The sequence below is a fragment of the Lethenteron reissneri genome, chromosome 66 (assembly GCF_015708825.2).
Source record: "Lethenteron reissneri isolate LAM-NWPU_2019-01 chromosome 66, ASM1570882v1, whole genome shotgun sequence".
Classification (NCBI taxonomy): domain Eukaryota; kingdom Metazoa; phylum Chordata; class Hyperoartia; order Petromyzontiformes; family Petromyzontidae; genus Lethenteron; species Lethenteron reissneri.
Window position 1 is genome coordinate 2,107,617 of NC_083844.1, and position 72,089 is coordinate 2,179,705.

The window sequence follows — 72,089 nt, forward strand, 5'->3', positions numbered from 1 at the left end:
AAGTGGCCTGGCGCCAGTGACAAGAAGTTGTGGGAAACAGTGAATACTGACCTTACCTTGACCCTCGAGAAACTTCGAGGCACTGTGGAGAAGAAGTTGGAGAGGATGGGGGACATCATCTATGAGTACGGGGCAGAAAGCTTTGGAGTGCAAGAGGCAAAAGGCGGGAGAAAGGTTCCAACCCCACCAGTTTCCAGGAGGCAACAAGAAATCAAGTGCCTCGTTCAAGAAAGGAGACAGCTTAAGAAACAGTGGAAGAAAGCCTCGGAAGTGGAAAAGGAGGGCATAGAGGCACTTCAGGCTGACATCAAAACCCGGTTGGCATCCCTCCGTAGAGCAGAGAACCTACGGAAGCGCAGAAGGAAGAAAGAACAAACTAGAACTCGATTCTATAAAGATCCCTTCAAGTTCCTTAAAAGTCTCTTCACGAAGGAAAAAAGTGGAGTTCTAAAAACAACAAAGAAAGACCTAGAAGAGCACCTGAGAACAACAAACTTTGACTCAAAGCGACATGAACATCTAGCCATCCCATCAGATATCCCACCCATTGAACCCCCGGAACATCATATTGAGACCAGCCCTCCGACATGGAAAGAGGTGGAAAACACAGTTCGAAGGGCAAGAACAGCATCAGCCCCGGGGCCAAATGGAGTCCCGTACAAAGTGTATAAGAACGCACCAGACGTCCTGAGGTTCCTCTGGAGGCTTATGAGAACAGCTTGGCAAAAGAAGATAATACCCAAAGTGTGGCGTAGGGCAGGCGGGGTCCTGATCCCTAAGGAGAAGGATGCAGTGAACATCAGCCAATTCCGCCCAATCTCCTTACTGAATGTCGAGGGTAAAATCTTCTTTAGGATCATTGCCCAGAGGATGGCCGAGTACCTGCAAAGGAATGCGTACGTCGATACATCTGTACAGAAGGCAGGAATATCAGGGTTCTCTGGCTGCTTGGAACATTCCAGCATGATCTGGCACCAGATCCAAATGGCCAAGGTGGAGAAAAGGGACCTCCATGTAGTCTTCCTCGACCTCGCCAATGCATTTGGCTCTGTGCCCCATGAACTCCTGTGGTCTGCCTTCAGATTTTTCCACATACCGGACACCATCACAACCCTGGTGAAGTCGTACTTTCAGGATCTGCAGTTCTGCTTCACCACCTCAGAGTTCACCACCTCATGGCAATGCCTGAATGTAGGTATAATGGCGGGATGTACCATTTCTCCATTGGCATTCATAATGGCAATGGAGGTTATCATCAGATCCTCAAAATGGGTTGCTGGTGGACAGCGAGTCGACTCTGGTTTTCGCCTCCCTCCACTCAGAGCCTACATGGACGACATTACAACATTGACCACCACTGTCCCATGCACCAGGAGACTGCTCAGAAAACTCGAGGAGAACATCAGCTGGGCCCGTATGAAGATTAAACCATCCAAGTCACGCAGCATCTCGATTGTGAAGGGAGTACTCTGTGACCTGAAATTCTTCATCGGAGATGACCAAATCCCAACAGTGTCTGAGCAGCCGGTAAAAAGCCTTGGAAGGTGGTATGATGCAAGCCTGAAGGACAAAGACCAGGTGCAACAGCTGCGCAAAGACATCAGTAGTAGCCTACAGTCCATCGACAACACCCAGCTACCTGGAAAGTTAAAGGCCTGGTGTCTGCAGTTTGGTCTCCTACCCCGGGTGTTGTGGCCCCTAGCAGTGTATGAGGTTCCAATCTCAACAGTGGAGAAGATGGAAAGAGGAGCCACGAGCTACTTAAAGAAGTGGCTCGGAGTTCCACGATGCCTTACCACCATAGGCCTCTATGGAGATGGTGTCCTCAAGCTGCCCCTCACCAGTCTAACCGAGGAATTCAAGTGTGCAAAAACCAGGCTCCAGATGACACTGAATGAATCTCGAGACCCAGTGGTGAGCAACAACGCGCCGACCTTGGCAACTGGGCGCAAATGGAGGCCAGGAAAAGCAGTCCAGGAGGCAACAGCAGCCCTCAGACATGCTGACATTGTGGGTCATGTTCAGCAAGGGAGAGGAGGCCTTGGGCTAACTAGCCATGCTGCTTGGAGTAAGGCCACTGCACCAGAGCGGCGGAAGATGGTAGTGCAGGAAGTACGCCATCAGGAGGAGGCTGCAAGGTGGGCCAAGGCAGTCTCTCTTGCCAAACAAGGACAGTGGACTCGATGGGACAGTGTGGAGAAGAGGAAGATCAGCTGGAAGGATCTGTGGGCCATGGAAGCGAGGCGGTTGAGCTTTTCCATCAGAGCAACATATGACATCCTTCCAACACCAGTTAATCTTCACCAATGGTATGGTGAAGATCCGGACTGTGCCCTCTGTTCCATGCCAGCCAACCTCAGGCACATTCTTACAGGGTGTAAAACAAGCCTCACCCAAGGACGCTACACTTGGCGTCACAACCAAGTCCTTAAAAACCTTGCGTCCGCCCTGGAGGACAAGCGAGCTGCCACCAACTCCCTACCACCCCCAGCAGCATCACACCCCTTACGGACGACCTTTGTCCGCGAAGGGGCTAAACCACCGAAGAGCGGCTCTACACCAATAGAGCGAGACCAGCTGCGCTTGGCCCGCGACTGGAAAATGCTAGCTGACATTGGCCGGCAACTTGTGTTTCCTCCGGAGATCGCAACCACCACCCTAAGACCTGACATGGTGCTCTGGTCCCGTTCGCTCAAGAAGGTCTTCATCATTGAGCTCACAGTACCCTGGGAGGACTCAGTAGATGAGGCTTATGAGCGAAAACATCTGCGCTATGCCGATCTAGCTGCCGAAGCACGGCATCATGGCTGGAACACAGAAGTCCGACCAGTGGAGGTGGGCTGCAGAGGTTTTGTGGCAACATCTACAACCAGACTGCTTAGAGACCTGGGAATTAAGGGCCAGAGCCAGCGTTCGGCAATCAAAGCTGTATCGGAGGCGGCAGAAGGCAGCAGTCAGTGGCTCTGGATGAAGAGGAAAGACCCCAGCTGGGCCCCAAAGTGAGAGGGCCAGGAGGTATGCAGTCAACAATGCTTGACTCAGGGAGGAGGACGCCCCTGCCATGCATAGTCCCATGGGATGTTGGCTACCAACAACAAGGCAACTCCTATGACTAATTGGGAATGGGACGCAAGCGTAGGATTGATCACCCTGTCGCTGGCCGCCTTTGGGGAGGGTGTATAGTATGAAAGGCCGAAACACCCTAGGACCCAAAGGTTCACTACTGACGATGCGCTCCCCAAATTTCACCAGGCTCACTGTTCATGAACTCTTGGAAGTGCTTGCACAAAGGATAATAACATCTCATCCTGTGTTCTTTGGAATCTGAATATCTGGACTTGTCCAGTGACTGCTGAGAAAGATCAGCTGACAACAGGGGAAAGTCCTTGTGGCGGCACGGAGAGACGGCTGACAGGAGGGAATAGACCCCACTGGGACAGTCATGGGTTAGCTTCCCATTTCTGTAGTTTCCCATGCTTCGCAGTATGTTGGAAACACCCGCTCTAGCTACAGAAAGTCAACATACGAGAATACCCCTAGAGTCTGCGAGAGCGGGGGCGGAAGATGACTCATCGACTGACAACATGGTAACGACTGGACCGGAAACGACTACGAGTAATGAGAGCACAGCACAAGAGAACACCACAGCAACTGTCACAAGTTCCGCTGCAAAAGTAGGCCACAAACAGATGCAGGTATGTGTCTGTGGTTGGAGGAAAGTTACATCACACCATGGGTTGAGGATCCACCAGGGGAAGAAGGGGTGTTTGGGTAAAGAGAGACAGAGGCCTCGCATTGATTACTTTCTGCGAAAGCGATCAAATCAGTCGAATGAAGCACAGCAACTGGACGCAAACCATAGTTTGCAGTGCATCAGTACCACTGTCATGGAGGACGTAAACTCAAGCACCGAAGTAACAACTGAGGTGGAACCAACAACTAGAGTGGAACTCACCCAGCCTCCGAGACCTGCAATCGAGAGGAGACTACCAGGGCACAGACCGTATGTGAAGTGGCCTGGCGCCAGTGACAAGAAGTTGTGGGAAACAGTGAATACTGACCTTACCTTGACCCTCGAGAAACTTCGAGGCACTGTGGAGAAGAAGTTGGAGAGGATGGGGGACATCATCTATGAGTACGGGGCAGAAAGCTTTGGAGTGCAAGAGGCAAAAGGCGGGAGAAAGGTTCCAACCCCACCAGTTTCCAGGAGGCAACAAGAAATCAAGTGCCTCGTTCAAGAAAGGAGACAGCTTAAGAAACAGTGGAAGAAAGCCTCGGAAGTGGAAAAGGAGGGCATAGAGGCACTTCAGGCTGACATCAAAACCCGGTTGGCATCCCTCCGTAGAGCAGAGAACCTACGGAAGCGCAGAAGGAAGAAAGAACAAACTAGAACTCGATTCTATAAAGATCCCTTCAAGTTCCTTAAAAGTCTCTTCACGAAGGAAAAAAGTGGAGTTCTAAAAACAACAAAGAAAGACCTAGAAGAGCACCTGAGAACAACAAACTTTGACTCAAAGCGACATGAACATCTAGCCATCCCATCAGATATCCCACCCATTGAACCCCCGGAACATCATATTGAGACCAGCCCTCCGACATGGAAAGAGGTGGAAAACACAGTTCGAAGGGCAAGAACAGCATCAGCCCCGGGGCCAAATGGAGTCCCGTACAAAGTGTATAAGAACGCACCAGACGTCCTGAGGTTCCTCTGGAGGCTTATGAGAACAGCTTGGCAAAAGAAGATAATACCCAAAGTGTGGCGTAGGGCAGGCGGGGTCCTGATCCCTAAGGAGAAGGATGCAGTGAACATCAGCCAATTCCGCCCAATCTCCTTACTGAATGTCGAGGGTAAAATCTTCTTTAGGATCATTGCCCAGAGGATGGCCGAGTACCTGCAAAGGAATGCGTACGTCGATACATCTGTACAGAAGGCAGGAATATCAGGGTTCTCTGGCTGCTTGGAACATTCCAGCATGATCTGGCACCAGATCCAAATGGCCAAGGTGGAGAAAAGGGACCTCCATGTAGTCTTCCTCGACCTCGCCAATGCATTTGGCTCTGTGCCCCATGAACTCCTGTGGTCTGCCTTCAGATTTTTCCACATACCGGACACCATCACAACCCTGGTGAAGTCGTACTTTCAGGATCTGCAGTTCTGCTTCACCACCTCAGAGTTCACCACCTCATGGCAATGCCTGAATGTAGGTATAATGGCGGGATGTACCATTTCTCCATTGGCATTCATAATGGCAATGGAGGTTATCATCAGATCCTCAAAATGGGTTGCTGGTGGACAGCGAGTCGACTCTGGTTTTCGCCTCCCTCCACTCAGAGCCTACATGGACGACATTACAACATTGACCACCACTGTCCCATGCACCAGGAGACTGCTCAGAAAACTCGAGGAGAACATCAGCTGGGCCCGTATGAAGATTAAACCATCCAAGTCACGCAGCATCTCGATTGTGAAGGGAGTACTCTGTGACCTGAAATTCTTCATCGGAGATGACCAAATCCCAACAGTGTCTGAGCAGCCGGTAAAAAGCCTTGGAAGGTGGTATGATGCAAGCCTGAAGGACAAAGACCAGGTGCAACAGCTGCGCAAAGACATCAGTAGTAGCCTACAGTCCATCGACAACACCCAGCTACCTGGAAAGTTAAAGGCCTGGTGTCTGCAGTTTGGTCTCCTACCCCGGGTGTTGTGGCCCCTAGCAGTGTATGAGGTTCCAATCTCAACAGTGGAGAAGATGGAAAGAGGAGCCACGAGCTACTTAAAGAAGTGGCTCGGAGTTCCACGATGCCTTACCACCATAGGCCTCTATGGAGATGGTGTCCTCAAGCTGCCCCTCACCAGTCTAACCGAGGAATTCAAGTGTGCAAAAACCAGGCTCCAGATGACACTGAATGAATCTCGAGACCCAGTGGTGAGCAACAACGCGCCGACCTTGGCAACTGGGCGCAAATGGAGGCCAGGAAAAGCAGTCCAGGAGGCAACAGCAGCCCTCAGACATGCTGACATTGTGGGTCATGTTCAGCAAGGGAGAGGAGGCCTTGGGCTAACTAGCCATGCTGCTTGGAGTAAGGCCACTGCACCAGAGCGGCGGAAGATGGTAGTGCAGGAAGTACGCCATCAGGAGGAGGCTGCAAGGTGGGCCAAGGCAGTCTCTCTTGCCAAACAAGGACAGTGGACTCGATGGGACAGTGTGGAGAAGAGGAAGATCAGCTGGAAGGATCTGTGGGCCATGGAAGCGAGGCGGTTGAGCTTTTCCATCAGAGCAACATATGACATCCTTCCAACACCAGTTAATCTTCACCAATGGTATGGTGAAGATCCGGACTGTGCCCTCTGTTCCATGCCAGCCAACCTCAGGCACATTCTTACAGGGTGTAAAACAAGCCTCACCCAAGGACGCTACACTTGGCGTCACAACCAAGTCCTTAAAAACCTTGCGTCCGCCCTGGAGGACAAGCGAGCTGCCACCAACTCCCTACCACCCCCAGCAGCATCACACCCCTTACGGACGACCTTTGTCCGCGAAGGGGCTAAACCACCGAAGAGCGGCTCTACACCAATAGAGCGAGACCAGCTGCGCTTGGCCCGCGACTGGAAAATGCTAGCTGACATTGGCCGGCAACTTGTGTTTCCTCCGGAGATCGCAACCACCACCCTAAGACCTGACATGGTGCTCTGGTCCCGTTCGCTCAAGAAGGTCTTCATCATTGAGCTCACAGTACCCTGGGAGGACTCAGTAGATGAGGCTTATGAGCGAAAACATCTGCGCTATGCCGATCTAGCTGCCGAAGCACGGCATCATGGCTGGAACACAGAAGTCCGACCAGTGGAGGTGGGCTGCAGAGGTTTTGTGGCAACATCTACAACCAGACTGCTTAGAGACCTGGGAATTAAGGGCCAGAGCCAGCGTTCGGCAATCAAAGCTGTATCGGAGGCGGCAGAAGGCAGCAGTCAGTGGCTCTGGATGAAGAGGAAAGACCCCAGCTGGGCCCCAAAGTGAGAGGGCCAGGAGGTATGCAGTCAACAATGCTTGACTCAGGGAGGAGGACGCCCCTGCCATGCATAGTCCCATGGGATGTTGGCTACCAACAACAAGGCAACTCCTATGACTAATTGGGAATGGGACGCAAGCGTAGGATTGATCACCCTGTCGCTGGCCGCCTTTGGGGAGGGTGTATAGTATGAAAGGCCGAAACACCCTAGGACCCAAAGGTTCACTACTGACGATGCGCTCCCCAAATTTCACCAGGCTCACTGTTCATGAACTCTTGGAAGTGCTTGCACAAAGGATAATAACATCTCATCCTGTGTTCTTTGGAATCTGAATATCTGGACTTGTCCAGTGACTGCTGAGAAAGATCAGCTGACAACAGGGGAAAGTCCTTGTGGCGGCACGGAGAGACGGCTGACAGGAGGGAATAGACCCCACTGGGACAGTCATGGGTTAGCTTCCCATTTCTGTAGTTTCCCATGCTTCGCAGTATGTTGGAAACACCCGCTCTAGCTACAGAAAGTCAACATACGAGAATACCCCTAGAGTCTGCGAGAGCGGGGGCGGAAGATGACTCATCGACTGACAACATGGTAACGACTGGACCGGAAACGACTACGAGTAATGAGAGCACAGCACAAGAGAACACCACAGCAACTGTCACAAGTTCCGCTGCAAAAGTAGGCCACAAACAGATGCAGGTATGTGTCTGTGGTTGGAGGAAAGTTACATCACACCATGGGTTGAGGATCCACCAGGGGAAGAAGGGGTGTTTGGGTAAAGAGAGACAGAGGCCTCGCATTGATTACTTTCTGCGAAAGCGATCAAATCAGTCGAATGAAGCACAGCAACTGGACGCAAACCATAGTTTGCAGTGCATCAGTACCACTGTCATGGAGGACGTAAACTCAAGCACCGAAGTAACAACTGAGGTGGAACCAACAACTAGAGTGGAACTCACCCAGCCTCCGAGACCTGCAATCGAGAGGAGACTACCAGGGCACAGACCGTATGTGAAGTGGCCTGGCGCCAGTGACAAGAAGTTGTGGGAAACAGTGAATACTGACCTTACCTTGACCCTCGAGAAACTTCGAGGCACTGTGGAGAAGAAGTTGGAGAGGATGGGGGACATCATCTATGAGTACGGGGCAGAAAGCTTTGGAGTGCAAGAGGCAAAAGGCGGGAGAAAGGTTCCAACCCCACCAGTTTCCAGGAGGCAACAAGAAATCAAGTGCCTCGTTCAAGAAAGGAGACAGCTTAAGAAACAGTGGAAGAAAGCCTCGGAAGTGGAAAAGGAGGGCATAGAGGCACTTCAGGCTGACATCAAAACCCGGTTGGCATCCCTCCGTAGAGCAGAGAACCTACGGAAGCGCAGAAGGAAGAAAGAACAAACTAGAACTCGATTCTATAAAGATCCCTTCAAGTTCCTTAAAAGTCTCTTCACGAAGGAAAAAAGTGGAGTTCTAAAAACAACAAAGAAAGACCTAGAAGAGCACCTGAGAACAACAAACTTTGACTCAAAGCGACATGAACATCTAGCCATCCCATCAGATATCCCACCCATTGAACCCCCGGAACATCATATTGAGACCAGCCCTCCGACATGGAAAGAGGTGGAAAACACAGTTCGAAGGGCAAGAACAGCATCAGCCCCGGGGCCAAATGGAGTCCCGTACAAAGTGTATAAGAACGCACCAGACGTCCTGAGGTTCCTCTGGAGGCTTATGAGAACAGCTTGGCAAAAGAAGATAATACCCAAAGTGTGGCGTAGGGCAGGCGGGGTCCTGATCCCTAAGGAGAAGGATGCAGTGAACATCAGCCAATTCCGCCCAATCTCCTTACTGAATGTCGAGGGTAAAATCTTCTTTAGGATCATTGCCCAGAGGATGGCCGAGTACCTGCAAAGGAATGCGTACGTCGATACATCTGTACAGAAGGCAGGAATATCAGGGTTCTCTGGCTGCTTGGAACATTCCAGCATGATCTGGCACCAGATCCAAATGGCCAAGGTGGAGAAAAGGGACCTCCATGTAGTCTTCCTCGACCTCGCCAATGCATTTGGCTCTGTGCCCCATGAACTCCTGTGGTCTGCCTTCAGATTTTTCCACATACCGGACACCATCACAACCCTGGTGAAGTCGTACTTTCAGGATCTGCAGTTCTGCTTCACCACCTCAGAGTTCACCACCTCATGGCAATGCCTGAATGTAGGTATAATGGCGGGATGTACCATTTCTCCATTGGCATTCATAATGGCAATGGAGGTTATCATCAGATCCTCAAAATGGGTTGCTGGTGGACAGCGAGTCGACTCTGGTTTTCGCCTCCCTCCACTCAGAGCCTACATGGACGACATTACAACATTGACCACCACTGTCCCATGCACCAGGAGACTGCTCAGAAAACTCGAGGAGAACATCAGCTGGGCCCGTATGAAGATTAAACCATCCAAGTCACGCAGCATCTCGATTGTGAAGGGAGTACTCTGTGACCTGAAATTCTTCATCGGAGATGACCAAATCCCAACAGTGTCTGAGCAGCCGGTAAAAAGCCTTGGAAGGTGGTATGATGCAAGCCTGAAGGACAAAGACCAGGTGCAACAGCTGCGCAAAGACATCAGTAGTAGCCTACAGTCCATCGACAACACCCAGCTACCTGGAAAGTTAAAGGCCTGGTGTCTGCAGTTTGGTCTCCTACCCCGGGTGTTGTGGCCCCTAGCAGTGTATGAGGTTCCAATCTCAACAGTGGAGAAGATGGAAAGAGGAGCCACGAGCTACTTAAAGAAGTGGCTCGGAGTTCCACGATGCCTTACCACCATAGGCCTCTATGGAGATGGTGTCCTCAAGCTGCCCCTCACCAGTCTAACCGAGGAATTCAAGTGTGCAAAAACCAGGCTCCAGATGACACTGAATGAATCTCGAGACCCAGTGGTGAGCAACAACGCGCCGACCTTGGCAACTGGGCGCAAATGGAGGCCAGGAAAAGCAGTCCAGGAGGCAACAGCAGCCCTCAGACATGCTGACATTGTGGGTCATGTTCAGCAAGGGAGAGGAGGCCTTGGGCTAACTAGCCATGCTGCTTGGAGTAAGGCCACTGCACCAGAGCGGCGGAAGATGGTAGTGCAGGAAGTACGCCATCAGGAGGAGGCTGCAAGGTGGGCCAAGGCAGTCTCTCTTGCCAAACAAGGACAGTGGACTCGATGGGACAGTGTGGAGAAGAGGAAGATCAGCTGGAAGGATCTGTGGGCCATGGAAGCGAGGCGGTTGAGCTTTTCCATCAGAGCAACATATGACATCCTTCCAACACCAGTTAATCTTCACCAATGGTATGGTGAAGATCCGGACTGTGCCCTCTGTTCCATGCCAGCCAACCTCAGGCACATTCTTACAGGGTGTAAAACAAGCCTCACCCAAGGACGCTACACTTGGCGTCACAACCAAGTCCTTAAAAACCTTGCGTCCGCCCTGGAGGACAAGCGAGCTGCCACCAACTCCCTACCACCCCCAGCAGCATCACACCCCTTACGGACGACCTTTGTCCGCGAAGGGGCTAAACCACCGAAGAGCGGCTCTACACCAATAGAGCGAGACCAGCTGCGCTTGGCCCGCGACTGGAAAATGCTAGCTGACATTGGCCGGCAACTTGTGTTTCCTCCGGAGATCGCAACCACCACCCTAAGACCTGACATGGTGCTCTGGTCCCGTTCGCTCAAGAAGGTCTTCATCATTGAGCTCACAGTACCCTGGGAGGACTCAGTAGATGAGGCTTATGAGCGAAAACATCTGCGCTATGCCGATCTAGCTGCCGAAGCACTGGCATCATGGCTGGAACACAGAAGTCCGACCAGTGGAGGTGGGCTGCAGAGGTTTTGTGGCAACATCTACAACCAGACTGCTTAGAGACCTGGGAATTAAGGGCCAGAGCCAGCGTTCGGCAATCAAAGCTGTATCGGAGGCGGCAGAAGGCAGCAGTCAGTGGCTCTGGATGAAGAGGAAAGACCCCAGCTGGGCCCCAAAGTGAGAGGGCCAGGAGGTATGCAGTCAACAATGCTTGACTCAGGGAGGAGGACGCCCCTGCCATGCATAGTCCCATGGGATGTTGGCTATCAACAACAAGGCAACTCCTATGACTAATTGGGAATGGGACGCAAGCGTAGGATTGATCACCCTGTCGCTGGCCGCCTTTGGGGAGGGTGTATAGTATGAAAGGCCGAAACACCCTAGGAACCAAAGGGTCACTACTGACGATGCGCTCCCCAAATTTCACCAGGCTCACTGTTCATGAACTCTTGGAAGTGCTTGCACAAAGGATAGTAACATCTCATCCTGTGTTCTTTGGAATCTGGCTTGTCATTCAGTGGCGGTTTACTGCTTGAGGCTGATGGAGGCAGAGGGAATGGGAGTGAGACTCGGGCATTACCGTGATGCGGATCAACGCGTCAATCTGATTGACTACACATAGGCCGCATGCCAGGGGGTGCTCCTTGCACCTGTTGGAGCCTCCCTGAGACAACTGCTGGAGTCAAGGCCTGAGACTGAGAGCAGAGGCGACACGGGAAGGGACCGCGTCTGTGAGTGTCAGGGTCGAGAGACGTGGGCGACTCAACACTTTACATTGTGAGTGTGTGTGTGGGGTGTGTATGTATGTAGGCTATAGCATATTCAGGCTATAAACTGCCTGTGTGTAGGCTACACGGGAGATGGCTATTTTTTGCGTATAAATGTGTGTATGTATGTGACGACAACCGAAGACCGACGAGATGCGAGACCCAGACTTGATTCCACAGACGAGCCAAGAAGACTCGGGACTGCCCCTTTATGCTCCTGGGCGTGGCATCGCTCCGCCTTCGGCCACGCCCCCTTCGATACCTTTCTCGGAAGGATCTCGACTGAGCATCACGTGCCCCTCAAGCCCCCCTCACTACCCTGTCCTGTGCCCTAACAGGAGCCGGCGCGAACACCCTCGCGACACCATTTACGTCACTACATATGAATGTGTGTATCTGTGGATTTAGCCTATGAGCGTGTGTGATGAACCCTGGTTAAGATGTTTGCTTGCTCCGCTACAAACCTCACCACAGTTGACATAAGTAGCAATTGATATCTGAACTGGTTCTAAGTCCTTCCTTAGGTTGACTCGGCCTTAAATAACTATCTGGTGCAATGGGTAATCATCGGCACCCAAAAAGACAAAGGAGGCCGGTCGTATTTCTGACCACACCACCCCTCGTGCTCCATGCCAGCCTGCATAGGGTTCTCGGGAACAGCACAGCACTTGCCCCAGAAGTCTGTGAAGGCCACGTGTTAAATTTTAGTTTGGATCTCGTGCTGTAGAAAGAGTAGACAAAGGAAAATGAGAATGCCCTACACGTTCTCTATAGGGAGCGCGAGTTTTTGCTGCGTGTGAAGTGGGCTTGCACGCGACGGAGCGACTAACGCGATGCACACTAGAAAAGTATAACACTGGAGTGTGTGTGTGTCACAAGCGAGGAAACAAAAACCTCGTGTTTATTACTCTTTGGTTCTTTCGGTAAAGTCACGTAGGTATAAAATTTAATAAATTAAATCACAACGTTTCGATTGCAACACAAGCAATCATCATCAGGTGGGAAACCCACAGCAAGATAATTTTTTAGGTAGCCACTTGAGTTTTGCACTTTTAAATAATCATCTAGTTTGACAAACTCATTTCTTTAGAACTGATTTTTGTGTTTAGTGTGTTGTCCTTCCACAACACCTCTGATTATTACGGTTGACTACGTAGGGTGTGAAAGAAGTTCAACATACAGTGCATCAACTTGCACGGCTTCATCTGGGGCAGTGGTTTGTTGGAGGAAATGTTTATTTTCCGCCTGAATATAATTCTGGGAACTCCCAAGTATGCATTCAAACCAATACAATAAAACTACTAAAACTAACACTGTTTATATTACTCTTTGCTTCTTTCGGTAAAGTCAGCAATTGTTTATTGCTGAGGTTATTTCCACCTGATGACGGGCACTTGTGTTGCGCCCGAAACGTCGTGATTTAATTTATTTTATTTTATATCTACGTGACTTTACCGAAAGAACCAACGAGTATGGATCCCTGCAGTCACGAAAACTTAAAATATCGTGTTTATTGCTCTGAGGGGGTCCATTAGGGCGGAGTCACGAAATCACAGCCATATTCAGGCACCGTCTGACCCGGTATGGGCGGGGGGGGGTCCTCAATGTAAACGCTCGTCCGAAGAGGGAGAGAGGTGCAGTGATGCCGCATATCCTCCACCACCACTGGGTGCCGTGCTGACTGACACGGGCCGCTCCGCACAGCGACCCGTTCCCTTGGAGGCCTTGTGCTGTGGGAGTCGCTCCTCGTTGGCTCTCACAACTTTTGTTAGATCCGCGCTGCTGCTCTTCACACGAGAGCCAATGAATTCATTCTCGATGCTGATATTTAGCCACATTTACCGTATATCTAAAAAATGATCATCTGTATTCAGTTGTTTAATGACTCAACTGAAACCATCAAGTCACTGCACGTGAAAAATATTTTAATTGTGAGCAAATCAAATTCGGATTTTAACTCGGGATCTCTGTGTTGCCTGTGCCACTCGGCCCTGCCCAATCATAGTTTAATTTTTGGCCGCAGAACAGCTCTGTTCTGAACACAACCGGTTTTGGAAGCACGAGAGGAATGATGTAGATCCTATCCCGGCGCTCTGCAACAGCAAGGTCCATCACGCAAAATGACACGTAGATGTTATACTCGCTTTTAAAACAAGGAGGTCAGGGAGTATTACCCGCTTGATGAAGAACTGCATTAAATGTTGTACGAATTTTAGAATGGAGCGGATTGCATGGTGTAGAAATAGTGCCCCGGGCGAGGTGAGTGACGCCTCGTTTCTGCTGATCGATGGACTGTCAGGGCAGTGACGTCGGCAAGCAGGTGCAGGTCACGTGGCCGTCGCCTGATGAAGGAAGTTTTAATTACTGGCGAAACGTCGTACTCAGATTGTAAATGTTGTGGCTTGGCTCTCCAACACACCGGTGTGCTGTACTAGTGACGAATTGGCATGTTATGTTTACGTAACAACCCTTACTAGTTCGCTGTGTCGGGTGTTGGCAGGTTTAACGACACATTTTTCTATTTACGCGATCTAACCTCAAAAAACCCCTCTATTATGGCTTGTTGTTTGTTTGCTCGCTGAGGTGTGTAGTCTCCTCATACTGCTTCTCAGTGCGCTACGAACCCTGCGACCCGAGCTCGATTCCCGCTCAAGGCCACCAACACCAGTGACGATTATTTTAACCAGTCCCAGGCATTCCCTAGGTCGACTCAGCCTTAGATTAGTACCTGGTGCGACGTGTAAACATTGACACTCGAAAGACAAAGGCGGTTGGCTCTGGTACTGGCCACCCACCCCCTCCTGTGCCGTGCTGGCCTTCATAGGTGCTCGCTAAGGCACTTGCCTTCGACAGTGTGTTGAGGCTATACAGGTAACCTTTGTCTTTGTCTTGTGTATGACGAGCAGGTGCGGTGTCGTTAGTGCATGCCAATGTAAACGCTCACATTCGTTGGGGACATTTGCACGTTCTGCTTTAAGCTCAGTCACGGCAAGCTGCGATGTATAGATTGTGGGTGCAGGGAAAACCACAATACATTAGATAATTATCTAATTAATTCTCAGTGACCCAGAATTAGTAAAGTCGGACTACATTTATTTCGGAAGAATTTTGACTGTAGACCAGTGTAATAGGTGAAATATATCAACCAATACACACTACAACTACGATCAAAATGATAAATATCCCCACCATCAGAATAATAACCAACACTATCAACAGTAGATTTTTCAATCATCACCACCAAACGAATTATAGCAAAACTCCACTATTATCAGATGTATGACCAACACCACCATCATAATTATAACACTCACCACAACCATTAGAATAATTAATCAGCACTATCACCATCCGAATTATAACCGCACTACCACCCGAATCATAACCATCACCGTCATTAGAATTATAACAAACACAACCACCATCAGATTAATAATCAACACTACCATCAACAGTTGGAGGTGCATCTTATCAGGTACGTCTGTGTCACCAGATGTGTGTACCTTTATTGGCATCGGCACACATCCACGAGGCTTGTCGCGAACTTCCCACAATAAATATCTGGGATCCACGCACGTTACAATAATCAATAGTCCGTAATAAAATGTCTTTTTTAAAATATGGTGGTTGACGTTATTAGAATATTCCATTAGCCTCACTTTATACAGCCACAGTCGTGGCACAATTTTTCTTCTATATTACCTACACTCAAAAAATATCTAAAAAGTTGTCAGTTGTGTTGGGGCCGCTGGTCCCCGGAGTCCATCCCTGCTCCGTGCCTATGGCAGGGGCTCCGCCGTGCGCCGACCCCTCGCTGCTCTGCGAGCAGCTGCTGCCGTCGCTGGGCTCATCGCCCGACGGCTCCCCTCCCTGGTCCGTCCCTCCGCGAGCTCGTGTGAGAGGCATAGCTCGCCGCACGCCCTCGTTCACCTGCAGACGCTGCGTTGTCTCTCCACGGATCACGCGCTATTAAAACGGGGGTCGGGGGCGAACGGCGCTGCCCTCACACTGCGCGAGTCCCGGCGGCGACAGACGGATCGGGGACCTGCGGACGCACCGACCCCTTCACCCACACTACGAGCGCACACACCTGCACACACGCGACACCCACTCGTGCGCCGCTCTACGCAGAGCTCACTCACGTGGTGAACCACAGTGTACACACGCGCACCCACACGCTCACACTGCACGACAATATCACGCGAGACCACGCTTCGCTATTAATGATTTATTATCTGATACCTGGTAATTTAATGTTAAATCAGTGAGTCGACGAGGCTGGCCTACGCTGATACCTTTATACCTATTCCCGATTTATCTGCTATGATTCTAATTCACCTACTTACTTCCTGCTGGATGCCCACGGCGGTTCGTTGATCCCGTGCTCGCAGCGCACCTCGATGCGTCTCACGGACGATCGGGTCGCTGGACTGGAGAGCGTCCTGTCGCCTGGCGCTGGAGAGAAGAGAGCTATTTTCCCTCTGCGCCCCTCTATTTATCCTCCCTACCTCAAAGGGGATGCTGCGCTAAACAATGGGCTCGCGATCCTCTGGCACGCGCACGGCGGTTCTGGGCGCTGTTGATATGCTAATCAGTGTGCTGCGTGCAAGGCGTAAATCCTACTTAATCCCTTACCCTCCCTAACAATGGGGCCTGCGCGCTCAAGCGCAATTATCCCAACCCTCCATGACTATGCGCAACAGCCCCTGTGACCCCCCTATTCATGCTGTCCCGTGCCTCCCCTGCTCGCCCCGTCGACCCGTGGGAGTGTGTGTGGGGGGAGATGCGCTTCAACCGCGGTGGCCGAATGCCCCACGCCGCGACCACACCATATTAAGGCCGGCCGCAGCGCCGCGGTGCCACGTAGCACGGGGGAGGTCATCCAATCCCCTGATCGCCGGAAACCGTGAGAATTAATCCCGATAAGGGTCTCTCGGATAAAAACCGGTCGGCCAGGCGACCTCCCCTCGGAGCTCTATGGGGGGGGGGGAAATGAGTGCGGGTGTGTTCATGTGAGGTGAGGTGAGGGGGACGCGGGGTCGGCTCCGTTGCTTGGTGGTGGCGAGGTCGGGGATTTGGTGCCTGCCGAACGGCTTCGTGGCGGCGGCATCACATAGCCCCCCGAGGTGCCAGTCCCCGTCCCGGGTTGACTGGAGCACCTCGCTTGGGCCGCGCCCACGAGGAAACGTTGCGGGGTCCGGGGGATCCGTCCGGACCTGGTGGCTGGCCTCGGGGCGGGTGGTTCCGTCCTCTGTAGCTCCTGCGGCGGTCTCCTCCTCCACTCCAGCGGCTCTCCCCGTCCCCCGGCACCTGTGGGCTGGGGCACAAACTCAGCAGCGGAAGGGTTTAGTGGCCGTCGTCCGCGCCGTCTCCGGACTGGATCGGGGCGTCTCGGGGACCAGGCGGGGCCCATGTAGTGTGCGAGGCCCCCCAACACGAGGGGTGCGGGTACTCCGGGATTTCGGGGCTTTCGGGTGACGGAGTCCTCTCTCGCCGGGGCCGCTTTCCATGGTTTTAAGCGGCGGACATTGACCACCGTCTCTCGACCCCTCTCCCCGCCGTAAATTAGTACCGTCCAGGGGGATATCTGCCGCACCACGGTCCAGGGTCCCCGCCAGTAGGTCGTCAGTTTCCCTACCTGCCCGGCCCCGACGCGAGGGGTGTGTAGCCACACCTTAGCGCCTGTCAGGAATAAGGGGGGTTCCATGCGGGGTCGGGTGCCCTGTTCCTGCCGCCGATGCGCGGCTTCCCCTTGCGGGTATGCTCGGCCTCGGGCTTCTCGCAGGGTCTCCAACAGGTGTTCCACGGGGCGGCTTCCCTCCTCCGGCTGGGGGGAAGGGACGCCGAATAGCAGATCTGCGGGTAAACGAGACTCACGGCCGAACATCATTAAAAACGGGGTTTGTCCCGTCGACGTGTGTACGGTGGTGGCGTAGGCGAAAAAGGCGTAGGGGAGGTGTTCGTCCCAATCCCGTTGATTTGCGGCCGCCATACGTTTGAGTTTCCCCGCTAGGGTCTGATTCATGCGCTCTACCATACCGTTCGCTTGGGGGTGATACGCTGTGGTTCGGTCCTTCTGGATTCCGAATTCTCGGCACAGTGCCTGGAACAGCTCGGCCTCGAACTCGCTACCCTGGTCGGTGAGGACTCGTTCCGGGATCCCGTGCTTGAGTACGTAATGTTCTACGAATGCCCGGGCCACCACCAAGGCCGTTTTATCAGGGATGGCCACTGCCACGGGGTAGCGGGTGAAATACTCTACTGCGACTAGAATATACCGGTTGCCTCGATGGGATCGTGGGAATGGCCCCTGTAGATCGATCCCGACCAGCTGATTCGTGCGGCTGACGCGGAACGGCCTTAGGGGTACCTGGTATCGTGCCGGTTTCGGCCCGCACTGCTGACAGGCGCGGCAGCCCTGTACCCAGGCCGCCACGTCTTGTGCCAATTTGGGCCAGAGATACTGGCGACGCAGGGTCTCTCGAGTGCGTCGTTCCCCATCGTGGCCCCCGAGTGGGTGGTCATGCACCAGCCGTAGCAGCTGGGGTCGCACCTGGGCAGGAACACAGATGCACCCTGGCTGGCCGGCCTCGGTTAACTCCCGTACCACTCCGTTCTGCACACACAACCGGGCATACAAACCGCTCCAGGGTCCTGGTAGGGCGCTCTTTTCCTCCCGCAGTGCCGCCTCCACGGCCGCCAGATCCGGATCTCGCTGCTGGGTCTGTCTCAGCTGCTCGTCGTTCAGGCCCGGGAAGGCGCAGCCGACGTCCTCCTGGATCCGTCCGATCGGGTCCCGAGCCGCGGGTCCCGCGCTTGCCGGGCGGTCGACGGGATCCTCGGTGCCACCTGTGAGGGTCTCTGTGGCGCACACTGCACTCTCTCTCGCTGGGGGGGGGGTCAGTGGCCGCGGCCTCTCGGGGGTCCGTTGCCTGCCGGCAGCGTCCCCCCGTGAAACAGGGGCAGGCCTCCTCCGCCCTTGTCTCGGCGTACACCGTGGGCCGCCTCGACAAGGCGTCCGCGTTTGCATGCGTCCGGCCAGCCCGATACTCGATTTGCAGGTTGTACTCCTGCAACTGCGCCAACCAACGGGCCATCTGCCCCCGCGGCTCCTTGAATGTAAGAAGGAACTGAAGAGCATAATGGTCAGTGCGTACGCGACATCTCCTGCCGTACAAATACGGCCGGAACTGCTTACATGCGAAAATCACAGCGTACAACTCTTGGCGGGTCACGCAATAGTTCAGCTCGGCCCCACTCAAGGTCCGGCTGGCGTATGCGATGACTCGTTCCGTCCCATCCTGTACCTGTGACAACACCGCGCCCAGCCCGCTGCTGCAGGCGTCGGTGTCCAAAATAAAATCGGTGGTAAAATCGGGGAAAGCGAGGGTGGGGGCGTGGGTGAGGTGGTCTTTGAGAGTGGTGAAGGCCGTCTGGCAGGCCCCCGTCCACTGATAGGGGTGCTTAGGGGAAGTGAGTTGGGTGAGGGGGCGTGCAATCTCGCTGAATCCCTTTACAAATCGACGATAATAGGTGGCAAGCCCCAAAAATGATCTGATCTCCGTCAGATTCCTTGGCCGTGGCCACTCCACTACGGCGCGTACCTTCTCCGGATCGGTGTGCACGCCTGCCTCGCTGACGCGATGCCCGAGGTACCCCACCTCGCGTTGTGCGATGTAACACTTACGTGGCTTGAGCTTGAGATGAGCTGCTCGCAGTCGCTGGAACACCTCTCGAAGCCTGGACCAATGCTCAGACAAAGATCTACTGAACACTATCACATCGTCCAAGTAAATCAGGCACTGTTCCCATTGCAAGCCCCGCATCACCAACTCCATCAGCCGCTGGAACGTCGCGGGCGCATTGGTGAGTCCGAACGGGAGTACTCGAAACTCGAATAGCCCCATCGGGGTGGTGAATGCGGTTTTCGGCCGATCCTCCTCCGCCATCTCCACCTGCCAGTACCCGGACGCGAGATCGAGGGTGGAAAAATATCGCGCTCCGGCGAGGCTGTCGAAGGTGTCGTCGATGCGGGGTATAGGGAAGGCATCGCCGAGCGTGACTGCATTTAGTTTACGGTAATCGACGCAGAACCGTGTTGACCCATCCTTTTTCGTTACTAGTACCACCGGGGCTGACCAGGGGCTCGCCGAGGGCTGAATTATGTTATCGCGAAGCATGTCCCCAACTGCCTCTTTGATTTGGGCGCGTTCGGGTGCGCCCACTCGGTACGCAGGGAGTTTGATGGGTCGGGCTGCACCGGTGTCAATTTGGTGCTTAACAAGATCGGTCCGACCCACGTCCGAGTCGTGTTCACTGAATACGTCGGCATACTCCCGCAGTAACTCGCGCAGCCGATCGGCCCCTCCCTTAGGTAAATCCGCCCATGGTACATGTAACGCGTCGAGCAGGGGAACGACCTCGGCTCGGGGAGTCGGGCCGACTCGCCAGGCCAGGTCCTGGTCACCCTCAGGATGCCCGGGGTCCTCAGCCCAGAGTGCGAACACCGAGTCGTTAGAGTGGCGTGCGTGCAGGGGGTGTACTGTGGCTATCGGGGTGCGCCGTCGCAGTATCGCTGGGGTATTGTGGGGGTTAAACATCCGCATAAACAATCGGTCCCCATCTGCGTTTACCAACGTGGCGGATCCCACAACCCCATACCGTTTTGCCAACTCCGGGTGAGGAGTTAGCATTACCTCCCCTGATGGTCGGAGCGCGGGGTCGGTGGGGGATGTTGCCACCGGCACCAGCATCTCGGTGAGCGGGCCGATGGTGACTGTCGTCGCCAGGATAGCGGCCACAGGTGCAAAGCGGCGGCGCGTTGGTTCTCGTCCCAGGAACGGTATCCGCTCGCCGTTGCTCTCCATGGTGGCGCATCGCTGGCGGGGTTGCACGTTGAGTCCCAACCGTTCTAGGAGGTCGGTGCCTGCGATACACTCGTGACACAACGCACTCGACACGTAGAACTCCTGCGTGCACACCTGGCTGCCTATGCGGACCTCTAGGGTGGCTCTCCCCAGCAGTCCCATTCCGGCTCCGCTCGCAGTGTGCAGCGCGCGGTCCGGGGCCTGCAGGTGACGCACGTCGACCCCGATCGCGCTGCAGTGCGCTGCGCTCACGAGCGAGGCCACCGCCCCCGTGTCCAGCAGGATTCGGGTACGCACTCCGTTTACCTCCCCTTCCACCAGCGACGTGGCCCCCGTGATCCCCGCCACCAGCTCCCGCAGCCAGTCGCCAGGAGTCACCGTTTCTGTGGGCGTTGTTGCTGGAACCTGTGTGGAGATCACTCGCTCGCCATTATTCTCATTATCGTCTATTTGTATCGGGACCGCGTCGATTGCACCCCTAGTTGGTCCGCTTTCTAGGGGGCGTTGGAGTTTAACCCCCGCGTCTGCCTAGCTCGGGTGATTTCAGGACAGTCTCTCACTAGATGCCCTCGGCGGTCGCACATATAACATGCCCGGGGAGGGGGGGCGGCTCCGTAGCGGGTCCCCTGTCCGCTCCCTCTCCCTCCCCCAGTACGCAGTTGTCCCACATCGGACTCTAATTGGGCTACTCTCCCGGCCAGCCCCCCTACGGTCGAGCGTAGTTCCCCCATCTCAGACTGGAGGGTCTTCATATTTTTATTCGCTTCCTCGCGTACCTGGGTTACCCTCTCACCTACGTGGGTTACCCTCTCCCCTACTTGGGTTACCTTACCGTCCATTCGGTCTACTCGGCCAGCAATATCTCCCATGCCGGTCTGTAACCCAGCTACCCAACCCGGGGTTGTCTCGCGGGGTTTCTGGGCCTCTCTTGCCCGTCTCCCCATGGGGCTGGCGGGCTCATCCTCATCCTCCTCCTCGTCAGGGATCAGGCTCGCCACGGTGTACTCCTGTCCCGACCCTCGGAGCTGCGCGCGTTCGCTGGAGAGCTCCTCACACTCCAGCGCTTGCTCGACTAGGGTATCGAAAGGGAGGCCTGCGCTACTCTTTTTGGGCTGCCACCACGCGGTGCGAGCTAGGTACCTGAGTAGCTTGTCTGCAGCTAGCGCGTCAATGACCTCCTTCGAGAACTCTGGACGGGCGATCCGGGTTAGTGATCGCACGTCCTCAGCGTAGTCTCGGAAGTCCTCGCCAGTTTGGCGTCGGCGCGCCTCTAAGGCGGTCTTCGCCCGTATCGCGTTGCGCGTGCCGAAACGCAGGTCTAATCTACGCATTAGTTCTTCTAGTTGGGTTTGCGCGCTTTCGGGTAGTGCCTCTACAAAGTCGGCTGCCCGCCCGTCTAAGTTTAACGTAAGATGTCGCAACGCCTGCGCGTCCGACCAGCCATTAAGCTCTTTAGCCCCTATGATATTACGGGAAAACGCTTTCCATGTAGGGGTCCCCTGGCCGGTGAACACATGCCTTACCTTTGCGTGGAGTAGCGCGCCACCTTCCCGTGAAGATGTGAGGGTTCGTCCCACTTCTGGCACCAAGTTGTTGGGGCCGCTGGTCCCCGGAGTCCCTCCCTGCTCCGTGCCTATGGCAGGGGCTCCGCCGTGCGCCGACCCCTCGCTGCTCTGCGAGCAGCTGCTGCCGTCGCTGGGCTCATCGCCCGACGGCTCCCCTCCCTGGTCCGTCCCTCCGCGAGCTCGTGTGAGAGGCATAGCTCGCCGCACGCCCTCGTTCACCTGCAGACGCTGCGTTGTCTCTCCACGGATCACGCGCTATTAAAACGGGGGTCGGGGGCGAACGGCGCTGCCCTCACACTGCGCGAGTCCCGGCAGGGACAGACGGATCGGGGACCTGCGGACGCACCGACCCCTTCACCCACACTACGAGCGCACACACCTGCACACACGCGACACCCACTCGTGCGCCGCTCTACGCAGAGCTCACTCACGTGGTGAACCACAGTGTACACACGCGCACCCACACGCTCACACTGCACGACAATATCACGCGAGACCACGCTTCGCTATTAATGATTTATTATCTGATACCTGGTAATTTAATGTTAAATCAGTGAGTCGACGAGGCTGGCCTACGCTGATACCTTTATACCTATTCCCGATTTATCTGCTATGATTCTAATTCACCTACTTACTTCCTGCTGGATGCCCACGGCGGTTCGTTGATCCCGTGCTCGCAGCGCACCTCGATGCGTCTCACGGACGATCGGGTCGCTGGACTGGAGAGCGTCCTGTCGCCTGGCGCTGGAGAGAAGAGAGCTATTTTCCCTCTGCGCCCCTCTATTTATCCTCCCTACCTCAAAGGGGATGCTGCGCTAAACAATGGGCTCGCGATCCTCTGGCACGCGCACGGCGGTTCTGGGCGCTGTTGATATGCTAATCAGTGTGCTGCGTGCAAGGCGTAAATCCTACTTAATCCCTTACCCTCCCTAACAATGGGGCCTGCGCGCTCAAGCGCAATTATCCCAACCCTCCATGACTATGCGCAACAGCCCCTGTGACCCCCCTATTCATGCTGTCCCGTGCCTCCCCTGCTCGCCCCGTCGACCCGTGGGAGTGTGTGTGGGGGGAGATGCGCTTCAACCGCGGTGGCCGAATGCCCCACGCCGCGACCACACCATATTAAGGCCGGCCGCAGCGCCGCGGTGCCACGTAGCACGGGGGAGGTCATCCAATCCCCTGATCGCCGGAAACCGTGAGAATTAATCCCGATAAGGGTCTCTCGGATAAAAACCGGTCGGCCAGGCGACCTCCCCTCGGAGCTCTATGGGGGGGGGGGGAAATGAGTGCGGGTGTGTTCATGTGAGGTGAGGTGAGGGGGACGCGGGGTCGGCTCCGTTGCTTGGTGGTGGCGAGGTCGGGGATTTGGTGCCTGCCGAACGGCTTCGTGGCGGCGGCATCACAGTTGATGCCTTGAATATTTTAAACGTTACATTATTATTATTATTAGTTTCGAGCAGGAACCCGCAGCACTTGCAATATTTGGGCAGTCCCTGATTTACAAAGGGGGGCTGTTCCGAAGACATACACACACACACACTGACGTTCACACACACTGACGTTCACACGCAACACAAAGACAAAGATCTCCCTATAGCCTTAGCATACTGTTGGGGCAAGTACTGTTAGCAAGCTGCACATCTGAAGGCCGCAGTGGGTAATAACATGTCTTTATATCGGGTGTGGACCAATCAACTTCAAGGACAGTGCACATTATCAGAGTTATGTTCTTTTGTTTGTATTATGACTGCAGGTATTGCAGTCTATGCAAACATGACTCCTTGTAAAAAGGTGTCAGTTTTGTTGCCAGATAGAAGGGTAAAGAACCAATTATCATATTTTTACTGGCAAATGAGGTTCCCATACTGTAGATGCTTGCCCCGAGCTCTCATACTCTGATGGTGCATTGTCCTTGAGTTGTGCGCCTTTTGGCGTCATCTGGTCCAACCCATATGAGACTAGGCTTTAAGGAAAGCTGTCTCGGGTGTGGACCAATCAACTTCAAGGACAGTGCACATTATCAGAGTTATGTTCTTTTGTTTGTATTATGACTGCAGGTATTGCGGTCTATGCAAACATGACTCCTTGTAAAAAGGTGTCAGTTTTGTTGCCAGATAGAAGGGTAAAGAACCAATTATCATATTTTTACTGGCAAATGAGGTTCCCATAGTGTAGATGCTTGCCCCGAGCTCTCATACTCTGATGGTGCATTGTCCTTGAGTTGTGCGCCTTTTGGCGTCATCTGGTCCAACCCATATGAGACTAGGCTCTAAGGAAAGCTGTCTCGGGTGTGGACCAATCAACTTCAATGACAGTGCACATTATCAGAGTTATGTTCTTTTGTTTGTATTATGACTGCAGGTATTGCGGTCTATGCAAACATGACTCCTTGTAAAAAGGTGTCAGTTTTGTTGCCAGATAGAAGGGTAAAGAACCAATTATCATATTTTTACTGGCAAATGAGGTTCCCATAGTGTAGATGCTTGCCCCGAGCTCTCATACTCTGATGGTGCATTGTCCTTGAGTTGTGCGCCTTTTGGCGTCATCTGGTCCAACCCATATGAGACTAGGCTCTAAGGAAAGCTGTCTCGGGTGTGGACCAATCAACTTCAAGGACAGTGCACATTATCAGAGTTATGTTCTTTTGTTTGTATTATGACTGCAGGTATTGCGGTCTATGCAAACATGACTCCTTGTAAAAAGGTGTCAGTTTTGTTGCCAGATAGAAGGGTAAAGAACCAATTATCATGTCTTCATAGTTAATGTATCTGTCAATTTACGGTGGTGGGCATTATTATGAAACATAAAATAAAATAACTAATACTGCCCACGCGCATTTGCGTGGGATATAACTTGTGCGACTTTTTATTTCCAAATGGCACTCACTGGCCTACTTTCAATTAACGACGATAATGTAACAGTCCTCCATGATGGTTCCCACAACATCGAAATTCCCTACCCCCGACACGCTGACGTTAATCCCTGTACCGAGTTGACCGGGAGTAATCCCGACATATTCAGACGTGGTATTGGTGGCTGGGAATGAGGAGACACGGATGAGGGGGAAGGAAAGGAAATGGGATAGGGGGGGCGTCTAGATAAGAGGGGGGGGGGGATGTCGGCAGGAGTGAAAGGAGAGAGTTGTGGACGAAAGAGGGTGCTGTGTGTGATAGAGAAGGTGGAAATAAAGGACTGGAACCATTGCCTGTCTGTGTTGGTGAAGAGTACTGCAATAATGACATCGACATCATTTACAACATAACATATCAACACCAACACAGATTTGACATATCAACAAAAATATATCAACAACAAAAGGACACGTCAATATGACGTGTATAAACATAAGGAAGACATCTGTACACTAATTTAATGGTTAAGGGTATTGGCAGCATTGTTTTGTGATGTTGGTAGCTGGTACTGTGGAAATGCAGTAACGGCACTGTGGAACTGATGCGCGCTGTGATACACGGCGTGCCTTCCTCTTCCCCAATCTTCTGGCAGAATCTCTGTGGAGCGTTCTCTCATTTCCTGAATCTTTTTCACTTGCTATCTCTCACACTATATTTAAACAAATGACTGTCACACGTAGCATATTTATGTTGTTGCAGTAGACTCACGCGGAGACGAGGAACAAGCGCCATAAAATCGCTGCGGTAGCGAGGGGCGTTTCAGCCTCCCCCTGCCTCCATTGTAGGAACTTCTGCCGCGTGTTGGATGGTGGCTCAAAGACGGCCACCATCTCTCTGTAGGTCCGTTGAAGTGTGGCCCTCGACTCGACTGGAACGGCTCAGAATGCTCCAAGAGCGTCGTTGTCGAGGGCTGTTGACAGGACCCACAGAGCCTCCTTTTTCGTCAAACCTATGGACTGGTAGGCCACCTCAAAACGGTGAGTAAAAGCAGCCCAGTCCCTGCCCGCAGCGACGAATTCTTTGCGCTCTCGGAGCTGGCTCGGTCGCTCCCCGGGACGCTGTTGCCATGGCGGCCGGTTGCCGCGTCGCGTTGGTCACAGGAAAAATGGCCACCGGTTCCTACATTGCGGCAGAAATGGCGGCCAATTCCTGCATTGTGTACGCCGCGGTAGCGGCAGCATTTGTGGTCTGCGATCATACTGGCTCCGCCGCAGCAAGCGTGGTGGCTGGCGATCACGCGGGCTCTGCAGTCGCATCTCGTCCCGCGCTCTCTATGGCCCCCGTGCTTGCCGCTGGCTGTAAGGAGCAGGTCGAGTCGTCCTGCAACCTCCTGCCACCCCTCTTGGTTTGTGGCTGTGGCTGCTTGGCGTCCGGCTCCATCTTCTCCCGCCATTTCTGATCATTCCAGGGTTGCTTTGACTGGGATCCCTGTTCCCGGGGCTGCTTGGAGGGGGGCTTCTTCAACTTCCTCTCCTTCATCCGAAGTTGCACCCGGTTGGTTTTTTCTTTTGCCATATCTTAACATTTAATTCATCCAACTTTTGACACCAGTTGCAACGACTCTGGACTCACGTAATTGTATCTTAGTATCACGTCGTCATGGGATAATGCCGACGTGGAGATTGTATGACCAAGCAGACAGTGACAACGTGAAGACAACGACGACGTGAAGACAGCAGCGATGGCCCAAGTCCCTCTCTGCAGGCCTTGAATATCCTTTTCGATTCTCCGGGGGGAATTTCTCCAGCTGTTTCTTTTGAAAACTCTGGAGGATTTCCCCATCAAGATCCTCCAGACTTGCTGGCGCCTTCTTTTTGCCTCCAGCCATACACTGGGGAATTTCCCAACCAAGGACCTCTGGGGAATTTCTCAACCAAGCCCCTCCAGACTTGCTGGCACAGTCTTTGCATATGAAACAATTAGTGATTGTCGCAGTTGGTCAAATTTAGTGACAGTGGCAGCCCAGTAATGGTTCGGGGGTTGTCCACTGAGAGGAGATGGAGCAGTGAAAGCCATTGGATTGTTACATTTTAGGATGGTAATAAATGTCGACGGCTTATGATGCCTATTTTTCAGCAGTTGATTGATCATGGATTTTGATAACGTTTTCCTTACTGAGGTCGAGTTAGACATTAATCACACATTAACATACACCCTCCTCAGTCGGTTATGTAATGGTAAGAGGCCCCTTGCAGTAACAGCATCGATTATGCACTTCAATTAGAAACAATGTTACCGGGTCAAATATTCACCTCTAGTCCCCGATTTAGTGTCACTAAGATGCTTGTAAGTGCATATTTTTCCACCAAAATATTTCGCCTGGAACATCCATTGAGCTAGACCACTTTGTTACAAGGATGTTTCAACTGACATACAGAGTAAATACATGATACGTACACACATTTTAAATATGTATGACTTTAAGTATGATATCGTTTGTGGGCCGTTTCTGAGTCACGGGAACTATTTGACCATGCGCTGTATGAGATTAAGTTGTGAGCCACAGGTTCATTGCCTGTTTTATAGACATTAACTGCAATGCAGTGCCTTGCTTTACGATTAACATTGTTACGAGTAAATAATGGTGATAATGTTTGCCAACATAAGACCGAATAGTAAACGAAATTATAATTTCCCATCTTCTTCCCAGTTGTTTCCCCTGATTCTCTCTTGTGTTGTTTTTACTTCTGGTAGTTTCATCATCGTGCTGTGAACTCTCACTGTAATAATTACAGACTACATGAGATGTGAAGAAGAGAGCTCGTCGCCAGGAATTTGTAATATCATTTCATATAACACTAGCTTACATAACCAGCGTTGCCCGGGCCAAAAAAAATATTTCAAAACTACTCTTAAAAATCTAACAGCAGCGCGTATTGACTGTGGTGGTACCTGCTATGATTACAGCACTGCATACTGTGGTGGTACCTGCTATCATTACAGTAGTGCATACCGACTGTGGTGGTACCTGCTATGATTACAGCAGTGCATACTGACTGTGGTGGTACCTGCCATGATTATAGCAGTGTATACCGACTGTGGTGGTACCTGCTATCACTACAGTAGTACATGCTGACTTTATAGCAGTAGTTATCGACTCTATAGCACAAAGTACTCACCTGACAGAGTGGCGTGGTGGGGCCTAGTCCTGTGCAGAGCATTCGGCCTCACCTAGATGTTATTTAATTGTTGGTGAAAATATGCTATCCTTCATTATTATTTTAAAGTACATTGTGTTCACTAAATTGATATTATTGAAAGGTTTACATTTTATACATTTCACGATGTACAATTTATTATAATTTTTTCAGGCAATTTTTTTGTGACACTATTCCAAGAAGGTTAAGTTAAGAGATTGTTAGCTAGTCACATTGTTAAAATTAATTGACTGAGAGCAGCGCTCTCTTCATTCGAAATGTCAATCTAAATGCATGCCACCTGGACCTTTCTGTCACCCTATTCTTGATGACCTTTGCCAGGTCTGCATTTTCCACTCAACGTTCTAACATTCCACTCGGACATTTTGATTCGCAAATTCGCTCCGTTGGCTAAATCTGTATTTGCATCATCTGAACCAGTTGTCGTCTTGCGTGCATCATCAGAAATGCGTGTCGCTTCTCGGGCCACTGCACCTAAACATGGCTTGGCGGGAGTTTATGGCTGGCTGCCTACCAAATGCTTACATACATTGTTAAATTGCAAACATTCTCGATGGCAATGTAATAAATACTGAATGCAAATGAGTAAAAGTAAAAAAAATTATCGACTGCCATAAAAGACCTAGATATTCATGTCTTGATAAATTGTATTTACAAGTGTCTATCTTGATATGTAAAAAAACCATGCCGTTCATAATAATACTTGTTTTTAGAACCTCTCTTGCTTTTTTTACAACAGCCCAGTTACAAAAGAGCAAGCTATGTTGTTCTACATAGTCTTCCTTCATGGAAACATCACCGAAGAGAAGTCATTCAAAAGCTACAAAGGATCATACACGAACTGAATGAAAGAGAGCAAAACGTGAACATCGCCAAGCTCGCCGGCGCCTGGATGGATGCCACTGCAACCGTTGCCGGCATTGTCCTGGAAATGTTTGCCGCAATGCCTGTTGGCTTCATCACCACTGCACTTGTCTTCGGAGTGGCTGGTGGAGCCACTGCATCGGGACCTAACACCGTCCAGTCCATTATGGACGAGGCGACATTTACAGAGGCCAAAGATGCTATAGCGCGAGACCAGTAGGGCGGTGAGGATCTGTATGGAAAATTGCAGCACTTGTGCGATGTGGCGGGTGGTAAGAGCATGAGGAGCATGCCTATGGTGATCAACACATGGGTCAGATCGGCTTACATGTTGCTCAAAATGATTCTGCGATGAGGGGATCAGCAAAGGCAGATTTAAAAGTTGCCCACATTGCACTGCGCCGAATTTTCCTTGTCATTGAAATTGTCAGCATTGTCCAGATGGGAGTTGCTTTATACAATGACAGCCAGTCACCGCTGCTCAGCAATTGAATACCATCGTTCATAAACTTCAAATAGATATCATAACCGTGGACCAACCATACGGTCAACTTTAGATGCATCCCAGTATATGTCATAAATTGGCAACAAAAAATTAGTTTACTTGCTATCGGTACATAATCGGTCCTGTTTGAATGTGTAATGACAGAAGTGACACCTGCTGGCCTGGAATGGGAAGTACGGGTACGGGTACTGTTAAAGTAACAACCAATCAGTGAATGAGGTGGATCTGGGCCAAACGTAACAGGTGAGGTTAGCCGATATACTTCGGGAACCTGCTCGAAGGTTCCATGAGAGGGTGTGCCCGGAGGCGGGTCCTATTCACGCCTGGTGGAATATAAGGGGGAGCGGAACCAGAGCTCGGGGCTTGTCCGTGGGGTCTGGGTCCTGGCCGCGTCGCTGCTCGCCGTGATCTCTCTCCGTCATCCGGCCACGTGGAAGATCTTCTGCGGGGTCTCCATCGCGGACAGCGTCACGCCGCTAACCAACGGCGTAGCCGAGTGTAGGCGATGGGACCACGCCGAGTGATCGGCTGTGTATAGTCGTAGAGACGTTATCATCTAAAAATATATCCGCGTGAAGTAAACCAGTGTTGGCCCGTGTTGTGCCTGGTGTGATAAATAAAGAAGTGCCCTCTAGACGACGTGTTGCGGAAGTTGCTCATTTCACATTGATTAAACGGATTAAGGAATCATACTCTTAGGTTTTTTCGGAAGTGAAGTCGATTCTTACAATCGTAAATACATTACTTGATTAGTGAATGTGTAACAAGTGATTGATTACTGGATGTTTCATTCGTATGTGATGCGTGTAATTGGTGCCATAAATGATGCAGAGAATATGAATTAAATAAGCCAATGAAAATGCATATTGTGCTTGATTTCAATTGCAATCCCAAATTATGACAATTATTGCAAATTATAAAAACCCAAACGAGACTCTAGGTTGCAGTGCTAACTTTTCTTCAATAAGACTCTTCTTTCTTGAGAAACTATAGGTTCAAGTAATATTGTGCATTACTTTCCAATATCAATATAACATTTTTATTTGGCCTCTGCGCTATGAACTCGGAAAAGTGAGTTCAATTCCCAGCCATGGCTAAACGATATGCATGGATGCACAACATAGCTCAATACAGATCCTCATAGACATTTGAATTGTAAGGGTAGTGGAGCACAAATTATAGGGGCCGCCCCACCACTGCTCTGCAACAAACATAATCAGAATCATTATTTAAACTGGAGGAATCCGATGAGCTATGAAGCTCGTTTTCACTGATGAATCGGGGTGACCATGAAGTTAGCCGGAACTCTTCTTGTTTGTAGCATCACCACTTTTTTTGTCATTCTAGTGGTTTGTTGCGTGCAGAATCTACAAACAACACATCTCCATGGAATATTCAAATGTATTAGATTACTTCACGAGTCTTCCATTATTAGCACACACGACAGTTGTTTAACTACTTTTGAAATGATTGTATGAGTGTCTTGCCTCACGGCAGATGGGGAGCGTACGTTAACAGGAAGTTCCTGTTTTTTATGCTAATGTTGGTCACGTGACCAGGAAGTGACGATGTTAGATTTCCACTGTACCACGCGGGCTTCAGCCATTACTCAGATAGTAACGAAGCCTGTGACTTTCCTTATTGTGGATGTTACTTGTGATTTAGTAGGTCGAGTCAGACTTGTGCCTATGTTGCGATCCTGAGAGTGATGACGAAGTATCTCATCCACAGTTTAGTGTTAAGTGTAATGCTGTACATTTGGGGTGCAGTGGGATGAATACACTGTGCCTGTATGCAACGCATCAGCTTGTGCCTTTGTCTAGTTGTTCAGGGGTAATGTTGGGGCCTGGTCCTTCCAGGATCTATTGTTATCTGAGACAATGTTCTGATGCTGTGGTGTTCATTGTGTGGTTGTTTTCGAATTATAACAGATGCTGTATCTGTGTTTTCTCACCAGTTTTACCTGTTACAATCAATACATAACGATCGGAGTTGGATGGTCATCCTGGCTCCGAGGGTTTATTGAACACATGGTTATCTACTCGACTAGCGGTGCAACGCAGCGCACAGCGAGGCCGATATAGTAAAAAGATATTCTTCCTGAAGCTCCCAACCAGTGCTGCAGCCAGCTCTCTGCAGCCAAGTAAAAATATATTCTTCCTGAAGCTCCCAACCAGTGCTGCAGCCAGCTCTCTGCAGCCAAGTAAAAATATACTCTTCTTAAAGCTCCCAAGAAGCTCTGAAGCCAGCTCAGCAACCAGCTCTCAAGCAGTCAGCCTGCAGCAAGCAACCAGCTCTCAAGCAGTCAGCCTGCAGCAAGCAACCAGCTCTCATACAGTCAGCCTGCAGCAAGCAAGGAACTCTGCAACGAGTCTACATTAAAATCGTGTTGCAAGCATCGCAGCATGGACAGCCACAGTTCAGCAGGGAGAGATGCTGAAGAAGATGATTCAAAGCAATCCAGGATATCCCATCCTGCCTCAAGAGGACCAAGGGAGTTCAAGGCCCCAGAGGGAGGTCAGGTTGACGCAACGGGCCTTGGAAAGCTATGAGGCTGAAAAACAGGGCCTGGATGCCAGGATACAACGGGCATGGAACCGGGTTGAAGCAGATTTATCTGAAGCTTCAAATGCCTCAGACACAGTGGCCTCAATTCAGCGGGCCATCCAGCGAGTGAATGTGAGCAGCTCAAGCTACAAGCTCCTGGCAAATAGATACATCTCCCTCCTGATGAATGGTGAAAACAGATGAGGGCATTGAGGGAGTGCGCAGACAAGAGCACTTCCTTGATCTGCTCGATGATAATGTCCAGGCAGTGGTACAAGATGCAATGGACCGTGTGGAGGGCTTAAGAGAGATACGATCTCAGCACTCCGTCTCATCCAGGTCCACCTCAAGATCTAAAGCCTCAGCACACTCAAAGACATCATCTACTCGTATGGCAGCAGCTCAGGCACGCGCAGCAGCAGAAGCAGCAAATGCCTGTATTGCCTACATGGCTGAAGAGGAAGCCATGCTAATTGAAAAGGCTCGCATACAAGAAGAAGAGAGTACATTAGCAGCTACTGCCACACAGAAGAAAATTGAGCTGGATGCTAAGTTAAGCACCCTACAACTCAAAAGGGAAACAGCTGCTGCAAGGGCCCAGGCAGAGGTGCTCGAAGCAGCAGCCAACCTGGATAAGGAAGACAATTGGAGTGAGTTTGGCACGCAGATACCTGTCAAGGACCGTGATCAACTCACCAGAAAAAATATTTTGGACTGGTCTGAACAATGCATCAATGCTCCTCCACCAAACCATACTGAACAAAGGGTGGACGTTCAGGCATCGCCATCTCCACACCGAATGAACATGAATGCTGTCTACAGGAATGGTGGAAATGCATATCCCGCCCTGGCAGTTAGTCGCCAACTCAGCGTCGCGCACGTGGGGTCAGACGTGGATGCACCAAGTCAGACCCACATTCCAGACAGTCACATAAGGGGATCCAACCAACGTGATCGAAACCCTTTGGGCCCACAGTCCAACGCCATCGCAAATGACGGCATGCAAGGCAATGCAGCAAATAATAGCACCTCACAAGCGCCAATATGGACACACTCTGGATCAGCAGGACTAGGGGACTTTGCTAGGTACCTGGCTCACCGCGAACTAATCAACACAGGACTCGTTAAGTTTGATGACCACTCTGAGAACTATCGAGCCTGGAGATCTACCTTCAGGAATGCAATCCGAAATGCAGACATCTCTGCAAGTGAAGAACTCGACCTGTTGGTGAAATGGTTAGGAAATGAATCTGCAGAGTACGCAAAGAGGATCTGGTCAGCAAACATTGACGACCCCGCCTCAAGCCTGCATGCGGTGTGGGAGAGGCTCAAGGAGTGCTATGGTAGCCCAGAAACCATTGAGAAGGCTCTCTTCAAGAATTTGCACAACTTTCCAAAAATCTCTGGTCGAGACAATAAAAGGTTACGGGAGCTTGGAAATCTTTTGATGGAGCTTGAATCAGCCCAGGATGATCCCTACTTACCAGGTCTCATTTTCTTGAATACCTACCATGGCGTGAACCCCATCGTAGAGAAATTGCCATTTGACGTGCAGGAAAAATGGAGAACAGCGGGTTCAAGATACAAGTCAGAGCATCAGGTTGCATTCCCCCCATTCTCTTTTTTCTCAAAGTTTATCCGCAACCTGGCTAAAACTAGAAATGACCCGAGTTTCATGTTTGGCACCACGGGGATTTCCAGTCCAGATCTTCCAAAAATGGAAAGAGCAATGGCGAAACGAGGAACAGCGAGAGTGCCAATTTCCGTACACAAGACTGAGGTCTCTCCTACGACATTCGCAAACTCTGTCCAGGCAACCACCACAAAGAAAAAGATAGAGGATCCAGAGAAGCAATGCCCATTGCATGATAAACCTCACTCCCTCCAGAAATGCCGTGAGTTCAGGAGGAAGCCATTGGAAGAGCGGAAGAACATGCTGAAAGAATTTGGAGTGTGCTTCAAATGCTGTGCTTCTACAAACCACCTTGCAAGGAATTGCAAGGCAGATATCAAGTGCGAGGAATGTGGCAGCGACAAACACGCAACTGCTCTGCACACATTTTACTCGAAACCCAGTAGCACTAAGGCTTCCGATCCCGAAGCAGAGCACGGCGGGGAGCAAGGCGAGACCGCCGCACTCACTTCGTCAATCACAACCAAATGCACAGAAGTCTGTGGAGAAGGCTTCAAAGGAAGATCTTGCTCAAAGATATGCCTCGTCCGAGTCTATCCCAAAGGACATCCTGAAAGGGCAGTAAGGATGTACGCCATAATGGACGACCAGAGCAACAGGTCTTTGGCAAGGTCAGAGTTCTTTGATCAGCTAAGTGTAAGTGGGAATTCCTTTCCATACACGCTCAGAACATGCTCAGGACTGATGGAGACAGCGGGAAGAAGAGCGAGCGGCCTCATGGTGGAAACCATAGATAGCACCATGAAGCTAGCCCTTCCTACGGTGACAGAGTGCAATGAGATACCGGACGACAGGAGTGAGATTCCCACGCCCGAAGTTGCACGTCACCACCCACACCTGAAACCCATAGCAGAGTTCATCCCGCCATTGGATCACGCGGCACAGATTTTACTTCTGCTCGGCAGGGACATGCTGAGAGTCCACAAGGTTCGCGACCAACGCAGTGGACCTCACGACGCTCCCTACGCCCAGAGACTCGATCTAGGATGGGTCATCGTGGGTGACGTTTGTCTCGATGGGACCCACAAACCAGACCACATTAGCACATTCAGAACGAGTGTGCTCATGAATGGACGCACGTCGCTCTTCAAACCGTGCCCCAACCACTTCACACTGAAAGAGAAACTCGGCGAGAGAAGTCAAGGCTGTACCATGCAGGCCGATGAAGGAACCTCTATGCTGAAAGATGATGTTGGACATACGGTGTTCGTGACAACGAAGGACGATGACAAACCTGCTCCATCGCTAGAGGATAAAGAATTCTTGAAAATAATGGACAGAGAGTTCTTCAAAGATGAGTCAAACAGTTGGGTTGCCCCTCTGCCATTTCGTAATCCCAGATGCCGGCTACCCAACAATAGAGAGCAAGCCCTTTCACGGCTCAACTCATTGCGCCACACCTTGGACAAGAAACCAGAGATGAAGAAACATTTTGTGTCCTTCATGAAAAACATATTTGACAGTGGTCACGCTGAAGCAGCCCCTCCTCTAGAAGAAGGACAGGAATGCTGGTACTTACCAATCTTTGGCGTGTATCACCCAAAGAAGCCGGATCAGATCAGAGTGGTGTTCGATTCTAGTGCTCAATTTAATGGCATTTCCTTGAACAACGTAATGCTCACTGGACCTGACTTGAACAACAGTCTCCTAGGGTTACTCATCCGTTTCAGAAAGGAGTCAATCGCCGTAACCGCCGACATTAAACAAATGTTCCACTGTTTCATTGTCCGAGAAGATGACAGAAATTACCTCAGGTTTCTGTGGTACCGCAATAATAACGTCGATGATCGAATTGTTGAATACAGAATGAAGGTGCATGTCTTCGGCAACAGCCCATCCCCAGCAGTAGCCACCTATGGACTGAGGAGGACCGCGCAGGCAGGAGAAGGGGAATATGGGAAAGACGCCAAGCGATTTGTAGAGCGAGATTTCTACATTGACGATGCACTTAAATCAATGCCCACGGCCTCAGAAGCCATCGATCTGCTCCAAAGGACGCAAGGAATGTTAGCAACTGCTAACCTGAGACTTCACAAAATAGCGTCCAGCAGCGCAGAGGTGATAAAAGCGTTTCCTTCCGACGATCGTTCAAAAGACTTGAAAGACTTGGACCTTAACGTCGACACACCACCAATCCAACGCAGCCTTGGACTGAGTTGGGACCTGAAAGCGGATACGTTCACGTTCCGAGTATCAATTGGAGAGAAACCTTACACGCGACGAGGCATCTTGTCAATGGTAAACAGCCTGTACGACCCATTGGGATTTGTAGCGCCGGTTACCATTCAAGGCCGTTGGATACTCAGAGACCTTTGTGCTGATACACAAGACTGGGATAGCCCGTTGCCAGAGGAACGGCGACAAGAATGGGAAACTTGGAGAAATTCCTTACAGGCACTTGAGCAGCTGCAGATTCTTCGTTCCTACACGCCCACATCCCTTTCCGTAACCCAACGGAAGGAGTTACATGTGTTTGCAGATGCTTCTATGATGGCCGTAGCAGCCGTAGCTTACCTAGAAACCACAAGCGCAGAAGGGATCCAGCATGTTGGGTTCATATTGGGCAAAGCCAAACTGGCCCCACAACTGGAACATACCATCCCAAGGCTCGAGCTGTGCGGAGCCGTTCTTGCTACAGAGGTGGCGGAACTAATCTTAGACGAATTTGACGTCAAACTGGACGCGGTCAAGTTCTACACGGACAGTAAGGTCGTACTAGGCTACATAAACAACCAAACCAGAAGGTTCTACACCTACATCAGCAACCGGGTGGAGCGCATCAGGAGATCGACGCAGCCGGAGCAATGGAATTACGTTCCAACTGACCAGAATCCAGCAGATCTCGCAACTAGGTCCGTCCCTGCATCTCTGCTGAATCAAACCATCTGGCTGACAGGTCCAGCGTTCCTGTTACGACGTGACGGTGGCCCATGTACTACCAAGGAGACCTTTGGACTCATAGAGCCCGAGTCCGACAAGGAGATTCGTCCTCAAGTGACAACTTTCGTAACAAATGTGCGACCAAGAAGTCCACTGAGTCCACACCATTTTGAACATTTCTCGAAATGGACGACGCTCGTGCGAGCGATAGCACATTTAACGCATATCGCAGACTGCTTCCATCGCCCGATGAGAGGCACCACTGGTAGCTGCAATGGATGGCATTACTGCACAGTGCCACGCACTGAAGACGAGCTTTCCAGAGCAAGGAAATCAATCTTCCGCTGTGTGCAACAGGCAGCTTATGCAAGTGAGATCAAGGCCATCAACAAGGGAGAAGACCTTCCTAGGGTCAGCACCCTCAGGAAGCTAAACCCCGGGATGGACAAAGACGACTTGCTCAGGATCGGTGGTCGGCTAGGGAATGCAAAATTAGATGAGAATGAACGAAACCCCCTCATAATCCCAAACCAGAGCCACATCACAATCTTACTCATGCGCCACTACCACGAGAAGGTCAAGCACCAAGGTCGGCACTTCACAGAAGGAGCAATCCGATCTGCAGGGCTGTGGATCGTTGGAGCAAAGAGGTGCATCGCCAGCACAATCTACAAGTGTATCTGGTGTCGCAAGCTACGTGGAAAACAGGAAGAACAGAAAATGGCAGACCTCCCAGCCGATCGACTCAGTGTGGAACCTCCCTTCACTTCTGTAGGGATTGACGTGTTCGGACCGTGGACAGTCATCTCCCGCCGCACCAGAGGAGGGCTCGCGAACAGCAAACGTTGGGCAGTGCTGTTCACCTGTATGAGTACACGAGCAGTGCACATCGAAGTCATCGAGTTCCATGGACTCTTCGAGCTTTATAAATGCACTCCGGAGGTTCTTCGCCATCAGAGAGCCAGCCAAGCAACTCCGTTCTGATTATGGAACCAATTTCATAGGAGCATGTAGAGAGCTTAAGATCAATACGGAGAATGTCGAAGATTATTCTGTCAGGAAATACCTTAGTGATCAAGGCTGCACATGGATCTTCAATCCTCCCCACTCTTCGCACATGGGTGGAGCCTGGGAACGCATGATCGGGATTGCTCGACGCATTCTCGACTCCATGTTATGTGATGTCGGGTCCACACGGCTCTCTCACGAGGTCTTGACCACTCTCATGGCCGAGGTTTCAGCCATAATTAACTCAAGACCCCTGATTCCCGTCTCAACCGACCCAGAGTCACCATTCATCTTGACTCCTGCTACACTTCTTACCCAGAAGACAGATGTGCTCACAGCACCTACCGAGGAGGCCAGCACTGCAGACCTCTACAGACGTCAATGGAGACAAGTGCAGAGCTTCGCGAACACGTTCTGGCGTCGCTGGAAAAACTAGTACCTTACGACACTCCAAGTGCGGCAACAAGTGGCAGTCTAATAGACCAGACATCCAAGAAGGCGACCTCGTCCTACTGAAGGACAACCAAGCCAAACGGAATGAGTGGCCAATGGGCCGCATCCTCAAGTCGATTCCAAGTGCTGATGGAAACGTTCGGAAGGTCGAGGTTATGATTGCCAAGCAAGGTGTCGCAAGAACTTTCATCAGGCCCATAGTCGAGATAGTACTACTTCTCTCTCGCAAAGATATGGACAAATAAGTCGACCCGTTGAAGTTGTTATACACTTGTTTATGAGATAGGAAATAAATGGTGGTATCTCCTAGATACCAGACGGGGAGTGTCTTGCCTCACGGCAGATGGGGAGCGTACGTTAACAGGAAGTTCCTGTTTTTTTATGCTAATGTTGGTCACGTGACCAGGAAGTGACGATGTTAGATTTCCACTGTACCACGCGGGCTTCAGCCATTACTCAGATAGTAACGAAGCCTGTGACTTTCCTTATTGTGGATGTTACTTGTGATTTAGTAGGTCGAGTCAGACTTGTGCCTATGTTGCGATCCTGAGAGTGATGACGAAGTATCTCATCCACAGTTTAGTGTTAAGTGTAATGCTGTACATTTGGGGTGCAGTGGGATGAATACACTGTGCCTGTATGCAACGCATCAGCTTGTGCCTTTGTCTAGTTGTTCAGGGGTAATGTTGGGGCCTGGTCCTTCCAGGATCTATTGTTATCTGAGACAATGTTCTGATGCTGTGGTGTTCATTGTGTGGTTGTTTCCGAATTATAACAGATGCTGTATCTGTGTTTTCTCACCAGTTTTACCTGTTACAATCAATAAATAACGATCAGAGTTGGACGGTCATCCTGGCTCCGAGGGTTTATTGAACACATGGTTATCTACTCGACTAGCGGTGCAACGCAGCGCACAGCGAGGCCGAGATAATGAGTATCATGGATTCATGAGTTATACATTTTTATTTGATGTTTGATAGATGTAAGGATGGAGATGGCGATGGTGGTGATGGTAAATGATTGTGTTTTATAAACAATCGTGCAAATGGCATCTGGTTATGGAGCAGCATGTATTTAACAAGCATGACTGATGATGAGACCCAGACGATCAAAACCGGTACAGAGTTTTCTTGCTTAAACAAATGTTATTGGATATTTGCGCGTTGCATTAATATGTAATCGTAGTCGTTTGCTACTCTTGTCATGTATCATCAGCCATCGTCAATCCACTGCTGGATGAAGGCCTCACCATGATCCTTTGACATGATACTAATTATAGTACTGCAGTCGATATAACAATCCACCAGCACTTGCCAATGCTTTTGTGATTTTACAGCGCACGTTTAAGTGGCTGGTATGATAATTTTTCTTAAAGGTGAAATATGTTGAACTATAATATGGGTGTGCATGCATTGGGAGTAATCAGATATTTTGCTGCCTATAATTTGTGGTTAAAGTGGAATAAAAAAAAGATTTTACTCGTGCTGCATGAACCATTCTATCTCCATGTGAAAGGATTCAAGCTCACGCCGTGTTCAGAAAAGCGGTCTTCATGACCTACAGGTAATATCACCAGTCACACGGCCAGGTAAACACGTGGCATGAAACGAGCTGCATACGGATAGATTATGCGCTTTGCTTGACCTCAAAGAGGCTAAATATTCCCATTGCATTGTTCTATACGTACCGGCATAGTAGTCCAAATAAGTCAAAGTTCCCCAGAAAATGACTTAATTGGGACGATATGTCTTGACTTGAAGCTTTCGGGACTGCAGGAATCATATTCTTAGGGTTTTTCAGTAAAGTCACGTAGATAGGTAAAAAATTAATAAATTAAATAAACAAAAAAACACTGTTTACTTTTTAAATTAATGTTTAACCTATCTACGTGACTTTACCGAAATACCCAAAGAATAACAAAATAATTATATATTTTTTTCAAGTGAGGCTAGTGCCTCTGATTCCAGTAAAGTGTAAGGGGTGGTAAGCTCGTGGTATCGACTCGTGCTTGGTCAGCCACGCTACAAGAAGAGCGGCTACGCTGCCAGGAGTGTTTAGGTGGCTGGATGGCCACAGGGCTTGCAGGGGGAATGGCCATCTTTGTGTTTTCCTCTTAATGGAGGCTGAATTCACCTTCGCAAGCTGTGGAAAGTGACGATAAGTGCTGACCAGGAGTGAGGTATTTGTAACCTACAGCAACCAGTGGAGTGAGACAGGGTTGATTTGAAGCTTTCGTGACTGCAGGAATTACTATTTGGTTATTTCGGTAAAGTCACGTAGAAAGAAAAATAAATAATAGAATACGACGTTTCGATTGCAACACAAGCAACCGTCATCAGGTGTGAATTAGGCAAGCTCGGAGAGAGACACATATACAGAGAGAGAGAGACAAAAACAGACACGGAAAAAGACATACACAGAGAGACACACACAGAGACACACAGTGTGTGTATTCTATTATTTATTTTATTTTATTTATACGTGACTTTACCGAAAGAACCAAAGAGTGAGACAGGGTGTTATGATAAAGGAAACAAAGTAAAAAAAAAAGGTCGTGGTGTTATTCTACAACAAACGAGGCTTTTAAGAGTGGTAAAAACACATACGCCAAAAAGAAAGTGCCAACTTTTGAGGGCAAGAGGCTCCAGAAAAGATGAGGTACAGGTGCAGGTAAGGTGCAGGTAAGCTCTTGTTTTGACCTATTACGGTTGTAACGAGGGAAGTGAAGGGGGGAGGGAACCAAGCTGTGGATGAGTGGCAAAGGTATTCCAGACACGTCGATCAGCAACGTGGAAAGACGTTTTACCATGCAAAATGTTGATGTGGTAAAGGAGGAAATCCATACCCGTGCGACCCAGATATCAGTCAGGGTTTGAATTACAGTCAGGTCATGGAATCTGCTGACCAGAAAGGTTTTCACATCAGTGTCAAGTGTAGTTCATGGTTTGCATGATACTATAATAAACAAGCAAAAGAGCTCAAAAATCATAATTGGAAAGAAGTGAGACATAAGTCAACGGACAGGTTAAGGAATTAAGAAAAAGAAGGGCAGTGACCGATGCTGTTAAAGCTAAATAAATAAAGAGAATATAATAACCCGCCAGCCACCACCGTCTACTTTGATATATCCTCCTTTGATATTATATTTACCATGACTGGGGCACACGTGGACTACTTTTTTGAAAAATGTCACATAATCTTTAACGTCCACAGTGAAAGCCCCGTCCACCTTGACGCCAAATTCCCCTAAGGCCTACGCAGCGTCTCAAAGTAGTGGCTAACATTTGGTTCAAAACTATCAACACACGCTGCGGACGTCATATGTGATTATTAAGAAACAGACGCATACAGACGTCACATGCAAGTTACGAGAACTGATACCTGGCATCGCGGTCAAGGCTGCCCAATCATTGACCGACACGTTGACTCGACATCTATTGCAAGAAAGTCAATAACAGCCTTTGCGTCTATTTAAGGAGGATGTGGACCTTGATCTCTTCGGTCATTTATATTCTGCTCATGCATTGCACTGAGCCAAGTCTGGATAAACATCACCAGCGTCAGCTCTCTCCACGAAGGCTTAGCTAAAACGATGTCACTCCGTACCCGCGTTAAACAGCTAGAAATCGCAGAAAGTGAAGTAACAATAGTGTCGTGCAGCTACTGCTCGTATAGAACGAGAATCCCCGCAGTTGGAAGCTGTCTGACTTGCGCCTCAAATCTCTGCAAGGCTCACGCGAAGGCGCATTCGCAGGACCCCAGAAACAGACATCATCGCTTTGTGGCTGACAGAGTGCACCTGGAAGACCACGCGTACACGGAACACAAGCGACCGCTATGACGCCGAGAGCAGACGCGTAAGTGATGAACAAGTGTGGCGTGCAAATGATAACAAGTGCTTTGCTTGGGCTTTGTGGGTTGGGTCGCGGTCTCTGAGGCACAGATCCCGGTGCTAATGCTAGAGCGAGCAGGCACATGCGCAGCCCTTTTCGTCAATATCGACTGCTGGATGAGGGCGTCACCTCGCCGTCGAAATGGTCGTGGAAAGTTTAGGCATAATTCGGCAGGCTAGTCAGTGCGAGGGGGTGTAAGGCGTGGTGAGCATAGAAGTGGAGTACAACAATGAGTTTTGCCGCGTTCTCCTCTGCTATGCCAACCACATCGCCCCGCAGCAGCTCGCAATGACCCGGCGTGCAGGCTCGTCCCGAACATTCCGAGATTTGACGACGCGCGGCATAATCTGAGCGCTTTAGTTACAGGCACGGATATTAGACCAACAAGTGGTAAATATTAGTGCGACGATCAATTGATTAATAACACGACGTATATAATGAGCAGGCGTTGGTCAATCCACTGCTGGATGAAGGCATCTCCACGCCGTAGGGGGTGTTTGAACGTACTTCACCACGACAGTGAGTGCGTGGTGGCGATGAGGAAAGTGGAAGAGGGGGGCATACAACGGCAACGCGTCACATATCACAGGTCACTGACGTTAGCCATGGCTTGGAAGCGAACTTAGGGACCGTCCATGAATGACGTCACGCACCTAGGGGGGGGGGGGGTCAGACATTTGTGACGATGTGTGACGAGGGGGGGGGGTGAGAAATGTGACGTCACATAAAAATGCGCAACTTTAAATAAATATAGACAACACGTTCTACTTCATTAAATAGACTTTTTAATACATGTTTTCTCCTACAACAGAGTGCAGCGCCACATTAAATACGCACTACAATGACAATAGTTTAAAGCGATTTGAAGCATGTTTTATATTTTGGGGGGGGGGGGCAGAGCTTTGTGACGTCATATTTGAGGGGGGTCTGACTTTTTGTGACGACGTGTGACGAGGGGGGGGGGGTCAAAAATCGTTCCAAAATCGCGTGACGTCATTTATGGATGGCCCCTTAGGTAACCAGATTCGGTACATCTAATCTAATTTATATTCATAATGAACACCTTCACTCAAGGCGCTTGACAGCACGATGGAAGAATGGAATTACGTAGTTGACAAGGTGTACAAGGATTGAGGAATTAGTGGTAGGAGGGCCCTTACCTTTTTGTACTTCTACAGGACTATTCTGCACAAGCCGCACGCCGACGCCTTAATCAAGTGTTGCCCGAATAGGGAAGACAGCGACGTGAGCTGATAAGATATCTCCTCGACATCGTGTGCCTCGCTGAGAGAGCGGCAGAGCGGTTTTAACGTCGCCAAAACCGCCGCTGCATCCCTGACTCTGTTGGGGAATTCGCTCATCTACGCCGGTAAAAACGACGTCGGTGACGACGACGGTGATTTCGCCACTTTGCTCGGAGCCGTGGCAAAAGGCATCGGCGCCGTCGTTGATGTCGGAGTCGAGGTAGCGACAGGAGTGCTCAACATCGCCACTGCCAGCGAGGTGAGGGAGGCCCTCAAGGAAGATGAACGCCTGAGCGAGGAGCTGCGCGTCTGTCTCAATCAACTGGGCGAAATCAAGCCAGGAACGGTGCACGGCATGACGCGGGCCGTCAAAGAGGTCGAAGACAGCTGTAGGTTGGGCACGCAGGCTTACAGAGCGCTCCATGGCAGCTACGCACCACGACCACCCCGAGAATTGCACACGCCGATCTATGAGAGCATCGTGGCTCTGGTGAAGCAGGTGAACGAATTGGGCAGCGGAAGCCCCTCGGCAATAGCAGATGAAATCGAGATGAACATCAACGCACTTCGGGGCGACGCCACAACAATACGTGACGTGTCTAAGCAATTCCAGGACTTCGACCAATTCCTTGAATAATCTACATCATTCGTATGAATCACTCTGCTTCTCATGAGTAATTGCAGTATTCGCTTCGCCACGATATGTATGAAGTTTTCAACCATGCTAATTGGAAGTACGGGGAGAAGGAAAACAAACTAAACACGAAAAGCAGCATACTCTATGCACAATATGATATACACAACACTTTAAACAACGTTGTACAAACATAATATGCTATACACATACTATACACGCGTTGTAATACGGTGTTTTTTTCTGGAAAATGTACTGTTTATCCAGGATGTTTCCGTTGCGCGTCGTCGCTTTAAGATGTTCTCTCTTCATATTTGTTTTGTTGCGGATGCACCAGACTCAAGAGCCGCATGGCTCACAGGGCTATACTTAATAAATTAAACTTGAAATGAAGCTTGAATACACAACGTTATATACACTCAACTATGCACGTGTCATACACAATGTGATATTCACAATGCTATGCACAACTTAATATACGTAACGTTCTATACACAACACTTTACGCAACCTATAAAAGCACACAATGTGCAATTCACAACGCTATATATGATGTATATATACAGGATATTAGGATACATTTAAAATTAGGAAGCCACTGGAGCTATGCACTTTTAAATCTAAATTGAAAACTCATTTCTTTAGTACCGCTTTTTGTGTTTAGTTTGTTGTCCTTCCCCCGCAGCTCTGATTAACACGGTTGGCTATCTACTGTGCGACAGAAGTTCAACATACGTACATACATTCTATAATACGCAACTTGTTATACACAATTTGCTATACAGAACGTGCTTTACACATACAGAGCATGCTATCACGCAAAATGCTATGTATGAAATAAGGAAATACTATGCCGTCTTGTACCGTACTGTATGTTATATAGTACGTTATATCATGATTATCGTTGCCCGTGTACGTAATGGTGGCAAAATGTGCGGCCCTGCAATTGCTCACTTCACGCCACTGCTGGTGGATGGCCTCCACTAGAGGGAGTTGCTCTGCAGCAGTGTTTCTCAAACTTTTGTTGGCTATTGTTGTATCTCCTTTGTCAAATTTTGTTTCAACTGAGTACCCCCTTATATTTCCCTGATCCAACAAGGTCTGAAAAATAAATGGTATGAATAATGACCATCAAAATTGTTTTACCAATTGTTCATTTTTCAAGTTTACCTAACTTGCTAGTAACCGCAAGCGAATAAAAAAATTCAACGTACGTTCTGCACGCGTGACGTAATTTGTTTGTGCTCACTGGTAAACCACATTGTTTACAATCAATGAGTCTGAAAAGGTATTTTATATCGTTCTAGGTTACCATAGCCATTTACATTTTATCGTAGTTATTTTATTTGGCAGGTTCATAAAACATGATTATTCATAATCCAGTTTTTTTTGGGTTAGATCGCGTAAATATAAATGTGTCGTTAAACCCGCCACAACCCGACATAGCCAATTAGTGAGGTTTGTCACGGAAACAGAACGTACCAATTCGTTACTCGTACAGCACACCGGTGTGTTGGAGAGCAAATCCACAACATTTACAATCTGAGTACGACGTTTCGCCAGTAATTACCACCGGCATCATCAGGCGGCAGCCAGATTTGTGGAGAAATCCTCCAGTTTCGTTCCTTAGAAGGATAGATGTGGTGATGCCCCTTGTGAGACCTTCTTGTGGGAAGTGGGGGTGATTAATTAATGCATATGAATTACCGTGGGTATCATTACCGGTTGGGTTATTCATGTGGTAATCAATGCACATTATTCATGCACATTGTTATTGTACCTCCTGTTAACGATACATTTAAATTTACGCTATCTAACCACCCCCCCCCCCCCAAAAAAAAAACCCTGTATTTTGGATTATATTGGTCGCGAAAGCCGACGTGTTAAACTTGATTATTCACCAACGACTCTCATGTATGATATAATTTCACGCATTTATAAAATTACCTCACGTACACCGTGGGATTTGGCCACGTACCACCATGGATCTGCGTTTCCATTGGTTGAGAACCACGGCTCTAGAGAACCCTTCTCAATCGTATTTTGCTCTACTCTTCCACCGTGGCTAGACGTCTTGGAAGAAGTACGTAAAGAGGGAAGGGAACGCGGGAGTGGAGCAAGCTGTGGATGAGTGGCAAGGATATTCCAGAAACGTGAATCAGCAACGTGGAAAGACGTTTTACCATACAAAGTATTGATGTGGTAAAGGAGGAGATTCATACCCGTGCGACCCAGATATCAGCCAGGGTTTGAATTACAGTCAGGTCATAGAATTTGCTGACCAGAAGGGTTTTCACATCTGTGTCAAGTGTAGCTCATGGTCCGAATGATACTATAAAAAACAAGCGAAAGAGCTCGAATAAACATAGTTGGAAAGAAGTGAGACATAAGTCAACGAGAGGTTAAGGAATTAAGAAAAATAAGGGCAGTGACCGATGCTGTGAAAGCAAAATAAATAAAGATAATATAATAACACGCCAGCCACTACCTTCATATTATATTTACCATGACTGCGGCACACGTGGACTACTTTTTCGAAAAACGTCACAGGATCTTTAACGTCCACCGTGAAAGCCCCGTCCACCTTGGCGCCAAATTCCCCCTAAGGCCGCGCAGCGTCTCAAAGTAGGGGCTTACATTCGGTTCAAAACCATGAATACACGCTGCGGACGTAATATGTGATTACCAAGAAACAGACGCATGCAGACGTCACATGCAAGTTACGAGAACTGATAACTGGCATCGCGGTAAAGGCTGCTCAATCATTGACCTGCACGTTGACTCGACATTTATTGCAAGAAAGTCAATAACAGCCATTGCGTCTATTAAAGGAAGATGTGGACCTTGATCCCTTTGGTCATTTATATTCTTCTCATACATTGCACTGAGCCAAGTCTGGATAAACATCACCAGCGTTAGCTCTCTCCATGAATGTTCCCATCTTAGCTAATACGATGTCACTCCGTAATCGCGTTAAACAGCTCGAAATCGCATTCAGCGAAGTAACAGTCTTGTAGTGCGGCCACTGCTTGTACAGAATGAGAAGCACTGCTGTTGGAAGCTGTCTGACTTGCCACTCAAATCTCTGCAAGACTCACGCGACGGCGCATTCGCATGACCGCAGAAACAGGCATTATATCGTGGCAAACCGAATACTGCAATGTATGATGAGAAACAGAGTGATTCACACGAATTATGTGGATTATTCAAGGAATTGGTCAAAGTCCGGTATTTTCTTTGACACGTCGCCCCGAAGTTGCGTTGATGTTCACTATTGCCGAGGGGCTTCCGCTGCCAAACTCGTTTACCTGCTTCACCAGAGCCACGATGCTCTCGTAGATCGGCGTGTGCAATTCTCGTGGAGGTGGTGGTAGAGCGTAGCTGCTCTGGAGCGCTCTGTAAGCCTATGTGCCCAAACTACAGCTGTATTCGACCTCTTTGACGGCCCGCGTGATAGTGCACACCGTTGCTGGCTTGAATTTGCCCAGTTGATTGAGGAAGACGCGCAGCTGCTCGCTCAGGCGTTCATCTTCCTTGAGGGCCTCCATCACCTCGCCAGCAGTGGCGATGTTGAGCACTCCCGTCGCCATCTCGGCTCCGACATCAACGACGGCACCAATGCCTTTTACCACGGGTGTTGGCGGTTTTAACGAAACATTGATATTTATACGATCTAACCCAAAACAAACCTGTCTTATGGATATTGGTTGCGAAAGCCTATCTGTTAAACGTCATTTTTCACCAACGACTCTCCGGTATGATATAATTTCACGCATTTAGAAGTCACCTTACGTACCCCCTGGGACATTGGCACGTACTTCGAGGGGTCCGCGTACCCATGCTTGAGAACCACTACTCTTGAAAACCCCTCTTAAGCGTATTTTGGTCTACTCTTCCACCTTGACTGGACGTCTTGGAAGAGGTGGAAGTACCTTGTCTATACACATCCACCAAACTAATATATTTTAAGAATAGTGACCTTTCTTGGTGTGGAGTTTGCAATTATTTGTCAATATTTCGAATTAATCTTACTACCCAATGCAAATTGAACCAACAGTCAGAATGCACAGTCACCGTAGTTGTGTGGTTTTAGCCACAACACTTAACAAACACAAACGACCCACACTGTGCGCACGAACTCTGCACCACGAGAGACGTGAATCATAGCCAGAAAAACTCGGGGCGGGGGGGGGCTTAAAGAACCCTGCATTGAGGATCTTTTGACCGGTACTTTTGTGAAGGCCAGACGTTTAGGAAGAAGTGATAGTACCCACACTTTACCCCACTAGACACGACCTGGCAATGATGTGCCTTTTTATATTTATGGTTGAATAGAGGTTGAGAGATTCAAGAACCATGTGCACACAGTAATTGCAAATTAGAAAGGTGTGCAGCAATCTTTGCTATTGGGTTTGGAAGAGGTGGAGAACCAAATTCCATCAAGTCATCAATCACAATTCAGCGAGCCAACACAGCCCAGCTTCCTATAAATAGGGGTGCTGTGAGAATGGTGGAAGATTCCAGGCACAAGCTTACCCGCTCTCGAGCGTCAACCAGCCGTGAACAGGAGCGGTTGAAGGAAACGACCGAACTTCAGGTTGTAAATAGCAGCTCGGCAGGACTGTGCGGTTAGAGCCCTGATATTAAAATAAATGTATGTTTATGATAATGCACCAAGGTCTGTGCTAATAGTCCCTGTGTTAATTTAAGTGGATGCCCGGATGGGAGCAGGAATTAATAAAGGAACTTCAGCAGAAGGGGAAGGGAGGGGAGATGTTGTATATATTTGGTATTGAAAATATAATAAAGAGAATAAAAGGAAAATTAAATGGAATGTGTAATTATCCGAAATTATGCTATTTAATGAAATTATGCAGATTATTATGCTAATTAGGAATGTGTGATTTTATTAAGTTAATGTAATGAATACTATGGATGGGATAAGCATAGTCTTGGAAATAATAGCTTTAAGCATAGCACTGTAAAGAATAATCTCGATAGGTTCTGGAATGAATATCATAGCATAGATATGGTAATACAATTGTAATAAAAGGACTCAGACACTTCTCTCTGACTCCGTGTCCTTTATTTGGGGTTCGCGTTCTCCTTCCCACACGGCACTCCTCCTGAGACTCTCTCCCTGGCAGCCCCACATCTGCCTTCGCTCCCGTGGCCTTCCACGCTCCTGCAAGCTCCGCTGCAGGCTCTTGGTACAGCCCTCTGGCTGCTCCCCCAGCAGCTCCATCGCTGCACCCTGTTCCTCCGTGCGTGGCGATCTCGCCACCTCCCAATGTCAGCCCTTCGTGGCCTCTATGGCTATCTCGCCATTTCCTACCTCAGCCCTTCGTGGCCTCTGTGGCTATCTCGCCATTTCCTACCTCAGCCCTTCGTGGCCTCTGTGGCTATCTCGCCACTTCCTACCTCAATCCTCCACTCTCTCTTCCACCCCGCTGGCTGGCGCCGTCATGAGCCCCTCAGCCACCAGGCTGAGGCACGGCGACCACCCAACGTGTTCACCACCCTTCACTCCCCCGACTGCCCCAGATAGCTTCCTGTCTCCCCGCTATAACTTCTCCCCCACGTCACCCTGACTCCTCCCTCTCGGATCGTCATATCCGCCCCGCCCATTTACGCCCGCATTACACTACCCTCCCCCGTAGAGAAAATCCCAGCCGTCCTCGGCTGAAACAGAACAAAATAATGCGGGCGAAGGCATCACAATCAGGAGTCCCCCAGACACAACGGAGATTATAACAACAACAACACAAGCAACGAAAGGGGAGGTATCAGGAACTGGAACAGAACACCGGCCTGTCCTCCGCGCAACATCAACAAAAATAAAAATGGCACAATGAACAAAAACGGCAACTGACACGCAAGAACGGCCAACGTGCACAATCCAGAAATGTGATGTTTTAGTGCGTGTCCATGTTGCAGTTCCATCCGCTCGGCTCAAGTCCAACGTCAAAGAGCAAGTGGTAGAGCAGAATGACGAACGGCGCTCAATTGCTCCTTCAAGTCCTCATCCAGCTAGCACACCAGGCAACACCCAGTGCGACGGGAGCTGAAGAATCTGTGACGAGAAGGAGAATCCAATCCCCTGAGGCACAGCACAACAACGCACATCCGCATGTCGTACACGACAGCCACCCGGCCTCAGGGTAGTGGAGATGATGTAAATCCAGCCCGCTTAAAAAAAACTCCCCATAAATACCCAAAATAACGCAATGGATGCCCCATTATTTACATTTTAACAACAATATTATTTACACGTGACAACAACAACAACAAAATTTCCTGCTCTTACCCACCAGCAGTCCTCCCTTGAGGACCAGCACAGACATCGCACGTACACAGCATGTACCCACGGTCACTCTCAGCAACCCAACAAAACGCCTAATCGCACACCCTCGCGTGGAGAGAGCCACGCTCCCCAGCGGTGACGTTTAACTCGCCGTAACCCTCACCGTGGTCGTCAACCCACAGCAACATCCATTTACCATACTCTCGGCTAGTGCCATTTCGGGGAAGATCAGCACTCGGCCATGCTCCTCCCTTACTATCCCATCAGCGATGGACACACACCAGCCTCTTATAGTCTGACGCTTTATAGCCCAGGGAAGGTTCATCCCCCAGCAATGCCAGACCCCATGTACTCTCCCCACGGGGCAATGTTCTCTTATAGAGACAATAACACCCTAACCCAGATCCCGTGAGCCCCAGGCACACCAGGTTCAGTCTGCCACCGCACAACTGAACCATGACTCCCCGAGCCATATGAGCACATGGCCCATTAGTTTAAGACATACCACGGAGGTTTCGCCTCCGGGCTGTCAGGTCAGCCATCAGCCATAGGCCGATGTGACCACAACTCGTGCATCACCCAATCAACAATGGCGGCATAACAGATGGAATATTTGCCCCACCGCGGTTTTTCCCGCGCGCTCAAAAATGGCGTCCCCCTTCGCCCAGCGCGTTCGCGCAATCTCTCGCGCGCACTCAAAATGGCGGCCCTTTCCGCAAAGCGCATCGTCGCCATACCCCGCGTGCGCGCAAAATGGCGGCCCAACGTGCGAACACGTGGCCAGTTTTCTCCATTCGTGCACCCCAGCTTCCCTTAGCTGGGGGTCACAAGACGCATCCCCCGTCACGTTATAACAACCCCACCAACGATAGACGCACAGCCCCAGCTTGCTGCGCACAGCTGTCATATCGTGGAATTTTTAACCAATATTTTACCAACCACATTGGTTACACAACCCAACTCGCCAAGCAACTCGTGGCTGCATGCGATCAACCGAAAACGCGACGCCACTTGGCGCCAATTTACGGTCCCATTAGCATTAACCTTTGAGACACCCACAACGGCGTCATCGCGCACCCTCATTTTCAAAAAGCTCAATTACCCCTATAATATACACGCAATCTCGTGTGCACAACACCCATACAACCAAATTTTATGGTCCCCCTCTATAATATACACGCAATCTCGTGTGCACAACAACCATACAACCAAATATTTGGGTCCCCCTCGAATTTGTTACCAATTTCCAACAGGTACGCACAATATAATAACAATCTCAATTCCAATAGTCAATAGTCAACCACTGCATCCCACCCCATAACCATACAGAACGGTATAACAGCACATGCAATCAGCATATCGCGATCACACGCGTACATTTAAGCACAATAGCAAGCAGATCTGCAGGCAACCAACACACCATTAATCCTGTCGTAACTTTGCAGCAACAACACAATTATTCTCTCTCTTGCAACAATCGCATCGCACACAGCACCTCGCAGCACAATACACCAAAAAAAAAAATTTTTTTTTTTCATTTAAGCCCATCGCACAAGGTAACCCACAAATAATACAGCGCAAGATACCCGACGCTCCCAAGTTAATAATTAACTTCACCATCAAGATAACAACTCCACGCAGCAGCGCACACACACAATTTGACACTCAGCAAATACAGCAGACTCTCCGTCCATTCTCAACACACGCACACACTTATATTGACACCAAGCAACAAGCAGATAGCGCGTTCATCGTTATTACACACACATACACACAGTCCGAACCGCGCTCCGCACAATCGAGTCATAAGAGAAAACCAAAATAGCCCCCCCCCGGCCCTCGAAAGATGAGTGAGGTGTGTGTTAAGGCCGGGTGCGTATCGTTATGACTCGCCCGGGGCTGCAGCAAGAAGAGGACGGCAGGGTGGCAACTTGAGACGCCTCGCAGAACTCGTTCGGCGACTTGACGGCTCCGTTGTCACGCACCCGAGCCAGGACGGGAAGCTCCCGCCCCAGCAGCTGCAGCATCGGCGTCTTCTCCTCGCAGCACCCCCTCGAAAAACAGCAGCTCACAGCAGGCTGCTCACCCCGCGGCACCTCCAGATGGCAGCGCAAGGCTGCCTCTCCGCCGCGATGTTGAAGATGGCGGCGTCCTCCCGCCGCGGTGAAGACAAGATGGCGGCTTCCCGCCGTTTCTCCCCTGCCACGCCCAAGATGGCGTCTTCGTGCCACGTGGCAATGGCGCTGGCAGCGCAGGAAAGGCAGAGGCCTGCGGATCACCACCGGGCCTCCCCGACGTCGTCCTCGGCGTGGTGAACTCACACAGTTGCGCCAGCACGATTTTCAAGGTCCCCATCTGCATCGCCATCTGTCTCCATCGTAAGTTGGCGTCCTCCGGCACAGACAGGTCCACCGACGCGGCGACACCTTGCTCACCCGGACCCGTACTCGTTCCAGAACGGATCTCCTCTTCCATCGCAGGCAGGTCCACCGTCTGAGGAAGGTCGTCGTCGTCGGATGATGTAGCAGGAATATTCTTTTTTTTTTTCTTCTTTCTCTCAGTTGTTTTGAGATGCCGTTTCACTTCTGACTCCAGTGTAATAAAAGGACTCAGACACTTCTCTCTGACTCCGTGTCCTTTATTTGGGGTTCGCGTTCTCCTTCCCACACGGCACTCCTCCTGAGACTCTCTCCCTGGCAGCCCCACATCTGCCTTCGCTCCCGTGGCCTTCCACGCTCCTGCAAGCTCCGCTGCAGGCTCTTGGTACAGCCCTCTGGCTGCTCCCCCAGCAGCTCCATCGCTGCTCCCTGTTCCTCCGTGCGTGGCGATCTCGCCACCTCCCAATGTCAGCCCTTCGTGGCCTCTATGGCTATCTCGCCATTTCCTACCTCAGCCCTTCGTGGCCTCTGTGGCTATCTCGCCATTTCCTACCTCAGCCCTTCGTGGCCTCTGTGGCTATCTCGCCACTTCCTACCTCAATCCTCCACTCTCTCTTCCACCCCGCTGGCTGGCGCCGTCATGAGCCCCTCAGCCACCAGGCTGAGGCACGGCGACCACCCAACGTGTTCACCACCCTTCACTCCCCCGACTGCCCCAGATAGCTTCCTGTCTCCCCGCTATAACTTCTCCCCCACGTCACCCTGACTCCTCCCTCTCGGATCGTCATATCCGCCCCGCCCATTTACGCCCGCATTACACTACCCTCCCCCGTAGAGAAAATCCCAGCCGTCCTCGGCTGAAACAGAACAAAATAATGCGGGCGAAGGCATCACAATCAGGAGTCCCCCAGACACAACGGAGATTATAACAACAACAACACAAGCAACGAAAGGGGAGGTATCAGGAACTGGAACAGAACACCGGCCTGTCCTCCGCGCAACATCAACAAAAATAAAAATGGCACAATGAACAAAAACGGCAACTGACACGCAAGAACGGCCAACGCGCACAATCCAGAAATGTGATGTTTTAGTGCGTGTCCATGTTGCAGTTCCATCCGCTCGGCTCAAGTCCAACGTCAAAGAGCAAGTGGTAGAGCAGAATGACGAACGGCGCTCAATTGCTCCTTCAAGTCCTCATCCAGCTAGCACACCAGGCAACACCCAGTGCGACGGGAGCTGAAGAATCTGTGACGAGAAGGAGAATCCAATCCCCTGAGGCACAGCACAACAACGCACATCCGCATGTCGTACACGACAGCCACCCGGCCTCAGGGTAGTGGAGATGATGTAAATCCAGCCCGCTTAAAAAAAACTCCCCATAAATACCCAAAATAACGCAATGGATGCCCCATTATTTACATTTTAACAACAATATTATTTACACGTGACAACAACAACAACAAAATTTCCTGCTCTTACCCACCAGCAGTCCTCCCTTGAGGACCAGCACAGACATCGCACGTACACAGCATGTACCCACGGTCACTCTCAGCAACCCAACAAAACGCCTAATCGCACACCCTCGCGTGGAGAGAGCCACGCTCCCCAGCGGTGACGTTTAACTCGCCGTAACCCTCACCGTGGTCGTCAACCCACAGCAACATCCATTTACCATACTCTCGGCTAGTGCCATTTCGGGGAAGATCAGCACTCGGCCATGCTCCTCCCTTACTATCCCATCAGCGATGGACACACACCAGCCTCTTATAGTCTGACGCTTTATAGCCCAGGGAAGGTTCATCCCCCAGCAATGCCAGACCCCATGTACTCTCCCCACGGGGCAATGTTCTCTTATAGAGACAATAACACCCTAACCCAGATCCCGTGAGCCCCAGGCACACCAGGTTCAGTCTGCCACCGCACAACTGAACCATGACTCCCCGAGCCATATGAGCACATGGCCCATTAGTTTAAGACATACCACGGAGGTTTCGCCTCCGGGCTGTCAGGTCAGCCATCAGCCATAGGCCGATGTGACCACAACTCGTGCATCACCCAATCAACAATGGCGGCATAACAGATGGAATATTTGCCCCACCGCGGTTTTTCCCGCGCGCTCAAAAATGGCGTCCCCCTTCGCCCAGCGCGTTCGCGCAATCTCTCGCGCGCACTCAAAATGGCGGCCCTTTCCGCAAAGCGCATCGTCGCCATACCCCGCGTGCGCGCAAAATGGCGGCCCAACGTGCGAACACGTGGCCAGTTTTCTCCATTCGTGCACCCCAGCTTCCCTTAGCTGGGGGTCACAAGACGCATCCCCCGTCACGTTATAACAACCCCACCAACGATAGACGCACAGCCCCAGCTTGCTGCGCACAGCTGTCATATCGTGGAATTTTTAACCAATATTTTACCAACCACATTGGTTACACAACCCAACTCGCCAAGCAACTCGTGGCTGCATGCGATCAACCGAAAACGCGACGCCACTTGGCGCCAATTTACGGTCCCATTAGCATTAACCTTTGAGACACCCACAACGGCGTCATCGCGCACCCTCATTTTCAAAAAGCTCAATTACCCCTATAATATACACGCAATCTCGTGTGCACAACACCCATACAACCAAATTTTATGGTCTCCCTCTATAATATACACGCAATCTCGTGTGCACAACAACCATACAACCAAATATTTGGGTCCCCCTCGAATTTGTTACCAATTTCCAACAGGTACGCACAATATAATAACAATCTCAATTCCAATAGTCAACCACTGCATCGCACCCCATAACCATACAGAACGGTATAACAGCACATGCAATCAGCATATCGCGATCACACGCGTACATTTAAGCACAATAGCAAGCAGATCTGCAGGCAACCAACACACCATTAATCCTGTCGTAACTTTGCAGCAACAACACAATTATTCTCTCTCTTGCAACAATCGCATCGCACACAGCACCTCGCAGCACAATACACCAAAAAAAAATAATTTTTTTTTTTTCATTTAAGCCCATCGCACAAGGTAACCCACAAATAATACAGCGCAAGATACCCGACGCTCCCAAGTTAATAATTAACTTCACCATCAAGATAACAACTCCACGCAGCAGCGCACACACACAATTTGACACTCAGCAAATACAGCAGACTCTCCGTCCATTCTCAACACACGCACACACTTATATTGACACCAAGCAACAAGCAGATAGCGCGTTCATCGTTATTACACACACATACACACAGTCCGAACCGCGCTCCGCACAATCGAGTCATAAGAGAAAACCAAAATAGCCCCCCCCCGGCCCTCGAAAGATGAGTGAGGTGTGTGTTAAGGCCGGGTGCGTATCGTTATGACTCGCCCGGGGCTGCAGCAAGAAGAGGACGGCAGGGTGGCAACTTGAGACGCCTCGCAGAACTCGTTCGGCGACTTGACGGCTCCGTTGTCACGCACCCGAGCCAGGACGGGAAGCTCCCGCCCCAGCAGCTGCAGCATCGGCGTCTTCTCCTCGCAGCACCCCCTCGAAAAACAGCAGCTCACAGCAGGCTGCTCACCCCGCGGCACCTCCAGATGGCAGCGCAAGGCTGCCTCTCCGCCGCGATGTTGAAGATGGCGGCGTCCTCCCGCCGCGGTGAAGACAAGATGGCGGCTTCCCGCCGTTTCTCCCCTGCCACGCCCAAGATGGCGTCTTCGTGCCACGTGGCAATGGCGCTGGCAGCGCAGGAAAGGCAGAGGCCTGCGGATCACCACCGGGCCTCCCCGACGTCGTCCTCGGCGTGGTGAACTCACACAGTTGCGCCAGCACGATTTTCAAGGTCCCCATCTGCATCGCCATCTGTCTCCATCGTAAGTTGGCGTCCTCCGGCACAGACAGGTCCACCGACGCGGCGACACCTTGCTCACCCGGACCCGTACTCGTTCCAGAACGGATCTCCTCTTCCATCGCAGGCAGGTCCACCGTCTGAGGAAGGTTGTCGTCGTCGGATGATGTAGCAGGAATATTCTTTTTTTTTTTCTTCTTTCTCTCAGTTGTTTTGAGATGCCGTTTCACTTCTGACTCCAGTGTAATAAAAGGACTCAGACACTTCTCTCTGACTCCGTGTCCTTTATTTGGGGTTCGCGTTCTCCTTCCCACACGGCACTCCTCCTGAGACTCTCTCCCTGGCAGCCCCACATCTGCCTTCGCTCCCGTGGCCTTCCACGCTCCTGCAAGCTCCGCTGCAGGCTCTTGGTACAGCCCTCTGGCTGCTCCCCCAGCAGCTCCATCGCTGCTCCCTGTTCCTCCGTGCGTGGCGATTTCGCCACCTCCCAATGTCAGCCCTTCGTGGCCTCTATGGCTATCTCGCCATTTCCTACCTCAGCCCTTCGTGGCCTCTGTGGCTATCTCGCCATTTCCTACCTCAGCCCTTCGTGGCCTCTGTGGCTATCTCGCCACTTCCTACCTCAATCCTCCACTCTCTCTTCCACCCCGCTGGCTGGCGCCGTCATGAGCCCCTCAGCCACCAGGCTGAGGCACGGCGACCACCCAACGTGTTCACCACCCTTCACTCCCCCGACTGCCCCAGATAGCTTCCTGTCTCCCCGCTATAACTTCTCCCCCACGTCACCCTGACTCCTCCCTCTCGGATCGTCATATCCGCCCCACCCATTTACGCCCGCATTACACAATGATAGCTAAAATAGGTATAGTCGTAGTAAAGTTAAGAAGAGAATAGTATTATGAAGGATAGTTATGATTAGTATAACAAATAATTGTTTAGATAAGTTTAAGTATTTTTTTATTATTAAAATATGTATTTACATAATTGCGAGATTTACGTGACCACTGGATAAGCGATCTTGAAGAGAGGCAGGCCCGTATTTAGGTCCAATTGTGAGGCCAGCACATTGATTCAACAGAATCCCTTGGCGTACCTGTGTAATAACAGGTTGACCAGTATCACGAGTATGGGTGCGTTATATAATAACCAACAAGAAGAGGGGCGTAACTGGGTTAAAGGTAAAAGGAGGAGTTAGTCGGGAAGCTCCGGGAACCTGCTAAAAGGTTATAGAAGGGGGCGTGGCTGGAGGCGGGGCCTGGCCACTCCGGGAACTATATAAGGGCAATGTGACCAAAGGTTCAGGGCTGTCGTGGAGTCCAAGTCCTGGCTGCCGTCGCTGTCTTCGCCGTCATCTCTCTTCATCGTCCGGCCACATGGCCGATCCTCTGCATGGCTCCCATCATCGTCATCGCTATATTATTTAGCCAGCTATGTAGTTAGATGCCGACGACGGGGCTGTGTAAATGGATCAGCTATGCATAACCATATGTATATTTATGTCGCCCAGAGATTGTGCCTAAGTGTGAGAAATACATAATGAGCCCTCTACATGTTATGTCTCGGAAGTCGCTCTCTATACCTGTGTGCTGTGAGCCGTTACAAATAAACACGTCGTTTTGGAGGCGTGTCACCCCCTCGGAAAGTGCTGTGTGCATGTGGCCAGTGTAGGAAGTGAGAGCAAGTTGGTGTCGCAGCTGATGAAAGAGGACCGGTGAAACCAAGGCAAACAACGCAGGAGTGTTACCAAAACTTTTATTTTGTCATTTATTGATGACCACCCACCCCGTGTCCTTGATAATGGTCACGGCCAGGAAAGATCGAAGCATAGTGGGCACGGGTCACAGCTGCTGCTATATATTTCCACATAAGCCACTTCGTTGAGCTATCATTGCGTATTAAAAAAAGCTACAGAGCTCAGTGGGCCTTACCTGTTCAACTTAAAATAGTTTAGTTCAGCATGCGTATCTTCATGCTTAATGTAATTTTCATTTATTTTGGTTCCATTATCGTTTGTCAATGTCCCATTTTTCTGATCAATATTCATGTACACTGTTTGAAATCCTGTCCGTTCACAAACAGTCGGTTGTTGCTTCCAATGTAAAATGCATCTCCAAAGTGGTGTATTGGCTGTGGTCACAGTGTTGTGACTGGAGGGTGTCTGGTCACGTGATGCTCGTGGCTTGCTGTGATTGGCCACAAATACTTTCAACATAATTCCATACAATCAGAGCCTGATTAAGGCATGGGAGCTTTAGGGGCTGCAAGCCCAGGGGCCTCCGCCAGCTGGAGGGCCTCCAGAGATTAGGTGAAAAGTTTGTTTCACTTGTGAATGCTGAATTTTATTTCTTGTTAGCCTTGTAAAAATACATTACATTTTTACGTAACTTTGTTTTCCTTGAAAATATTACTGAGGGCCTCACTACGTGTAGCCCAAGGGCCTACAAAATCTTAATCCGGCCCTGTATACAATGGTTATAGGATGAAGATCTTTTTATTCATTTATTCACAAAAAAAATACTTTTTTATTTTACCAGGTAAGGCCCACTGAGCTATGTAGATATTTTTCAGAAGCTACCTGGCTATCACAAATGATAGCTCTACGAAGTGCCTTGTGGAAATTTATAGCAGCCAAAAACTCGAAACAAATGTTGATTCTAAATGTGAAGGCAAAAACCAGAGGGCCCAGAGAAAAATCCACACGACCATGCAAAGAGACACGCAAACTCTAAATATACAGCAGGCGTCAGGATTGAAACCACACGCTCCTGTATACCAAGCGAGGTAGCTAACATCTTCTAGCCACCGTGGTGAGATATTAGAATTATTTTTCAACGTGGCCCTGCAAATGTGTAATAAGTGGCTCTGACACGGTATGGAGCTTCAAGGTATTTATTAAATCTTCGGTACAGCCACCTCTCTCTCTCTGCGGATGTCGACCCGCTCTCGTGGCTGCGCTGCCCCGCGCCACGTGGCGCTCCCCCCGCTCGCTAATGCACCGCTGGCTGGCGGCGTGCTATTGAGCGGCTGGAGGTCGAACCGCCACATGGCAGGTGGAGAGCGTGGGGAGCTTCTCTTCGATCTTCAAACACCGACCACGCACGTTGTTGTACCCCCTGCTTATATTCTTTACTCAGAGACCAAGCCCCGCCTCTGGCCACGCCCTTCCTGGAACCTTCGAGAACGTTCCCGAGGCTTCCCTGCTAGCTCTGCCCATTCACCTTTCCCCCAGATACTCTCCCACTATCGATAATATGTGGACTGTATAAATGTAATGTAATCCCCACCATAGCGCTTTCATTACAAATGGATGAACACAAATGAGAATAGACTTGACCATTTCTGGCAATAAAACAAGGCGTTAAGATGTTCAAATCGGTATCTGTGGTGTTTAAGCAGTGTTAGACCAGAGAACAACGCCAAAACGCGAATGGCACAAAAGCAATGCAAACATCCAAAGCATTAATTATAGATTTGAAGCTTTCGTGACTGCAAGGATTCATATTCTTAGGTTTTTTCCGGTAAAGTCACGTAGGTAAAGCTTGTGTTGCCTCCGAAACGTCGTGATTTTTATTTTATTTTACTTTTATTAATTTTAATTTTTTACCTACGTGACTTTACCGAAAAAACCTAAGAATATGAATCCAAAGCATTAATAAGGCCGGGTTGAGGAATTATATCAATGGGATCCGTTTTGAATATTTAAACAGTTGTTTTATTCCCAGAAAGGGTAAAGCCTATTCTTATTTATTCATCATTATGTTACTGGTAAGTTAAAAGGTCACACTCAGAGATGTCTTGCAATGGGCATTTAAGATATCTCTGGTACCCTTTTGTTCTCTGGTGTAACACTGGTGGTGAGACAAGGCCTTAACAGATGCTTCTCTGGTGTAGGCCAATTTGTTTCAAGGACAACGAAAACATTATTAGCGAAGTACTTTTGTTTGCATGTTTTACCACAAGCGTGATGATGTGTGGTAAATGCAGATTTGATGATGCCTTGCAGTAGGTGTGTCTATTTTGGTGTTTGCGTATCTTACCACCTGTATTATTGCCAGAAAGGGTTACAGCCTATTCCGTTTTTCCCTCATGAAGACGATGTTTCAATCGTAACTTGCTTGGGGCAACTCATCACTTGCAAGGCTTGCCTCAATCAAAGCTCGTTGAAGGTCCTCTTAGGTAAAGGAAAAGACTGCTCTCTCGCCCCACTCTGCTCTCTACCCCCACAGTCTGCGAGGCGCGTGGCGTTGAGGCTCACATCTCCAGCTTCCTCTGCACCTCCCACAGAGCCCGGGCGCTGGTGCACAGCTGGGCAGTCTCGGGTGGCGTAAGCGGCTGGTTCAGGATCCCACAGACGCCCGTGGAGCCCAGCACACATGGCAGGGAGAGGAACACCTCTTCTGTGATGCCATGCTTGCCCTGTACACAGAGACAAAGACCCAACCCCACCACCCCCAGTATAGCGTTAACATAATGTTTTGGGCAAGTACTGTTAGCGAGTAGCAGCACTTACGATGGCCAGAATGGTACATCAGGAGGTAGGTGGCCAGTGTGATGCCGCCGCCACGAAGCCGTTCGGCAGGCGCCCAAATCCCCGACCTCGCCACCACCAAGCAACGGAGCCAACCCCGCGTCCCCCTCACCTCACCTCACATGAACACACCCGCACGCATTTTCCCCCACCCATAGAGCTGGAAGGGGAGGTTACCTGGCCGACCGGTTTTTATCCGAGAAACCCTTATCGGGGTTAACTCTCACGGTTTCCGGCGATCAGGGAATTGGATGACCTCCCCCGTGCTACGTGGCACCGCGGCGCTGCGACCAGCCTTAATATGGTCTGGTCGCGGCGTGGGGCATTCGGCCACCGCGGTTGAGGCGCATTTCCCCCCACACACACCCCCACTGGTCGACGGGGCAAGCAGGGGAGGGATGGGACAGCATGAATAGCGGGACCGCAGGAGCTGTTGCGCATAGTCATGGAGGGTTGGGATAATTACGCTTGAGCGCGCAGGCCCCATTGTTAGGAAGGGTAAGGGAGTAATTAGGATGTACGCCGCCAACGCAGCTCACTGATTAGCAGATCAAAAGCGCCCGGAACCGCCGTGCGCGGGCTCGAGGTGCACGAGCCCATTGTTCAGCGCAGCATCCCCTTTGAGGTAGGGAGGATAAATAGAGGGGCGCAGAGGGGAAATCGCTCTCTTCTCTCCAGGCCAGCGGACCAGCAGCAGCTCCAGCCAACGACCCAGACGTCCGTGCGACGCATCGAGGTGCGCTGTTAGCGCAGAGAGCAGCGAACCTCCGCGGGCACCAAACAGTGAGTGGGGAGGTGAAGTAGGGTAGCGTAAGCCGATAAATAGGGAATAGGTACAGGTTTGGGTGGAATAGGCCAGCCTCGTCGACTCACTGATTCAACATCAATTCGCAGGTAGCAAATAATAAATCATTAATAGCGAAGCGTGGTCTCGCGTGATCTTGTCGTGCAGAGTGTCGCGTGGGGAGCTGCGTGTGTGTGCGTGCGTCCACCCCGGGTGCGATACAGGTGCGCGATCATAACGCGAGTAGTCAGGGGTGAGTGTAGTGCTGCGGCTCACCTCGGGGGAGCGCTGTGCAGAGCGGCGCGAGAGTGGGTGTCGCGTGTGTTCACTCCGTGTGTGATACAGGTGCGCGATCATAACGTGAGTGGAGTTGGAGTACGCGGAGCGGCGTGTGTGTGGGAGTGCGCATACGTTCGTTACGTGTCGGATATGGATGCGCATTGGTAACGTGCCACACAGGGCTATAGGCGGGCACACACTCGCAGTATACGAGAGCTATACGTAGCGGTGTAAAGAGGGGGAGTGTGGCGTTTTGATTGATGATGCTGTGTGCACGTATGCTCGCAGCGTGGGAGCGCGGCGCGAGGCTGTAACAGTAGGGGCGTCGCGTTCGAATGCCGGCGAAACCGTAGCGGGTAATAGGGAGGTGGGGTAACGTTAACGGAATAGGCGATGCAGGCAGGAAGGATCTCGGGGGCTAGCGACCCCGACACCAGCACCACGTCCGGCCGCCTTTGTCTCCCCAGTGGCGATTTTGACACACCGCACCAGGTATTTATTTGAGGCTGAGTCTACCCATGGTAGGCCATGGACTGATTCAGATAATTAATCGTTACTGGTGTTGCTGACCGTGAGCCAGAACCAAAATTGGGTCCCCGAGTTCGTAGCGCAATGTGCTAACCGCTACACTACACTTACACACGCATAGCCAGGGGTAGAAATGTCAGAATGACCCAGAACGCCATAGTGGGAGTGAAAATTCAAATCTGACTTGATTTCGGAAGGAACCAGAGACTGCGGTAAACTTTATACATTTATCTATTTAAAACATAGGCTTTTGCGATCAATATGAATACGTGCATTATCAAGTAATACACCGAATATGAATAAGTAATACACTTTTTGGTTCTTTCGGTAAAGTCACGTAGAAAGAAAATTAAATAATAGAATACGACGTTTCGATTGCAACTCAAGCAATCATCATCAGGTACGAATGAATGAGAAAAAAACCTAGTAAAATTAGAAATATAATGCAATACAATACAGAGAGTCGGCTAACAGAACAGTCAACACAGAGAGAGAGACACACACATAGGCACACATAGAGAGAGAGGGGGCAGAGAGAGAGAGGGGGGGGGTGTAGAGAAATTAGCATGTCAATGAGAGATTTGGAGCTTTCGTGACTGCAGGAAATGCTAGAGACAACGCAGAAACACACAGAGAGAAAATAAACTTAATAAAACAATCTTAGTAAAATTTGGGAAAGTAATGCAATGCAACACAGATTCGGTCAACACACAATCAACGCATAGCCTGGTTGATTACGTTCTTCCAAAGATTGCTAAATTTGAAGTTAAGTGTGAAATGTGTGAGAGAGAGAGAGAGAGACAAGACACAGACAATGAGACAAAGACAGACACACAAGCAGAGAGACAACAGAGAGAGAGAGAGAGAACTAACTTAAATCCTCCCCATAGAGGTGTTTTAAACTTGATTTGAAGCTTTCGTGATTGCAGGAATTACTTTTTGGTTATTTCGGTAAAGTCACGTGGTGTTCGCCAACAAGTGCCTGGTGGCTACGTGGTGCCGTTCTGTGCCCCCCCCCCCCATCCGCAGGACTAGGGTGAGGCACGGGTGTGATGCCAGTATGGCAGGGAGAGGGATTATCTCAGATGGACTGGACTTTGGCGATGGACGCTCGCTATTGTGACATGGAATGTCACATCACTGGGAGGGAAGGAGCCAGACTAGATATAGTTAGTCTTACCTCCACACACAGCATTGGCACTGGAACCAAACTTCTCGATCGGGGGTCGTCTCCTATTCCAGAGTACCCCCTGGTCAGAGGCCCCAGGCAGGTGTGGGGATACTCACAACCCCCGCGGCTAGGTGTTGTTCAATTGGAGTTTGTCTCAGTGGATGAGAGGGTTACCTCAAGGAGACTTCGGGTCTCAGAAAGGAAAACTCTTGACTGTTGTCTGTGCTTATGCACTAAACAGCGGTTCACCGTATTCAGCCTTCTTGGAGATGGTGGGTGCAGTGCTCGATACAGTTCCACTTACCGACTCCATAGTCTTACTGGGTGACTTCAAGGGTCACATGGGAAACGATGGAGATACCTGGAGAGGCGTGATTGGGAGAAATGCCCCCCCCTGATCTGAACCCGAACGGTAAGATGTCATGGAAATTATGAGCTACTCACGAAATGTCAATAACAAACCCATGTTTGAACATGAGGATGCTCATAAGTGTACTTGGTATCAGACCACCTTGGGACGAAGGTCAATGATTAACCTTATAGTTGTATCATTGGACGTAAGGCCATATGTTCTGGACGCTTGGCTAAAGAGAGGGGCAGAGCTGTCAACTGATCACCACCTGGTGGTAAGTTGGATCCGATGCTTGGGTCACCGACTAGATAGACGTGGAAGGCCCAGACGAATAGTGTGGGTTTTCTGGGAACGTCTTGCAAAGACCCAGTGCAAAAATATTTCAACTTCCACCTCGGGGAAAACTTCTCCTGCACTCCACCAGAGGTCGTGGACATTGAGTCCGAGTAGATAATGTTCAGGACTTTGATTGTGGATGCAGCCGCGAAAAGCTGTGGCCTGAAGGCAGTCGGTGCCTGTCATGTTGGCAACCCTCGGTTCTGCTGTTGGACACCAGTTGTGAGGGAACCTGTCGAGCTGAAGAAGAAGGCTTTCCGAGCTATGCCCGGAAAAAGGTCTCCCGACTCGATTGAGAGGTATCGGCTTGCCAGAAGAGTGGCAGCTGCAGCAGTCACTGCAGTTAAAGCCCAAGCATGGGAGGAGTTTGGAGAGACCATGGAGAGGGACTACCGGATAGTCTCAACGATGTTCTGGCAAACCATCCGACGCCTTAGGAGGGGTCAACGGGACGTGGCCCAGGCTGTTTTCAGAAAGGGTGGCTTGACATTGACCTCAACTAAGGAGATAGTCGAGAGATAAAAGGAACACTTTGAGGAGCTCCTCAACCCGGTAGACATGCCCTCCTCTCAGGACGCAGCCTTGGAAACAGCTGGGGGAGTCGGATCCATCCCGGCTGCTAAAGTCGCTGTGGCGGTCGAGGGCATTCGGAGCGGCAAAGCTGCTGGGGTGGACGAGATTCGCCCAGAGTCTTTTTTAAAGTGCTGGACAGTGTAGGAGTGTTATGGTTAACATTGCTCTTCAATGTTGCATGGAAGATGGGTATAGTTCCTCTGGATTGGCAAACTAGGGACGTGGTTCCCATTTTTTATAAGGGGACAAGAGGGTGGGCTCCAAATACAGAGGAATCACACTCCTCAGCGTCCCAGGTAAAGCTTATGCCAGAGTGCTGGAGAGGAGGCTCTGCCCGGTGGTCGAGCCTCAGATTCAGGCGGAACAATGTGAAATCCATCATGGTCATGGAACAATGGACCAGTTGTTTTCCCTCTCACAGATATTTGAGGGGTCATGGGAGTATGCTTCTCTAGTTTACTTCTGCTTTATAGACTTGGATTAAGCATATGACTGTGTTCCCCACAATGTCTTGTGGGAGGTGCTGTCGGAGTATGATGTACAGGTGCCAATTGTGTGTGATTTTCAGTCCCTCTATTCCCAAAGTAAGAGCTGTGTCTGTATTCTTTGTGTTAAATCAAAGTAGTTCACTGTGGGTGTTGAACTCCGCCGAGGGTGAGCTTGTCTCCACTCCTGTTTGTGATTTTCATGGACAGCATATCAAGGCACAGCCGAGGTATGGAGAGCATCCAGTACAGGGGCATGGAGGTGGCATCGTTGATTTTTGCAGATGACTTTGTCCTCTTTGCCTTGTAAGTCTGTGATCTCCAGCAGGCACTTGAATGGTTTGATGCCGAGTGTGAAACGAGTGGGATGAGGATAAACACCTCCAAATCTAAGGTCATGGTTCACTTCCGGGAGACAGTGGATTGTTCTTTCCAGGTGAGGGGGGAACAATTGCCCTTTGTGGAGGCGTTTAAGCACTTTGGGGTCTCTTTCACGAGTGATGGTAAGTGGGAGCGGAAGATCAGCCGGCGGATCGGTGCGGCACCCACAGTGTTGCAGGCACTACCTTTCCGTGGTAGTGAAGCGGAAGCAGAGTTCTCGAACAAAGCTCTCGATTTATAGGTCAATCTAAATTCCCACCCTCACCCATGATCATGAGCTTTGGGTAATGATGAAAGGATAAGATCGCGGGTACAAGGGACCAAAATGAGGTTTCTCTGCAGGGTTGTCGGGCTTCACTATCGGTGATCGGGTGAGGAGTTCGATAATCCTGGAGAGACTTAAGAGTTGAGCCACTGCTCGTCCAGATCGAGAGAAGCCAGTTGAGGTGGTTCGGGCACCTGGTATAAAGTATGCCCCCCGATAGACTCCCCCTGGAACTCTACCAGGCACATCCCACTGGGCGAAGACTACAGTGCTGGCCCAGGACACACTGGCAGGACTATGTCGCTCAGCTGGCCTGTGAACGCCTGAGAATTCCCCAGGAAGAGCTTGAGTCTGTCGCCAGGGAAAGGGAGGTCTGAACAGCCCTACTCAACATGCTGCCACAGCGACCCTCACCAGGACAAGTGGACTGAAAAACGAACGAATGAACGAAGAACATGCAAAAAAAGCTATTTTAAATAATGATTATTGTGATTATCCAGGGTTTTTGAAAATTCGGTGCCCCCTTCACCCTGAAGCCACCAGATACTTGTTATTTTAACGAGCTCGCTGAAACAGATAAAACACATGAATGTATTGATTGGAATTAAACGGTCTAGAGTGGTCTGTTTCTCTGTGGCTGTTTCTGCCATTGGTCGATCGCGTTTGTTAAAATTGTATTGTTCGGTGACCGAACACAAGACGGCCGCAGTGTAGTGCTTCAGGAACCGTTGATAATTTATGCATACTATGCAATGGCTTAGTAGCTTTTGTGTGGAAGTGTTATATTACAGTGGCCCCTCGGTTAACGATATTAATTGGTTCCACAAAAACCATAGTCAATCTAAATGATCACTAATCGTATATAGGAAATGCATGTTTAAAAGGGGCTTAATTTATTCCAAGATGATTGGAAGTTGGTCTTTTTCTCCCTAAAACATTTATATATATATAAAAGTCATAATTTGTGTGTGGGTTTGTGGCGGGTTTGTGTGGGTTTGTGTGTGGTCGTGCGCTTGGCTCTCCAACGGTGGGGTTTACATGAAAAAATAGTCAGGTACCACGCTGTAAGCCCCGCGGTGAGCAAGCGCTATTCCTTTTTCATATCTGTCAACTTTTAATTAGTTTAATTAGCGATTTAGTGCGATTTTTGTGTGGTGTCCTTTATTTATTTATTTATGACGCGAGCACGACCATACCAACTCACGCACCTTTGGTGGGGGGGGGCAGCCCATGCCAAGTCGCACGCCTTCGGTGGGAGTGAGGGGGACATTTTCTTTCGCGTTAAAAATGCTATAAAAATACACTAAACGCTGACGTTTATTCTTCACTGTGTGATGTCCCCCCACCCCGATGCGTGCAGTTATTACTACTACACAATCGCTAGATGCTACCACTATAGGCCGTAGATATTACTGCAGAGCGGCCTGGGAGATCGTTACTGGTGGAGGGGTCAGGGGTAGAAGACCAGCCCCAGCCTGCCAAGGTGCCACTTCGGCCGGCAAGACAATTTAGGCGTCGGCCGGAGGCTCTGCATGGGACTAGGCCTCACCATGCCACTCTGTCAGGTGAGTATTTTGTGCTATACAATCGATCAATACTGCTATAGAATCTGCATGTACTACTGTAGTGATAGCAAGTACCACCAGAGTCGGTATACACTGCTGTAATCATAGCAGGTACCATCACAGTCAGCATGCACTGCTGTTAGATTTTTAAGAGTAGGTTTGAAATATAAATTTGACCCGGGCAACGCCGGGTACTTCCCGCTAATAGTTTGTAATATTTAAACACAATCATTTTTTTAAAAGAAATAACCGTTATAAGAGCATATTAAAGCATTAATATTAGTTTAAAAAAACTGGATCAATAAGGAATAAATAGACTGTAAAAAGGTGCATAAATAGAATATAAAATATAAATTCTTACCTGAGGCTAAGAATATCGATGGCTTAAGCAAGCCAGTTGCTTTCAAAAGGCTCATAAAAGGGCACGTTACTGATTGGCTGAGGTCTAGAAGCGCTCCCATTTGCCGAAATTTGCGGATCCGTTTGATATCATAAAAATATCGTTAATTGAAAATGTATCATTAATAGAAACAATGGGGGACCCTATGGGATGCGGATTGTTAATCGAAAAACCGTTAATCGATGGCATTGTAAAACCGAAGGACCACACAGTATGGCGCTCGCTAAACTTCGATCACAAAGGAAATACGTGGGAGGTGTGCGTGCACCCTTTCCACAAATGGAAGTTCATCAAAGAATCGGTGAAACTGCGACTTTGGCGAAGTCCAAACCATAGAACAAAGCGTCACACGACGAGTATGCTATTCATGCACCAGCGTCTACTGCGGTGGCTAGGAGATGTTAATTACCTCGCCTGGTAAATATAAATATCCTGGGTTCTATCCAACATTAAATTATATACAGTATTGCTATAGTAAACATATAGCAGTGTGATACACATTAGGGTGGGTAGAATAATACATAGTGTTATATTAAAATGTATAAGGTATAGGGTAGTTTATAGCAATACAGTATATAATTTAATGTTGGGTTTATCTATGGCAGTATATAGTACGGTGTATGCTCGTGTGATGTAAGAGAATAAAGTTTAGATGGAAGCATATTATATCATTTTTACGACGTAGAATTGTAATGTATTACTTGCTGTTAGTAACTCAGCTTATTGTAGATTATAGTAAGTATACTGATGATGCTATGCAGTTTAAACTTTAGTTTTTTATGTAGTTTATACTTTAGTTTTCTACGTGGTTGTTTAGTAACTGCAGCTACATACGATTAACATTCCTTTCCTTTGTTAATGCTACTCCTTGCATCCTCCCTTGGTGCTGCTGATCCTGCATAATGCATGGGCATAATATGACTTTGAACCCCCCCCCCCCACCTCCTACGCATTTCCCATGAATATGCTAAATTCCTCTTGATATGCACATTCTTTTTGTTAAGGCGCTCTTCTTCCACCTCCAACCCAGCTTATATATAAGCTCCTAGATTGGCAGTGTCTCATTCTTCACCTGAAGACGGCTGCTTGTGTTGTAGCTGAAACGTCGTGCGAATTATTTTATTTATTATGTTTATTTTTATTATTTTATTACTTCCCTTCTACGTGACTTTACCGAAAGAACCAAGAAGTGTGTATTTTCACGTAACTTTTGTGGTGAAAAAAATGTCAGACGGAACTATTGGCCCCCGGGCATCTTCACTTTATCTAATTTGGCCCTCTTTGCAAAAGTTTGGACACCCCTGGTCTATAGCGACAGTCTACGATCGGACAGGATGCATGTGGTGAGATGGAAGTGTGGGTACGCCCACTGCAATCAATATAGAGGCTATGTCTCATTAAACGAGTGTTATTCCGTTTCGCTGTAGCAAGCTATTTGAATTTGGACACATTTGTTCCCTAAACGAGCGAAATGTTCACTTAGAGAATGGAGACTGATCAATCGCTATATGGTCCATGGTAGTTTCATATCATCAACAGCTTCACAAACAGAAACGAATAAATCTGTTCTTCTGGTTTGCCCTTTAAGGCTTTTGAGGTCAAGCAGCTCCTCTGTCACGTTCATGTTGTCATCAACTCCTCTTAAAAAAATAAGTAGTTGTGCAGTGTCAGATGCATCGGTGCTTTCATCGCAGGCTAATGAGAAATAATCAAAAGCCACTCCCCTGTGCCCCAGTTGTCTCTGAATATCTGACGATATGTCCTCAACTCTCCGTGCCACAGTGTTGCGTGCCAGGCAAACATTCATAAATTCTTGCTTCTTCTCGGGGCAAATGTTATCCACCATTTTCATGACACAGTCTTTGATAACGCGCCTTCAGTAAAAGGTTTGCCATGTTTAGCTATTAACATGGCCACTTCATAGCTGGCTTTGGTGATGTTTTCCTTTGACTCACAGGCCCACGTGAAGAATCGCTGTTGCGATGTCAGAGCAGCTTGGAGTTGCTTCACTTTTTCAGCGCGGTCACTCCCTGTTAGCTTGTTGTATGTTGTAGCATGTTTAGTCTCGTAGTGTCTCTTTACGTTGAAATCCTTAAACAAGGCAACAGTCTCGTTACAAATTAGACAAACACAATTGCCTCGATTTTCAGTGAAGAAGTATTGTAATTCCCACCGCTCCTGAAAGCGGCGGCCCTCACTGTCAACTTTTCCCTTTTTTTTTGCAGTCGCCATGGCGGAAATGACTCGAGAAGGGTTCGCGGCCCGGATGCAGCCAGATAGCATTAGAATGGTGCTGCCACCGTGTTGTCAAAGGAGGAATCACATCTTTAAAGTTTTATGAGTTATTTATTCTGACAGAGCTAGCGAGCCATAAATAACACATTATAAGACCGAAGCTGCGGACCGTATAAAATCTGACCGCGGGCCGTGATTGTCCCGCGGGCCCGACTTTGGACATGCCTGCTATAGACTGTTGCCATAGACTGTAGCACCAACCTCATCCTTCTGGGTAAACAGGTGGTGGGTCCAGTTTTGAGAATCCTCCACCAACACAGCATTACCAGTCTTCAACTACTCACTTGAAGACGTGAACGTGTTACGTCTACTGGTTAGTAATATAACACAAATATAAAAGATTTTCACAACCAGAGCGTGAACCTGACGACCCTAGTTCGATTCCCGGCTAGGGTCACCAACATTAGTTGCATGGTTGAAGTATGGTTAACTCCCATGACCAAAAGCACTTGAAAACCATCATAAAGTAGTGGATTGACGAAGGACTGAAGGTCGTGATGATGATGATGATGATGATCAAACGTGAAGCAACACACCTGCACCAGTGTGGAGACAGGGTTGACGGTGCGGAGATTTTTGAGAATGCATTGGGTCAGGCTTGCCACGCTCAGGCCGATAGCCCAGGACGTGTACCCCTTGAGACGAATAACTTCATAAGCACTGCAACACAAAATGCACAGACTCTTCTTAAACTTCAACCTCACGTAGTCTACTTATGAACGTGTGGTGCAAACAAAAATGACTACAAACTTAAAAAATGACTACATCAAGAAATGCAGGGTATAAAAATACGGGTTCAACTCCACTTCTGAGAATTAAAAGATATATATACAGGAGACTCTTGATTACCCGCGCTAATGATAGGGAGGACGGCCGCTGATAATTCAAAAATTGCAGGATAATCCAAAAAAAATCTATTTTCTGTGGATCTCTATGCAAAAAATCATTACCATAGGTATAACTAATGTTTAAGTTAATACAATTTACTTTGTTAATGAACAAATACTAACGATCAACAGATTGATGATGTGAGTGTTCAGTGATAATACTTTTCTGCTCCCGCCCAGCAAAAGACTCGGCCCACTAATTGGACAGCAGAGCCACGCCAATCAAGATCAATCAAACTCCACCCACTGTTGTGAAGATGTGCAACTACTGTACTGTAGGGACGATCACATGGATTTCAGATTAATCAGAGCAACATATTTTTTCCGTTTAAGCACGTGACTTGTAATACATATTTCCAAGAATAACAATGTGCATATGTTTTTAGATTATTAAATTGGGCTTCAGGGAAAAATCCCCTGAGTTATTAATTTACGTGAAAATATCGGGTGCGCCGTTAATCCACAAATCAGAAAAAAGTACATGGATAATAAAGAGTCTACTGGACTTATGCTCTTGTCTTTTCTATACTCTGCACTACTGTCGGTTTTTGTGTTTGTTGTTGTAATTTTCTGACCCCCATGGGCACTCTTGACTATATTTGAGAAAAGAACATCATGGATTGCATTGGTTTCCTCCTCCTGCAGTATAAACTAAAGATTCTGATTCTGACTGACGAAAGACATTGCCATTATTTAACTATGTTTTATTTCACCAGGTAAGGATCCACTGAGCTACGTATCTTTTTTTCAGAAGCAACCTGGCTATTAGCTCAGCAAAGTGGCTTATCAATATTCTAAATGCGTGAAGATGATTCTAAATGTGAGGGGAAAACCAGAAGATCCGGAGAAAAATCCACACGACCACAGGGAGAGAGACGCAGACTCCAAATATACAGTAGATGTCAGGGTCGGGATCGA

At 49.7% G+C, this 72,089-nt stretch overlaps 2 protein-coding genes across 3 annotated transcripts in view; both read right to left on the minus strand.

Moving 5' to 3' along the window:
• Nucleotides 1–17,467: 17,467 nt before the first annotated feature.
• LOC133359913 (protein NYNRIN-like) lies at nucleotides 17,468–26,469 on the minus strand (the record flags this gene model as incomplete). The annotated part of the gene is made up of 2 exons (XM_061578473.1): nucleotides 26,241–26,469; nucleotides 17,468–18,609 (listed from the first exon to the last, which is right to left on the minus strand). Coding segments are annotated over exons 1-2 (1,371 nt in total), but the record flags the coding sequence as incomplete, so codon positions are not given.
• A 31,784-nt stretch (nucleotides 26,470–58,253) lies between these two features.
• Nucleotides 58,254–72,089, minus strand: part of LOC133359874 (L-lactate dehydrogenase B chain-like) — a 25,399-nt gene continuing 11,563 nt past the window's right edge. The window contains exons 7-8 of one of the 2 annotated variants that reach the window (XM_061578433.1): nucleotides 70,821–70,944; nucleotides 58,254–60,758 (exon numbers count right to left, since the gene is read on the minus strand). In XM_061578433.1, coding sequence (XP_061434417.1) covers nucleotides 60,594–60,758; nucleotides 70,821–70,944 — 289 coding nt within the window. In that variant the 3' untranslated portion in view covers nucleotides 58,254–60,593. The remainder of the gene's footprint in view (nucleotides 60,759–70,820; nucleotides 70,945–72,089) is intronic. The other variant, XM_061578434.1, reaches the window with a different exon arrangement.